We start from the raw sequence: 72,089 nt of genomic DNA, 5'->3' as shown, positions 1-72,089 counted from the left end.
GAGTTCGTTTAGGAGGAGGTGAGAGACCAAAATCTCTGGCTGCTGCAAGGAAGGCACAGGGCTCTGTTTGGCCAGTCACTGCCAATCCCCTTGACTCCCTCTGACAACAGTGGAAGACACAGGCACACTCCGAACTGAGTAGGTGATCCAGCAGCCCCCCACAAACTAAGACAACAGTGCCAATATTTGTTTTCAATATTCAGGAAAGCCAAGCAAATAAGTCTTAGCATTAAGTACTGAAACAAAACAACAGAAGTCATGGCCTTGAAACCTCAGTGGTGCTCTCCTGCAATTATTTCAAAAAAGACCCATCTTATTCTCCTGTATTTTTACTCAGCAGGGGGAAGTTAACTTATCTGATGCCTGTGATGTCGGCTTGAGAGCTCTGTTTGGGACACCATCATAATTCTTGTCTTTCTTTTTTGCTAATGGTTGCATACCTTTGATTAAAACCTGCATGGTGCATTAAAGGCTAAAACAGATGATGAATGCCATGTAGTACTTTGCGTTAGATCAGAGTTGATTAGAATTTTTGATGATCCAGCAGCTAGAAGAGGAAACTGCATGAGCAGTGAAAATATTCAGCTGTTACTGTTGTAGGAGGCAGTGGCTTTTGTTTGACACAAGATACAAAACAGTAACTAAATGGACAATGTACTCTTTTGGTCAATGAATGGCTTTACAGAACAATAGAGCTCTGTAAATAAAAGCTCATGAATTAATCAGTCCAAATATTTGTAAGACTTCTTGCTTGTTTTCAAGTGGGCAACCCTCCCCCCACCAACAGTTTTGGAGCCGGATGCTAATTAGTTTATTTTTCATCGCTGCAAATATAACAGTCAAGTATTTAAAACAAGCAAGCTAACAACAAAACCATGTAGTAAAAGTTAAAGGTGCTGACCCAAGTGCATATCACATCAGCATCCAGACCGATATCTTTAGTAATCTCTGCCAACACACCAGTTTAGCAAAACAGTATTGCTGCTCTGGGTGAAAAGATTTAGTTAAACAGGACAGACCAGTTGCAGAAGAGGAAGCTCCCTGATTAAACAAAATACTGGCAGAAAACTGACAGTATGAGCAAACTGAATGTGCGTTGGAGGGAAGTTCACTTTCTAAGGTCATCCAAAATTTGACAGAAGAGTGCATAGAACAAGTGCTTTGAGTAGCAAGAGAAGGAAAGAGCCAGAGATGATTGAGAAGAGACAGAAGAAAAAAAGAATTTAAAAAAAAAAAAGCCAAACTATTTTTATGGTGCTGTCTCCGAACAAGGAAATTGGATTTTGTGTTCTCTTTGGTGGTCTTATTAACTTAAAGAACATCAGGATTATTGGTTTTTATACGTACCTTTTAAAGATCTCTTCCTCCATAAAACAATTTTTAAAGAAAGACACTTGATGCTACAATCTTGCAAGGCAGGGCACAAGTTATTAGTTCACTATTTGTAAAAATGTTGCTAAATATGATCATACCTTTACAGTTTCAGTAACTATCTCAACCTTCCCAGAGCAGTACACTGATGTCACAATGGTTTCTTTGTCAGTTACTGCCCTACATAACACTTCTAAACTAGATCACAGCACTCAGATCAATGGATGGCTAAGGTTACAGAGCTGAAGGGAATTTAAATCTAAGACCTCCCTACTTTCACTACAGTTTTAGAGCTCAGTCAGAAGTGGGAACACAGCATTTTGAAGAAGTATCAATATCTTCAGATTCACAGACCATTCTAGTGTTCAAGTTAGAGCTGCCTTTCAAATCAGTTACGTGTGTGAAAACACGGAATAAACCACCAAATCTCCTCTCAGATTTAAGAAGGGACAGCTGGGTAGAAAGCATACTTTGAGAAGCCCAGAAGTAGTAAAGGAAGGCCACAGAAATGAAAACACTTCTCCCAGTATCACATATAAAATCACTTCCACAACTGCAAGAAAACTGTAACTTGTTCTTGCTCCAGGCTTCCCCAGGATGTGGGGTTCAGAGATCTGGACCCTCCTGGACAAATGCTCTGCTCACCACATGGACAGCTACAAGTCCTTTCTCAAGCAAGCTCTTGTTTGAAACCGTATAGAGGATACTGATCAGACAACACTTCCTCACTCCTGTGTGTATTTTACTGATCTTAGATCCCTGCTTGGATGATGCTCTCTGAGGCAAGAACCTTTCCTTGTGCTTTCTGTCCATGAAGGCATGACTGCCCAAAGCACAAGGCCTACTCAAGTTAAATAATCATTTAGCAGATTACAGAATGTCCTGTACTGTCTAGGCCAGTAGGAGGTGAGAGATCTCCCATGACAGTGCATAATTACTGCTATCCAGACATGCTTTTCCTAAAGTAGGCTGCTGTAATCAGAGAAAAAAAAAAAATAAACCACAACAAGCCACAGCTGCATTTCTAGCTTCAAAGCATACCTAGTGCTATCTCCAAAAATTTATCTTTTTCCAATTTTTGCTACCCACAACTCCGTTGTAGCAGATTAGGTGTTCAAGATGTATAAGTGAAAAAGAAGTCATCCTAGAGGGTGAAACAAAGGCAAAGCACATCACAGACATCACTGACAGCTTCAAACAAAGGCAGTTCGACAAGCCAAAGCAGTAACTAAATAATCTCTTCTCTTATGGAGATAATGTGTTTTGATTCTCTAAAACTGTATCAAATTTTGTATGTATTTGCACTCTGTTACGGTTAAGTACTCTTTCCCCTTAACGTTTGAAAGGGAACATACTCCAAAGGCACACTAGCTAGATTACATGGACACATTATAAGTTTCACAATCTGGAGAGCATCCTACTTTGATCTCAGAAGTTGATTGTTGGAATCCCACAGAGCAAAGAGATAGCACAAGAGGGTCTTTTCACTGATCTATACATAAGGAAAAATTTACGAGATTTCTGTGAAATTGCTTTGGTTTAGAATTTTCTCAAGTGTTTCATTTTAACTATAAATAGAAAACAGAATCTCATGACAAAGATGTAGTTGACATAGTGTGCAATTTATCATCTGTGAGCACATTTCAGAGTGCTTGTCTCAAAGCTGACACGCTGTGTGGACTGTGGAATATGACTATATTAATATATTCCATGACAAATGCAAGAAAAAGTATCTGAGATACCAACAATCCACAAAGAAAATTCTACATGGCCTCTCCTGATCTGGATTTCTTTTTGATAACAGATAACCTTGTAGAGATAAAATTCTTCCAGCATAAATGGAAAAAGCATCGCTTCTCTGGCTCACTTCCTACCGTGCTTTTGCCATGGCTTGTAAAAACCTATTCCTGGAAGCACACTTAAATAGATTTGACTTATTTCCCACCTATAAAAATACCACAGACATGCAAATGATCCATGATATATGTATTCAGTAGACAGCCACCGAAGTCAATGAACCAACATAAACAAAAACTACAGTATCTAATTCCAAGATTGTCCCTCCTTTTCACAGTATTTTTCTCCTCAGAACCATTTCTAGCAAGAATGAAAAAGTAACATTTTACAGTTGAACACTCATATACTCCCACATCTCTGACAGCAGATCCATGGGTATAAGTATAGGTTTACTCTACTAGTAGCAGGACAACTGAAAGAAGCATCTGACCTCATCTGCTAAAAGCCAATTTTTAGCCACGAGAGCGCTTGTAACAAACGTGGGTAGAGCCCTCCTCAAATCTTCGTTCGCGAAGCCTAGCCATGATGATGATGTCAAGGGTTGTAAGTGATTTAAGGCTGCAAGCAAGGTGCTACGCTTCAGAGTGCAGATGGTGACTATTATTGAGGAGGGTTCTAGATTCAGTCCACTTGACTGTTGGCTTCAGTGACTATATGGTACTGAGCACACTTGGATTATCACTGAGAATTGTTTTTTCTTCTTTGTGCTCTAAGTGGCAGCCTATGTGTTGCAAGAGCAGACTCATGACTTTACTGTAGTAATGGTCAAGCAGCTTAAAAGTTTCCCTGTCCTTCTAGGCCACTTTCCAACTCTGTTTGCACAGGTATAAATCCAAACTGCTGAGTCTGGCTTCAGCAGAAGTCTCTAGATTTGCACAGAAATAACTAGTAGCTGACCTTGGCCCATTCTTTTTTCTTTTACAACTTTCACAATAAACTAAAGCACCAGCAGTCAACAGTTCTTTAAAAACTGCTTCTTATCTGCTTCTTCTCTGCTTCTTCACCTGCTTCTCTTACACAAGGAGCACAGACTCCTGCAACTGGTAACAGCAATAGCCTTAAATGCTCGTGGACATGCCACCAGAGGCAATGAAACACATAGACTGTGTCAGCATCTTACAGATGGAGCTTTTTGGCCCCAAGTCTGGGAGGCAAAAGCTCCTGTGACAGCCATAAATATGCTTAGTAGCCGCCATGAGCAGACTTGGATCCATTTTAAGATCACATCCAGTCTGTGCTTCTATCCAACATAACAATAGTATAAGGCTGCAGCTTCTCTTTTTGTAATAGTCAAACCTTGCAAAGCTAACAGCTTCCATAGTCATAACAGAAAAAAATTTACTGGTGACCTTAGAGACAAGTACTTCCACCAGAGAAACCTTATCCAAAGCTGTCAATATGCCATTGGCTTCATGCTTCTTCCCACCTCTCCACCTCCATTCAGCTAAGGCAAGGGGGAGATCCAAGTTCTGAGAAGTGGTTCATTCAGATGAATTTGATATCTCTAGGGCAGAAATTATGATGTTCTTTGGCACATGGTAAACTGCATGGCATAGCCTCCACTTTTCTGGGGTTGTCTTCAGTCTTCCAGGTCTATTATTTGCAAATGCTGCTTTTGAAATCCAGAGGCTAAGAATTGGTTATGCATTTTGCAGTGCTAGATTATGCATAGAAACGGATGCAATATACCTCTGGTTTCAAGTCATCCTCCAACACTTTATTATTTTGCAGAGTAATACACAGCCATTGATTAACTACAGAATAAAAACTGAATGTTGCACTTGTGGGTGAATAATTTTCTTATGATCCAATTTAATCATCTTCCTTGGGCACCAGAAACTACTGCCTGGTATTTTAAGCTCCAAATACAGGATTTGGCTGTCCTAGGTAAATTCAAATTGGCCTAGTCCAGAAGCTAGTTACTTCCAGTTATATGATGAGAGCACTCTGAATCAGCTGGTTATTTTGACAATCTATGTATTCAGAAGGTGTTTAGGTAGAAGGTGAACAGATGTGGCCTGGTATACGAACACATGTCCTAGGTACATATGTAGATCCTTTGAGTAGCTGGCTGATAGCTCTTCAGCTCTGCTGGTCTCAGCTCTGGATTACACCTGAACAAATCCAGGTATTGTCAGGTACTCAAACCAGGGTTCCTATGTCCAGATAGCAACAAAGTCTTCCCTGTTTTCCTTGCCACTAATCTGGGGTCTGATCAGGGAAGCTGTTGAAGTCCATAGGAGCCAAAGTTATTTCACAACTTTACAGAATCAGCATCTTAATCACATTAAAAATCTTGCATTAATACAAAGCCAAAAGGTAAACATTCACCATAAGTAATTAGAGCTTTAAAAAGCAAATACCAACCAGAGTAACTTTTGTCTTCCAGGCATGAGTCAGAGGGTTAGATTAGCTTTCAACACTATTTTACTGGCATTAGTGATTGATATCTCAAAGACTGATACCGTGGTGGATGGAATTTGCATGCTTACCAATGAAGGAGCTCAAGTCCAACAGGCACAAAAATAGTTCAAAAAAGTCTAAGAAAATAAAGAGTTCAAAAAGTTTGAAAGTGCTTTGGTCTTGCGAAGGGCCAGGATAAGTCTTCTGTGTAAAGAAGGAAAGTAGTTGGTGCATGTAAAAGATGAAGAGATTTAAAAAGTAGGGTGAGAGGGGAAGGAGAGAAGAAGTAAGACTGGGGTTTGGAACAAGATTCTATAAATGTTGCTTTAACTATTAATTGAAGAGTAAACAGCCTATTAAATTCTTATGGAATATGTATATGAAAAGCAGCAGCATAAGTCAGATCTGCCCCATGTGGATGTTGTTTATGAAGCTGCCTCCTTGGAAGTGTTCCTCAGACTTTTGACAAATGAACTTTCTGTAGGTTGTAGGTTTGAACATGGAATGCCTATTGTTTCCATCTGCCTTTGGCTTGTTCAGTTCCTTGGGGGCTTAATACAGAGGCATTTAGTGGAAAGAAGGGTTTATTGAGAGGCAAAGGCACATTCTAGGAGAATGCACTAGGAGGGGAAAAAAAAATAAACACAACAAAAACAGCACACAACCAACCACTGCTTTCTACAGAAGTTAAACTATTGCAGAAGAATGCTTTTAAGAAAGAACATACATTTTTCATGGAGTAGGCCTAAAGCACTTATTTATATTTCATCTCTGTATGACACAGTTTTGCTCATCTAATTCCATTTAGAACATTACAATTTTTGTTTCAAATGTCTCTGTGCTGAAACGTGTTCCAGTGCCCTGGAGCTGCTGGTATTGTGAATGTTATCTAAATGACTCATTTGAATTTTTAAGGACAACTCAGGTTAAAATAAAAGTAAAACCAGAATACTGTATTTTTAAAGTTTTTAGTTTGGGGTGCAAACAGGAAAGATGCAAAACAACAGATAGCACTTGAATGGAGTCACGTGATTGCTGCTCTTTTCCACTTTATGGGATGAAGGCAGACACCTGCAAGTGGCATCTTCTCCTGATATACAGAGGGTGAACCTTGCTTATGGTGTTTCTGCAAAGGCATTTCACCAAAAAAAACCCCCACATCTCTTTGATCAGAAAGTGAAAGATAACTATCAAACACTGCTGCTTATATGATGTCTGTTGCTGTGGTGCTGCTGCATATTTTACAAATAGCAGAACTTCAACTTAACATTTCATGCACCCATTGTCTTTGAATACCTGTATATACCTGTATGGTGAAATCCTAGCTGCAGTGAAACATAAGTTTCCTTAAAATGCATATTATACCATAATACCATGCACATAAACATTCTCAAATATTTGCCCTCATATAGAGCAGGTCACTTTCTGCATCATGTATATCACAGGGCCCCCAAGGCTGTAAAGTCTATTTTGAAGGCAGGTTTTGTTCTTTTGCTGCAATAGACAGACTTTAAGGCTAAATTGCATGCTTTTTGAAAAAGGATTCACACTCAGGAATACTTCACTGACATGGAAAAAGTCACTCCTATCAAAAATGATACTCCTATTGTACCAGCACACAAAAAGACTCGTTGGCTATTGAGCTACTTTAACTACCAGAACACCACTTAAGGTTAGTTACCTTTACTTTTGCACTTGTAGTTTCCATACAGAGCCAGAAAGGTAATTGGAGGGAATATCCTTTCAGACAGTACAGCTACTCCAGTGAGATCAGTTTACAGAATTGCAGGTTTTTACACGTGGAAATGCACAATTTGAACAGTATTTGTTGACTGTTGTCTGAAATAAAACTAAAACAAGCTGGACTTCTCTTCTATAGAAAGTAACCTTTTCTCAGGCTGTCAAAATAAGACTTCAGAGGGAATCAGGCCATTTTTCAGAACAGAAAAGAGTTCTTTCCTAAATAACCACTGCAGCCTTAACCAATCAGACGGTATCACTCCCTAAAAGTTAAGGCCAAAAGGGATACCAGATGCACCTACTGTGTATTCATAGACCATTAATTTTAACCAAAACATGCTAGTGGATGCTCAAAGACTATAGTGAGGGAAAAGCATTTCTGTGCTTAGAAAATTATCTGCTTAAGACACAGGGCTGACAAGACCTGAGGAAGCCCTGCAATGGCAAGGAATTAATCATGTGAGATGCACACAAATGATCCTAGCAGACGAACCACACCTCATGCTATATGAGGTGAAAGATCAACAGAGCCTGCCAACCTGACCCAGGGAAAATTCCCTCCCAAACCAACTAAGGCAATTCGTAATCACTGTCTATACCACCTACAAAGAGATCTCCTGCTCTGGCCAATCTCTAATGCTGCAGGGGAAAGCAGTTAATAACAATGAAAAGAAGCCGCACAGAAAACTTGGTTCATTGCTCAAGGGAGAAGATGAAAAGAAATCTGCCCTGATCTGTGATCAGGTCTGTTAATTGTCTTAATGTGGAGTCACTGGCTATAACCTTTGAGTTGGATGCTTTCCCATGAAGGAAAGAGATGAGAAAGGCTAGCTGTCCAGGCCAGGCTTGAACTCTCATATTCATCAGACCTCGCAGCCAGAAAGTAGCCTTTTACTTCTAGGCTGAATTTAGCTGAACTTCAACTTTTGTCAGCCAGGTGGAAAAGCCTCTGCTGTCAGGTGTCTTCTTCAGATAGACCTTTCACCCTGCTCTTAAATGATCTGAATACTTTGAATTCTTGAAGCCCTTCATCCTGATGGTTCTTATCCAGTCTTTAACTCACATTATAGCCCAGCTTAGACACAACAGGACACATCACCTTATGAGGAAGCTTACAAATGGTACTAAATGTTTCTCTTTTCATGGATCGTATCATCCCTTTCTTGCCACAACACAGCAGGAAAAATTCAAGCTAAAGAAATTATCCACGATGCCACTTAAGTCAGTCCACAAGCCACTGTTTTCCAAAATGTGATTTACTCCATTCTCCAACATATACTAGCTCAGGCTTGACTGTATGAAAAAACACTCTTTTGTTGGAACAGAAATATTAAACTAGGTGATTGTTCTTTACCTGGCCTTATTGTTTACTTCCTTGCTAATTTTTTCATCAAACTTAATGTTATACATCACTGACTATACCACTCATTAAGATTTGCCTGGCCCACTTTCTCAGTGTATGGAGTAAAAAGTACTGTAAAAGTACCTGAAAGAGCTGAATGAATTATGGGGAGAGAATACTTCCTGTAGAGACTGTCACAACTGGAAGCAGAGAAAGATCATTGAATGAGTATTTTAGGCGGTGGGTAAGCTATAAAGCTGAAGAATTTTTCTTTGCTTGTACAGAAAAAAAAAGTAGAGGAGAGATTTTGCTCAGGGGATGTCAACTGCACTGCTGATTGAGGTGGAAAATCTGTGAAGGGGCCCCTTGTTAGAACGGTTGGCAGTGTATCATCCACAGAAGTACATGCTTTCTCTTCACCAGACAGGGATTTTTCATTTCATATATCATTCAGAACTTGTAACGCTTCCAGAAGTCACATTACATTGTCATACACTCCCATTAACAGAAAAACTTTCACTTCATGAAGAAAGGGGTTGCTGGGGAAGATGTGCATAGGAAGCAGGTGCTAAAGGTCACCTTTTCACACTGAGATGCTCCACCAACACGCTCAGCCAGAGAAGCAGTGTTTCTATTGAAGATGAATCACATCTCCTCAGCTTCCAGCACCTGTCTTCTCATGACGCTTTGTACCCGGGTGTTCTGAATCTTTCTAACATCCTTCTCTACCACCGTGCCAATTATACTACTTACAATATTCCCAGTTAAAGACAGGATTTGCCTCCAGCAAATAACAAAATTTCTGAGACATAAGGAAAGCTCAGCAACATATCTTAAACTATTGGCTACAATCCTATTCCCTAAACAGAGAAAGGCCAGGTTATAGTATATTTTCTTCATAAGAAGGAGATCATTTTTTCACCACAGCAAACACACCACAAAGTAAGCCACAAAGTCAGAAGTAGTAGCTAAAATAGTACTGTCAGTGGTCAGGAATGACAACACATTGGTGCTTCAAATTGTCATTCTAGAGTAGGAAAATGGAATAAACATAAATCGGACTATGATTTTTAAATTTCCCTGCCTTCGAATCAGTGTGATAATCATGTGTCAGGGTCAAAGGATAAAAGGAGCAAAATTCAATTTGACCATTATTTTCCTTTAATCTTTGCAGTTTCCACGTGTCTGATCTTGTCTGATCTTGTCAAAATATTGCCCTGCTACAGAGGCAGAAGTGATCAAGGAAGCTGCACGAGCACTGGATATGCTTTTTGGAATACAAAGAAGAAAAGGCTGATAGGAAAAGGATCAATTCAGCAACGTAAGTTATGTAGTTTGTTAAATACACCACCACTACCATCCACCCCAAAAACTTAGGTATTTAACAAGGTATCTGTTAGCAATTCGGTGAAATGTCATGATATCTATCACTAGATCAATATTCACACAGAGCATAAATTAATTATAAATATCTAATGTTAAGAAAAATTGTATAACTGCATACATTGTCAGTATTCCTGTTTATATATGTCCTGCTTAATATCTTTATTGATGATCTGAATGAGGGGATCAGGGACATCACCAAGTTGGGCAGGAGCGTCAATCTGCTGGAGGGTAGTAAGGGTCTGAAGAGGGATCTGGACAGACTGGATAGATGGGCCAAGACCAACAGTATGAGGTTCAACAAGACCAAGTGCCAGGTCCTACACTTTGGCCACAATAACCCCAGGCAGCACTACATGCTGGGGGCAGAGTGGTTGTAAAACTGCCCAGCAGGGGACCTGGCAGTGCTGGTCAACAGCTGGTTGAACATGAGCCAGCAGTGTGCCCAGGTGGCCAAGAAGGCCAGTGGCATCCTGGTCTCTATTAGCAACAGTGTGGCCAGTAGGACCAGGGAAGTGATTCTTCCCCTGTACTCGGCGCTGGTGAGGCCACACCCCAATTTCTGTGTCCAGTTCTGGACCCCTCAATTCTGGAAGGACACTGACATGCTGGAACATGTCCAGAGAAGGGCAATGAGGCTGGTGAAGGGTCTGGAGCACAAATCCTATGAGGAGGAGAGGCTGAGAGAGCTGGTGCTTTTTAGCCTGGAGAAAAGGAGGCTCAGGGAAGACTTTATCGCTCTCTACAACTAAAACTGAAAGGAGATTGTATCCAGGTGGGGGTCAGTCTATTCTCCCAGGAAATGAGTGACAGGACAAGAGGATATAGCCTCAAGTACACCAGGGGTAGTTCAGGTTGGACATTAGAACGAATTTCTTCACAGAAAGGGTGATTATTTAATGGAATGGGATGGCCAGGGAGGTGATGGAGTCACCGTTCCTGGAGGTGTTTCAGGAAAGACTAGACTTGGCACTTAGTGCCATGGTCTAGTAGACATGATGGTGTTCGGTCATAGGTTGGACTTGATGATCTCAACCTAATTGATTTGGTGCCACAGGTAAATATTACAACTTTAAATAGTTGTACCAAATATCACTGTTAACTTGTTAACTTCGTGTGCAGTCCTCGCAATCCTAAACCCACCTACTGCTTACACCTCATGAAATACTGTGTTCAAAAATAGCTTTAGCAGTAAATTGTAAACAGGCTGACACAGATCTGTCAAAGAAACCTAAAGAGCTAAAGAGAAGAGTAAAACAAAGTTATTCCACTCAGAGCCTTGATGGCCCGGCTACAAGAAACATTTGGATCTTTGCCTTGACTGTGGGAAAGTGGATTGAGTCACTTCACCAAAACTTTTCTTCCCTCTTAAGAGTTGCAAAGTTTGGGATTATAGTTGTTGTCTGGGCCAACCAGATCATAGCCAGCACTGATAAGTGAGTGATATAAAACACCAGTGCCAGTGGTGTAAGGTGGTATGATGCCAAGACAGGCCTTTCTAAACTGCTTACCTCCAATTATTGTGGGTGTTTGCTTCAGGTATTTTCTGTTGGAAATACTTGCTGTTACCAATGGCTAAGAGGAACCAACAGCTGAGAGGAACAGCTATGATTCCAGAAGCAGTGGTGGCATTCAATGCCCTCCAATCTCTTATGTAGCACTGTCCATGCTCTGGATGTTCACAGGGTACAAGGAAAAATCTTAGGGGAAAAGAAATAAAAATAAAAATTCTTATAGGTAAAAAGAGAATTTCAGGAGAAAAATGTTAAATCATTAAAGAAAAAACCTCCACTTTCATAATGGACAGCTTTTTAAAATTTCTCTTCAAACATACATATTCGATATACTCTTTGACAACATACTAAAAAATGTCTTAAAGCCACAGACCTAATCAGAAACTTCAAGAGCTGAGAGTTGATGGCACGCTGCACTTGCTGTTTTGATGAGTTTACACTCCATGAAGAGGAAGGAAACATCCCCCTGCACAGCATATGGCATCACTACAGGAGATAGCAACAAGAAACGACCTTCAAGGGACCATCTGCCAGTTCTGCTCCAGTCACACCTCCTCCTTGCCCACAACATGACCCTTATACCAAGGAGACCAGCAAAGGATGCGCATGGGAAACATTCTAAACAGTTAAGGTTCATGCTAGGCTTGCATCATTCACTTCACCTTTGTTAGAGTTTTTCCCATCAAATGCCAAGAGCATTTAACCTTGAACACTGTTGTCCAAAAGCATCTGAACACACCACTGAAACCACGGCCCAGAGTGGTTATCCATTCCTCAGTGCTTCCACATCTTCAAATATTGTTTCAAAGAATAACAAAGGGAGGAACCTGCTAAGACAAAATGTGACCTTTATGGCAGATGGTACCACAGGATAAATGGCTGTTGGTCTGCTGTAAATAATTTATCATTGTCAAGTGTGTGGTGCTCCAGTCATCTCAACAGAAGTATGTGATACTAAGAAAAATGTAACATTTGTCACAGAAGTACCACAGACATCATGGTGCTCTCTTTTTGACCCAAGTTAGCTACAAGAATATGATTGACAGAGCCAAGCAAGACTTCAAAGACACACAGGAACAACCTTCGTTTCACACACACCCCTCTGCCAGCTGTCTGACCCTTATAACCAGAGACAAGCTGAGTGGCACTGACTTTCCATTCACTTGCGAGAGGGTGAAGAGAGAATGAGAGGAATGGGCAGAAGCCTTGTTTTGTTTCTCTCTTAAGCCCCCAGCATGGTAGCCAGTGTACATTGTATTCCCTGCACATTTACGCCACTAGCAATTTATAACACATCTTAGAGATATACCATACAGTCTCACAACTCCTAGCACAAAGCCTGAGACAGTGCAGCTCATGCCACACCACCCTACCACAGTGTTCAACCTCCTGTTTTGGGGCATCATATGTGAACAGGTGGGGAAACGGGCAGTCAGCAAGTGGAAAACATATTTCTGAATACTGTCCTTACAACGTAGCTGCATTTCCTTAGATGGCTATGGAGAGACCAATGCTACAAGAACTATTATTCCCAAATTACAAGGAAGACTAGCAAAACAAGGAACAGCATTAGTTAATGCACAAGGGAAAATCCGAGTAAAGGACTATATACACAGACTTACTTGTTCCCCCCACTTGTCTCCCCAGTAACTGCGTAGGCTGTTTGACCTGGAACAGTGGCTTGGGTCACCTAATAATCTCCTTCCAGAGGAGGTCTCCTAATCCTACTTAGGTGCTAAATAGCAGCATTGAGTACATCCTTAGGGTTCTCCTTCCTCTACATCTCTTACAAAATACACAAGGTTGTTTCAGCTCCCAGCTCGAGAGTACGGTTACTTATCTCAAGAGAAAATTTTTTTAATCCCCTGAGTTTCTGGCTGATGCTTGTGCATTCCAAGCAAAGGCTTCCCTAGCAGTCATAACAGACAGGTCATAGGACCAGCCCAAAGGGTCTCCAACATCTGCCCTTGACAGACACATTTGCCCAAACAGCAGGCGTGGATGGGCTTTCAATGATATTCCAATCCATAGAAATAGCAGGTGGACCTGAGACACAGGAGGAATATAGCCTCCATTAAAATAAAAAATGCTTGTGCAAAATAGTTTAAACATTCTCCCCGCCTCCCATTTTTTTTCCCCTTCTTGTCACTTCTCTCTCATTTCTGCTCGTTTTACCCACATTACAGCTGTAGCTGTACAAATGACAGGTTGTGGCCTAGCATCATGTGACAGATCATCCTACATCAGCTCTGAAAAATGGAGATGCTGTCAGCTGTCTGGTTCTCCTCACATTCACTGTCAGCATCAGTGTATTCAGGCAGCATGTCACAGCCATCTGAACAAGATGAATACAGCACTGTGAACATCAGCTTGGGAACCAAGTCAATCAAACATGTGACTACAACCACACAGAAGCATTTGTGCTGAGAAACTGCCACAGAGAAAGGGTTCCTAGTGCTCTGCTATGTACTGCCACTGGTGGTTTTTAATTGAAATATCTGGTTGAGCTAGTTGGAGAAACAAAGAGTGATTTTTATGGTGAGGCTTTTCACACAGAAGCTCGTAAAGAAAATCTCAGCAGCCCCTGCGGTTGAAGACAACCTTAGCATGGACTACAGCTGTCAGGGACCAGTCTTGCTGTTCCTAATCTCACTGGACTAATCTCACTGACTGGCTCCAACTGTGGAGCAAGGAGATTGACTCTCCTGTGCTACCCACATGCCTCTAACAGAGGGTCAGAGGAAATAATGTTGTCTCCTTTCCCTTATCTCATCTAGTAGAAGGTGTCCCTATCCATGGCAGAGGGGTTGGAATTAGATGATCTTTAAGGTCCCTTCCAGTCCAAACCCTTTTGTGAGTCTATGACTGTTCAGTACAGCTAATCTAGAAAGGAGATGAAATTAAAGGGACCAAAGAGAAGGCTGTTGTCATTTAATTCCCATGTGTAAAAGCAGAAATAGCAATGGGTCATGCAATGGTTCAGTGCTACTCTGTTCACAGTACAACACAAGTGTGCACTTCCATCTTTCCTATCATCCCCTCCTCAAGGTTCCTGAACTCTGTATCCCAGCTGAGTCCATTGACAGTTGTGCACTCTTTCACAAGGCACCTTGAAATAGAGGCCTTTCCCATATAACAAGAAGCTGCACAGTGAAAAATTGTGAAGGGCATGAAATGGGAAAATGAATTTTAATCCTGGTCCACTGTATTTCATTGGAAAATATCGATAGTTTTTCCTTTTTTCCATCTTGCCTCTTTCTGTCCCTTGAATGTTCCTTGTTAATATGTGCAGGTCTTTTTGTGTATTTCTCATAAAACATCTGTATTCTGTTGCCTGCTACAGGTTGGTCTAAGAGCTACAATCACTAGACAAGCCAGCAGGAAAATGTTAACCCATTGTGCCTATGCTTAAATTGGTTGCAACGTCAACAAACCAAAGTAGTGGCCTGGAAAAACAACAGAAATGCCTTTAGCAATGCAGTGATAAAAAGTAGCATTCACCCAGTTGAAGTGGCATTTATGGGCAAATTTTTGAGTACTGTCTCAAAATGAAAAATGGGCAGTGCATTAAAAAAAGTATCATAAAAACATCAGGAAAAATGCCAAAACAGCAATGACTTTGCAGCAGAGAATAGTCCGATTCAAAGAGAACAGGATTTCAGCTCAGACAAAAGATGACTGTTTCAGATATGTTGGGAGCTTCTCCAACCAGAAAATCCATTTGAATTGTTGGTGGAAGCCTGGACTCTCTCTGGCAGCTAACACAAATGTCGAATTTCTTTATGGTGTGACAGAACCTCTGCTACATGGTCATGCTACCTACAGCTCAGAGGTAAGGGAAGAGGAACTCTATTTCAGTTATAGAAGGACTTCTGGCTTTACCTTCATAACAGAAAGGGATGGGCTAAACTGTGAAGGAAAAGCTGCATAACATGCCATTAACAATAAAGTTAATTGATATCCGGGACTGCATCTCTCAACCTTGCTTAGTTGAGCACTCACTTAGTGCCTGAATGAGAGTACCATCTCATTCAGTGCTTTATCTGAAAATGAAAAATTACCTGAGTAATTTTCAGACAAGTAAATCACCTGCACAGCAGCACTCCTATGCATGGTCATAGTCAGAATGGGAGCAAATGAATAATGGCTAAAGACCATTGCCTTCCGTGAGGATGCCTCCATGACTCTTCTGTCCCTAGTGTGGCTCTTGACAAAAGGAAAATGTTCCTTGTCTTCTAGACAATAGAATGCACCTGCAACTGAGCTAGGCAATGTATCTGGAATATGACATCCATTATTAAAAGCAGCAAAATTTAAGACAGTTTACTTAAATTAGCAGAAATGTTCCTCAAATTCCTAAAGACAATCACTATAATTCCTCTAGATTTCTCTACTGTCCTTCTCCCTCTCAGCAGGGATAGCCACATAGAGAAGTTATGTTCATTGCAACTGTGGATATGAATCAAATAAAGACTCTACTTCTGAAACATATACCAAACTGTACAAGCTACCACTGTCCTAGGATTTGCCTAACAAATAGATGAATTTATTAAATAGTTCCCTGCATGTCAAAACAGCTCAGTATCAGTGGATGAGAACTAGAAAGTGACATTAGCTCAGAGCTGGGGGGTTGTGTCAATTTTTGAAAGTTTCTTCAGTTTTATATCACAGGCTGTGCTCCTGCCACACACATACAAGAAAATAAGCAGTGAGGCTATGCTAAGGCCATACTTGATTCTGCTAATATTCAGAGTTAGTCCATTTGGGAAATGAAAAAAATCTGTTTTAGTTCATAAAAGATAGAAAAAAAAACCCAAGTTTTTCCTTTCTACCAATAATATTTTTAAGAGCAACTGTCCTGGCTTCAGCTAGGATAGAGTTAATTTCTTCTCAGTAGCCATTATAGTGATGTATTTTGGATTCGGAATGAGAATGGTGTTGATCATACACTGATGTTTGGGGTTTTTTCTAAGTTTTGTTTACCCTAAGATAAGGGTGTTTTTCTTGTCTCATGCTCTGCCAGTGAGGAGGTGCACAAAAGAAACTGGGAGGGAGCACTGGGACAGGTGACCTGAACTGACCAAAGGGATATTCCACACCCTATAACACCATGCCCTGTATGTAAACTGGGGGGAGTTACCCAGAACAGGGACTGATGTGGGTTCAGGAAGGGGGGTCTGGCATCAGTCAGTGGGTGGTGAGTAATTGTATTGTGCATCCCTTTTTTTCTCCCTTATTATTATTATTATCATTATTATCATCATTTACCATTATTACTGCATTTTTATTTTATTTTCAATTATTAAACTGTTCTTATCTCAACCTACAAGTTTTACTTTGGTTCTCCTCCCCTTTCTACCAGGTTGGGGTGGGAGAGAAGAGGGCTGAACAAGTGGCTGCATGGTGCTTAACTTCCAGCTTAAATCAATGACAGTGACACAGGAAACCTGCAAGAGATTTTACTTTGTGTTTAAGAAAACTGTTATAGCTATCAAAATTTCAGAACAATCTATGTTAAAAGAACTAATTCTTCATGACCTAGCAAACTGGACTTTCATTTGCAATGAGGTACAGTTACCTGAAACATTATAAAGTTGATGGATATTTTTAAAGTTAGATCTCATTTTAAAATGCAGGCTCTCTGCTGCCAGCATTTGAGTAATGTGCTGGCTCATTAACAGATCTCTTTGTATGAGAAGAGGTAGAAGATTATCCCCATGCTCATGTCTTCTAGCCAAACAGACACATTATTCTTGCTGTGCTCAAAGTCCTGAATGGTCATTTACAGTAAAGGCAACAGCTTTCACTGGAAAACAAGTGACTTGCCAAGAAATGATGAATTAAAAAAAAAAAAAAAAGAAAAAGAGAAGCAGATCTATTGCAAATCTCCAAATGATAAGGAACGAACTTGAGAAACACTGTAACATCATCTATCTCATACCTCAGTAATTCTGCTATTCCTCTGGATTCTACCAAGAGGAATGCAGAAATGTGACAGAAGTGTAGGTTGTCAGAAGGCAACCTGACTGGGGCAGGGATTGGAGAGGCAAAGCAAGCCATAAAATGTGATAAAGGTATAGTGCCAAGTAATGCAGTATTAAGACGAGCTGATATTACTAGAACAGATATAATTCTTGGCCTTATTTGATGGAGCTTATTCACTGTGTTCATCACTTCTTATCCAAGCTGTCAGGAACATTGTAGCACTTATCATACAGAGTATTAACAAAAAACACACCTTTGAAAACTGTGTTAAACAAACTGAGATAATTCACGACAGAGTTGCTAAACTCACAGGAAATGGGTTTGTTTTCTGACCACCGAGCCAAAATCTTAAAGATTTTTCATGACAGGCACTTCTCATATAACTATTGCTTATGTTTTTCTCCTCAAGGATCTTTCTCAAATCTCAGTCTTGTGGGGTAAATGCCAAGAAAGTAGACAATTTGAAATTCTTCAAATCTCAAGTGTTAACTGGTGGGTCAAATAGAATTTAGTGGGTCACCCATGTGCCATGGCAGCACTCTAGTCAACAAGAACTAGTACCTAACAGACCATAAACCTTTGGGATATTTGTTCACATTCTTTTAAATTAGCATTGCATGTAAACCATTCTACATAACTGAGCTTTGGGATACCATTGTGCTGTTAGGGCAAGATTGGAGCCAATCTCACCTGTCATTACTGCAGTGGAATAGCATAAACACAATATCCACTATAGAGTCTAATCATATTTGTTTGACAGTTGCATGCAGAGAGCATGCCTCTCATCATCTACATCTCTGATTGGGCATTAGACTTCTGTCAATGTCCGTGGAGTCAGACCAACAAATAGCCACGGTGAGGAAGAAAAAAGAATAAGTGTACATTCCATACAGTTGGATAAAGTAAGTAGATCTGGTCAAACAATTAACTAATTCAGAACTAAGACATTGAACAAGTCAGCTTTGATATTATTCACCAAGTTGCATTATTTATTGTGTGCAGATAATTGCCAGGTCATTTGCAAAATAATTCTGGCTCATGACTATTTCATAAATTTCAAGAAGAATTTCAGTCACCAAATGAGGAAACATGGGAAAAAATGCATATAAACTGGATAATCTATTATATATCACAAGCATTGTCTTGCTGAAGTGAAACTATTATGAATAATCCATAGACCAAAACAGATGCACCTAATGCTTACAACCTACACAGTCAGAGATAACAGGCTTGTAGGTTGTTTATTGTATAATTTATTTGCAACAAATAATTCAGGGTGCTGACTCTTTCCCAGAACACTTTTAAAATAATGTCTATTTTGAAAGTAGCAAAACCATGAAAAGTTAAAGAACACAGATTAATAAGATACATTTTATAACAACTATAAGAACTTGAAGGTTTACTTCCAAGCCAAAAAAGCAAAAAGAATAAGACGAAAAAAGATCTATTTGTAGATTCTATATTGCCCCTTCATCTAGATGACAGAGAAGTTATATTCAACACAGTGTCAGTAAACTCATAAATTTGACGAGATCATCATTACCATTGCTAAAGAACATAGTCCACTTCTCTCCATCAGCCTCAAGATTGCTGCAGGCAAAGACCACCTTCCTTCAGTAAGGTAGTTTCAGTAGTAATATGTTATCAAGAGATGGTGTCAGGGAAAGTCAATAGTGAAAAATCTAAATTACTGCATCAAGTAATGCTTCAGCCCTATGAATAAGATAGGTCTTTACTGTTTTAAGGATGTAATTTTTCTACCTCCAGTTGCAACCTCCTCAAAAGCCAAAGACAAATAAGAATCAAGTGTTATTGGCCCTTGAATGGGAGACTCCTTTTGAGAAATAAAAGCTTAAAGGACACAGGGCAAATGATTCAGACATCCTTTTCCATGGAATTCTTATCCCTTCAAAATTTTCCTCTTGAACCTCCAAGTCTAGATATTCCTTTAATCAATTAGCTGTCTAGAGAATGGTCACAGTTTGCTTATTTTCATCTATTTTACCGTTAAGCACCTCCTTAAAAAGCTTTTCTAATTGTTTAAAAAATTTTTTTAGATTTATAATTAACAGAGTTGCTGGAGATTCTATCTCCAGCGTCACTGAGATGGCAAAAAAAACCCCCACTTTAAAATCTGCAATATAGGCTGGACTTTAGCTTCCACTAAAACACTTTTTGTCAATAAAGGAGTAAAAAAATATGGTGGAAATGTGTTCTAAATCAGACTACTCTCATCTGCTTCTTTCTGTTTTTTTTTAATATCTCAGTTTACAAATTTTATAAACTTCATGCCTGAAATTCACAGGCAGTTGGGGGTAAATATTAAAGGGAACGGAACCAAACTAAAAACAAGCAGCTGCAAATGGTAGGAGCAGATTGAAGACTTAATTCTGCAACATCCTACTCAGGGAGCCAGTTCTTAATAATGTACCTTAACTTTGTGTAAAATTTTACATGAGGAGCAGCTTGAAGACTCTATGCATGTTTTGCAGTACTCTGGAATATTTTCTGATGAAAACCAGGTATGCAAATTGTCTTTTGGATGTTTTCACCATAGCTGATAAAAGGAAATAACTTTCAAGGACAGAAATGTAAAGTAAGTGCCTGGTGCACAACAATCATCTTCAAAATACTTGAGGGACCAGGGCAGGGCTATTCACCCACTGTTACATACAAGGAAGGAAGAGTGTAATCACTTTGCATAGCATCCCTCAGGAGGTTGAGGACAAACAGAAATAAATCTGAGGTCACTGCAGGCTAACACGGCAATTACCTTAGCCTCCTTTTTCCCAAGGGTTGTCCCTTGTGCTTTTACGAGTTTCAGAAGAGTACTCAGCAGATGCTTAACTTCCAAAATAAAGGCTTATATCAAGGGTTTGCTCACATGCCAACCTGACCATTTAGAGGACAAGGACATGTTAAAGTATTTCCCTGACTCAGGGCTTGGATGAATAGACAAATCTTCAGATTCTTTTTCAAGTCTCTTATTACTCTGCTCAGATACTCAGTGACTTAATTCATGTGATTTACATTAGATTTAGTATTTTCTGTTCATAAGTATCTCTTCTACTTTTGGCCTAGCTTCTTCTGTTAACCTTCTTACAGTTTAAGAAAAAAAATCTGGAAAACGTGCTCATCACCTAAATTTATTTATTTATTTAAAATTCCATTTTTCATATTTACCTCCATATTATGTCCCCTTGGAATATGAGTCATACCCATAGCAATTAATGGCTGTAAATAATGCCACATCATGTAAAAACATGAAGATATAAAAGCCACACTTCAAAAAACCCACACTGGTGAACAGCCAGTTTGTAGTACAACATTCTTGGTATTCTCAAATATCTACCTAATTCAGATTGGTAGTTTTACAAGGAATATAAGATTTTAGCCTAAATCTCCTTTAATGTTTTCTGGACCCAAGCATAATTATCTCTTATTAGACATCGTGTTGGTGTTGGACCCATATAAAGTCATTTTTATATACAGGGAGAAATAAAATACAAAGGGAGAGAGGAAGAGAACAATTAATATGATTTATTAATATGAAATATGCATTAATCATTAGCCAGCCATTCTGCATTCATCACTTACTGGAAGGCTCATCATTCAAACCATTTTTGGTGCCAATGTTAATTGCCTGATCTTGGGGATGATCTTCCTTCCCACTGAAATCAACAAGACAACAACTTTCACTAACTTTTACAGGTACACATTTTGCCAGATACATGCCCCTTCATGGCAGCTGAAGAGCTACTCCCTTGTCTTTCCTCCATTTCTAAATAAAATACCTCCTCGATCTCTTCTTTCTTCATTATTTTTGCAAGATGACATCTGTACACTCACCTCTTTAGCAACTGTTTTAACCTACAGCAATTGCTTCATCACTGAAGCTACTGAAAACATTGTAAGATTTTCTCTGTAAATCATTAATTGCTCTTCTGTTTTATTTTCCCATGTACAGCCACTACAAATACAATATTTCATCTGAACACATACATTTAATGTTCACCCTCCAGTACTTTGAATATCACCACAGAGTAAAAAATAACATACACTTCCACAGGGAAGGCTGCTCAGTAGAAGGACATTACATCATAGACAATACATAAAATGCGTCACCTATCATAGCAGATGACATCTGCTGTGTTATATCTTTACGTAAGAGAATGCTTTACCCATCAGACTGCTGATTTCAGAGGCTGAAAATATGCTGGTGTTCATATCTTACTTCTGGAATAAGGGTCAACCCATTTTTACCTCCTTCAACAGATACAGTGTGTACGGGAAAGCTCTCTTGGGACATTGTAAATCCATAAGCTTCTTGGTCCAGGCCAAACCTGGAAGTTCACAAAAGTGTGGGATTCACTGCAATCCAGAGCTTGCACTTGAGCTACTCTTTCAGTATAGTGGCTTAGACAGACTTGGAAAACAACTGGACAACAGGCAGCTAGATCCATGTGACTCAGATATACAAGCATATTTATTTAAAGTTATTATGCTGCATGCATCAGCAAGCAAAGCAATCACACAATTCAACTCTGCGTCACAGAGGTGGTTTTCCCTTCCCACATGCGCAGTACACATTTATCACTAAAATGGTCCCCACAACATTTTTGTCACTGAAACAGCATTAACTGAAAATTGTCACTAATTCTTTTTTCATCTTTCAGAAGAAATTTTCCCCATTATTTTATTTTAAATGTCCACATCATTTTGAAGCAATTTTCAAAAATCACTGACATTTTTATTTCACCAGAAGCAGTCTTGTCTTAGCCATTGCTAAACAAGAATATAACCCCTGCTGTTTTCTGTGAATTGGCATTTTCAAAAGTTGAAAATTATTGAAAAATTGTTTGGAGACCAGTTGTTAGTGAAACACAGCATAGAAAAGTTCATTGAAGATTTATCTGTTTCAAATGTCGTGTATTGTGCTGTTATAAAAAAAAAATTCTGTACTTTCTGGTTGTCTAGTTAAACGTACAATAGTTCCTATCAAGAGCTATGTGCTAATGGACTAATGAATGTGCTAATGGACTTCAATTCCCTTGAATTCAATGGGAGTACAAAACTTTAGCATCTCACAAGGAGGTAACTGCCACTACACCAATGGATTTTCAAAGGACACAGTTTCTTAAACTACCTTTGTCTTGAAAGAATTCAATTTAATCTGCCCCAAAGCCTGTCTCATTAATACAATACATGTTTACAATATAGCTATTTCTCTCATTGTCCAGTGCACAACTTTCAAACCCAGCTATTAAATGGCTGTCTCCTTAGCCCCCAGTCTCTTTAATTTGCAAAACTGCTCAACTGTTTATTGAAAAGTCACCATAGGACTTGACCATTGTGTGTTAGGGAGTCTACCTAAAGTTATAAGAGCAAACAAACAAAAATTCAGGTTTCTGATAAAAAAATAGACTTGTTATTGGTTGCACAATGTAAGAGGTTTGAAGAATTCAAGCCCAGTTAGAAGGCTCTGGATTTGAAACACTGACAACAATAATAAAAATCACAGAAACTGCATTGACTAAATTAATTTTCCTGTAAAAGTGTCACAGTTACAGATGGTAACAATCTGGAAATAGCTGCAAAGAGAAAATAATTACAAAGGGATGAAAATGTATTAATGCTCAACCGTACTGGATGTGTGGGAAAGTATATTCTGATGTATTCCGGCTGTCCTTAATTCATCATCCGACTGTACTAAGTGCCCACTTTTACAAACAAAAACATTGTGTCAGTTGTTGAAATCCTTTATTTAGTAATCTGTGTAGGCCGAAATGTTGAAAATGGTTTCTAAATTCCTGGCTTCTGAATCTGTCTTCAAAGTTGTCTTTCTCTGTATTATCGTACAGCTGCAGGCTTTAATCAAAGTCATTAGCTTTACCAATTTCTGTCAAACATCCTAACATCATTCCTTCCATGGAAAGACCTACTATTTTAGAACTTGAAATGAAATGCCACTTAATCTGAAATTGTTCCAAAATAAAATGTCTCGCCAAGGATGCAATGCAGGAAGAGCAAAACCGTGGAGTGTTCTTCAAAGTGGGCGTTAGTATGGCTTGAGAATCTGCAAAATAGCAGAGAAGATTTAGCCAAGAACCCAAACAAAGTCAACAGACCTTAAGCAACCATGATACCCGTGTCCTTTTTTAGCACAATCAAGCAGGGCTCCATGAAACACTGTTCAGCTGCTGCATAAGCTGATGAAGTACCTTGCTGTCAAAAATCACCCAGGTTGTCAGTATCCTCTGCCTCAGGTGCCCACAATTGCCCACATGGCCTAGAAATTAGCCCCAAACTGTCTGAGAAGTCCAATCCAGCAGGTATGCTAAAGCATCCACTGTGGATCAGGCACGCTGCAGAATGGAGCACCACACCTCAGAAGTACATGCCCTTGCCTGGAAGCAAACACTACCTGCTTCATACAGGTACTTGTACAGGCAGCCTCCAGGTAATTCCATGTAATTCTCTTGGAAAAGATACTGTGTCACATTAACTCTCTTGAGATAGATCTGCAATTCTATTCACATTAAATGCAGCCTTGGAAGAAGTGTTACAAATTATGTATTTGCCCCCATTTTAAAATCACAAGTGGCTGGTCTGATACATACATGCTCATACGTGCAGGGAGGGCATTCACAATATTCTCTTTTGTAATCCCATCAAGGTACTAGGCTCAGAGAAAGTCCCTGATATTTAGGACATTTGACAGCTGCCGGTATCAGTAGAACAGGAAGAAAGGGGGCCACATATGTTGACAGGATGCACCACTCAGCAAAAATTAACAACTGCAGCTTCTCATGAGGTGACACAGCTACTTAATGTCCCTTGTTGAGACAATGTCTTTTAAATTCCAACAAGCCTTGAACAAGGATAAAAAAAGGTTTCCAGAAATGGAATCATATTAGGGATATTGGGGCTATTTAATATCTCTTCCTACAGATGTCTGCAAAGTGACCACAGCATAGTGCACAAAGTAACATGCAACTGCCTGGGATGGCAAAAGCAAACAGTACCACTGTATAGATCCATCTCTCTACACGTGAAAACAAAACATGCTCAGACCATAAACTGATCTAGTTTAAGCAGTGACCCGAATAGCCTTATGGACCCACCAAGAAGAGCGAGCCTGCTCCATGGAGCTTAGCTGTAAAGCTAGGAACCACAGTGGATATGTTCCTTACCATTCTCAGTGGTGTTTTGACATCATCAAAACCAGAAATGATAGAACAAAACTTAATACAGGATCCAGGCTTGTGGAAAACACACAACAGAGCCCCTCAAGTGACATGGTCAAAGAAAAGCAATTCCATCCTCCATAAACAGTAGAGTTTTAATTTTGTGAAGAGGTACATTAAGGGCTGAAGTTTGAGCACACTTGCAGTGCGCTGCATGTTTTTCAGCTGTCCAGGCATCACAGGACTCAGACAGATGTTTACACATGAAGAAGCTCAGCTTTCCTTTCAAGCAATGTACATTCAGAAGACCTGCTAAACACTGGATGCCTTTATGCCACTGCCAAGCAGTCATAATGAATGAGGCAGTTCTCAATCCCAGCTAAGATCAAAACATTATTGGTGAAGAAAAAGAAAGGTCCTTCTGTATTAAATAAACCAAAGCTTCTGCACTGCCAAACAGTCCTTTGGAAAGTTCAAGTGGAGCCTGAGAGGGACATGATAGAGAACACAATAGTCCCTCTTCTGTAGAAGCAAAAGAAGAGTGCTTTCCTTTTTTCCAGGCCTGAAAAAGCAGTGTTACCCTCGGCTCCCACATTGTCTCAGCTGGTGTTATAAAAGGTTCCATCTGCTTCAGCCACAGACTCAATTATCTTACAATGCTTACTCTATGCAGGCACTCACACTGTTACTGAAGATTAGTGTTCATTTCTGAAACTCTATTCAAAGGCAAAAAGTAACAAATGCTCTATTCGTAAAAGAATCCCAGTAGATACATGTCCCCATCCTCACCATTACTTAAGTTTTTCCTCCATGTTATGTTGAGAAGATGAGATCATGCTGATAGATTCTTATGTTGATAGTCTAACTGAACTGAGATCTAGCTTTCTGAAAATCAGCAAAATGGGTTACAAGAAGAATACTATTGGCAACTATGCAATGGCATAGTTGTATGGTGTTTGTTAATTTTCCCGAGGGTTTATGATCAAGTGTATGCACTACCATAAAGAATATTCACAACTTTGGTTACATTCAATTTTTCTATAAAAATGTTTGTTTTTCTTGCATTGGACAAAATAATTCCATTGTTAGAGGAAAGTTTTAGTTTCTGTTATTGTTATTTGAGCAGAACAGTGTGTGGGTTAATGAATCTGCCCACAAAAGCTAAATAGCCTTAGCCACTTCAAACACAAACTGTGAAGAGTTGTTATATGCTAAATTGTAGCTGCAAAAGGCTCCTTAGCATTGTTGGCCTAAACTAGGAAGCATTTTAGCTATGTAAACACTACTTCTGAAGGAGATTAACATAGTTCCTGTCATGATGAGCTCATAAATGGAGGGGTTTTGTTTTCTTTCTTTTTTTTTTTTTTTAAAAAAAAGGATACCAGAATATTAGTTTCAGCAAAACTAACTGTAGCTTAGGTTCCTCCTGCTATTTCCCAACTGGCACTGGGCTTCTCAGAACATCATAACTCTCTTGATATATTTTTACTCTGTTTATGTATTTCCATTTCTTTCGGTTTGATCAAGAAATAAATGAAAAGTTCAGTCTTTTGCTACTAATAAAAAAGATGTTAAAAAAAAACTCAGCAATTGATCTCACAGTTACCTAAGGGATTTAATTGTTGATATAAAATGAACATTAAATTTACCCTTTCTTTAAGAAAAGCTTAGACTGGACATTTGTGCTAGGCTTTGTAATACCTATCAAGCATACTCTTGCCATCAGCAGCAATAACCATGCCAAAGTTCTACAGGCGAAATCCTTTGGTCTCTTAAGTGTGCGAATTGAGTAAGTCCCTTTTCAAATAACTTCCATCTACAAAGTTAAACCTGAAACATTACTCAGCTCCAAGTCTAAAAAATGCAAATGTGAAATTTCCAGTTATTTTTTCCATATACTCTTCCTCATTCATTATATTCAGAAGAGATATTGGAAATATGGAAGGGTTTTTGAACTGAACTAATATTATTTATGGAAAAGTAAACAACAACACATAAGATACCAGTTAAGCAGCATGACAGGTCTCTAAAGCTATGGAACAACAAGGTCACTTCTTTGTAAAAAATCATACTGGTATCAAACTGGTGATGCAATTTCAGCAACTACACAAAAATGTACAGTGAAACTAAGTCCAAAGAAAAAATTCATCTCTCACATATACAGGCTGGTTCACCAAAGCAGGCTTTCCCCAGCTGCAGCTGCTGAGAATCAAAGCTTGGATTCCCCAGAAGCTGATTCTCTAGCACAAGGCCTCTTGACCAGCAGAAACACTCACCCCACCTGTCTCATCTTGTTTTCTTAAACCCGAACTGGCACAAACACACAAGCTGTTAAGTCAGGCTAACCTGCATTCTGCTGACCATCTCTTTCGTGGTTTAAGTGAAAGAAGTTGCTATTTTTTCCTCAAATCAGAACACAAAGAAAGGTTACACAACAAAACATGCACAACTCTGTGGAACAAAGCTCAAATATGATGCTGCTGCATATGCATACTGAATATAAATAATACCGTATGTATACTGTATGCAAATGAAGATTGCTAGTAGTTAGCTTTTGCCCTTTCTTCTTCAGGGCAAGCAGAGAACTTTCTTGATATCTATGCTTTTTCACTCAGAGCTTGTGCATGAAAAAAGGGTGAGGTGGCCTGTTCAGAAGATCCTTTTTCTTACAGTAACCCATTTCCCCAGGCCAGCTATTGACAAAAGGTTTGTCCCACATGTAGTCATGCTTTTAATACACTTGAAGAGTCAAATACAACTAATGACAATATAGAATCCTTGTGTGCAACTCGAAATGCTTGCCTAATTTCCAGTGAATTTTACAGAGTTTTAACTATAGCTATTTGGAAGGAGGCTAGCTGGCACTGGATCAAGGAATACACCAAGAGTTTTAAATGTGGAGTCAGTTTTTAACTTTTGCAAGAGTTTAGTTGCAACCTCCCAGCAGTAACTGCCTTTAACAGATAATTTGAAAAAGAAGAAAATAAAAGTACTTTTAAAAATACTAATACTTTTAACTACTACTTTTAAATACCTTAAAAGAAGACTTCAAAGTACAATTAAGCTTATAGTTGGGCTTTGTTTTAAACAAATAGAGAACTATAATTTGCATGTTAAAAAAAAAAAAAAAAGAAAGCTCTGTTTCCTGAATGGATGAAGTTAATTTAACCAGGCAAGATCTAGGTAGGATTCTTTCTCCATAAACATTGTAAACACCATACCTCTAACAGTCATTAGAACATATGTAGACATCAAAATCCTTGGATTCCATGTGCTACAAAGTTAATTTTTATAGTCATTGAAGAAGTCACAGTCATACCAACAAGTTCTGGCTATTGACTTATCTTCCACTTGAGAAGAAAAGTTCAGCTTGAACTTTCATCATCCTCAAGATCTCTTATTCTTTTGAAAGATTACTGTCAATCAATGTTTGTGCTCAAAAAAACCTAAACCTTTCCTCTGCTCATGGTTCCTTAATTACTAACATATTCACCTGGGATGGGGCAACACTGGCTGTTTGTACAGACTGGGAAATGAGATGCTGGAAAGCAGTGCCATGGAAAGGGACCTGGAGATCCTGGTCGAAGGCAAGGTGAATATGAGTCAGCAGTGCCCTGGCAGCCAGGAGGGCCAACTGTGTCCTGGGGTGCATCAGGCAAAGCATCGCCAGCCGGTCAAGGGAGGGGATTGTCCCACTCTGCTCTGCACCGATGTGGCCTCACCTCGAATGTTGTGTGCAGTTTTGGGCATTTCAACATAAGAAAGATTTCAAGCTATTAGAGAGTGTCCAAAGGAGGACAACGAAGATGGTGAAGGGCCTTGAGGGGAAGCCATATGAGGAGGCAGCTGAGGTCACTTGGTCTGTTCAGCCTGGAGGAGACTGAGGGGAGACATCACAGTCTACCGTTTCCTCATGGGGGGAAAAAGAGGGTCAGGCACTGATCTCTTCTCTGTGGTGACCAGTGACAGGACCTGAGAGAATGGCTTGAAGTTGTATCAGGGGAAGTTTAGGTCAGACATTAGAAAAATGTTCTTCTACCAAAAGGTGGTTGGGCACTGGAACAGGCTCCCCAGGGAATTGGTCACAGCACCAAGCCTGCCAGAGTCTGAGAAGTGTTTGAACAGTACTCTTGGGCACATGGTGTGACTCTTGGGGATGGTCCTGTGCAGGGCTAAGAGTTGAACTTGACGATCCTTGTGAGTCCCTTTCAACTCAGTATATTCTGTGATTCTGTGATATTACCTTAAGATAATCTTAAACCATTTGTAATCTCCTTTAAAGCAAATCCCTTTGGGTATACGAATACAGAGAGACTTAAAGTAAGTTTTTTTTCCCAATCTATTTGTACCTGTCTTGCTAAGTACAATGCGTCAACCAAGCCCACATTCTGGATTTAAATTTATAATGCTCAGTTCACCAGAGGGATTTACCTTTGCAGGCAGGAAAGAGGCCTGGTTCAGATGCATCTTAATGCCTGAATCATTTTCAGAAAAACTGATTATGCAAATGAAGATGAATAGAATTAAGAAAGATATCTTGAAGTCCTGAGTTGTAGTAGGAAAAGGTTGGTTTAGTATGTGTCCCTTTATCCATAGCTGAGCAGTACAAGATACTGTGGGATTGTCTACACTAGCCATTCACACGGTAGCAGGGTAGACCCTGCTATAGATGTGAGAGCAATTATATAGTTTCTTCCAGTTCCCCTTTTCCCATACTGTAAAACACCCTAAGAAAGGTTAGCATTTGTTGGATTTGGATTATACCCATAATCTAGGGTTTTAATCTTCTGGACACTGAACACCACATACAGCAAAACCTGTAACGTCCTCACGAAGCTGTTTACCAAGCACAGTCTCATTGAGCCAACATAATTAATGAATATTAATCCAGACAATAACTCAGCAGACAGACAGGAATGCAGTGTCAGCACCCAGCAAGATGAAAATGGGATGCCTTTCTGTGTGCAAAGAAGACAAACACTTTCATATTAAAGGAATTTAAGGAAATGAAAACAGAAAAGGCTGGGGTTAGATTTGCAAACTGCAAGATTTTTATTTCTGGAAAAAGTTTTTACCTTTTTAGTTTTAAAATAAGAAACTATGAGAAACTCATTAGTGTCCCAGTAAGTTTTAAAAGGTAGTAAAATGAATCTTTCTAGATTCTTTGGTCAGGCAGCAAGAAGTGATTAAGCTCCATGTTGCCCAAACAAGCAGTAGGTATCTGTAATTTCAGTTACAGCACTGAAAGGAAGACTGGGAGAACAATCCTCTTATGTCTCTGTGCTGGCTATGTCAAATCACAGGAGGGAACTAGAGACGGGGTTGTCTACCATGCAGCCTCTCCAGTTCTTGCAATCTTATCTCCGGTCTCAAGGTATCTATTGAAAAGCCTGGTTTTTTGGATCTACTGCTTGGATGTGATACTTGGTTTTATTTGAAGAGTTGCAGATGACTCTTCCCAGGGAAGGGAGGAAGTGACACACACTGGGTCACAAAAACCTGCTATGAAGGTCTGTATGTATCTCTCTCTGCTCTATATGGAATTGTACTGACATAATTAAAACCAATTCAGATTTTTTTCATTATACTACTTTTCCAGAAGAAAAATAAATTGTATTTTTCATAAAAGTTGTCTGTTTTTTTTTAGCTAAACTAACTTTATTTAGGGTTCAATTAGTCTGGTAAGTCATATATATTGTGTCTTCATAGGGAGCTATATAGCTCCTTTGAGGACAAACATAAGAGACTTCATCAGAAAACATGAGCTAAAGATATAAATATATTTTAAATACAATGCTAATTTTTCCAGAGCTATGCAGACATAAAAACATTAATTTGCTGAATAGATGGTTATGGGATCTGTTGGCATATTTTACTACTAACTCTCAGCAGTACAGAAGCTTCTTGAGAAGCAAAACTAATGAAAACTGGTTGTTTTCTTATCAATCAGGATTCCACAGACTCTCTATGTCTAATACTGTACATGCTCAAGGCACAGATTTTCCTCCACTTTCAGGACATTGATAACAACACTGTCCTCTGCTGATCTCCACTGCCCAGTAATACGTTTATGTTGTTGCCTTATGTTGATGTGGACATCAACAACATATCTCCTCTACTTAACTTTCAGGAGTCCTGCAGTTTTGTAAGCTCTATGGGAACTAATTATCTGTAGAACTTCTGTCAAATCTGGTTAAAAATGGGGAAAGCACTGAGCAATTAAGAGCAAAAGGAAATGTGTGCAGACAAGCACAGAGCATGATCTTTTAAGCCATGTTTCCTGAGGAAAACAAGCTAAAAAAAGGAGTATGGCAGTAGTTTTTTTCAAAGCTATTTCAAATAAGGAGATACATTGTATATCCTGTTCAGCATGACTTTTAAAAATTACTGGAATGTGGTTGCATTCATAAACAGCTATAAATACTTCCCATAGAAACAACATATAGTTGCTGTTTTTCCCTGCTCCCAGCCAAACCTCATCTCTCCAAATCTAAGACAAGAGCCTACTTTGGAAACTGATCTTCAGCAATGCGTGTATTCATGCGACTTGGAAAAGGACAAGCTTTTTGAGAAACAAAAGCAACATAAAATTCCTTTCTATCATTAGTTACACAGTTTTCCTTCACAACTAAAAAGAGCAGTAATTTTAACCTTGCAAAGATTAGGATGCAGAAGCTATCCCCCTTATAAAAAACTTGTCAATAAGGTGTTTTTATTTTCACTCTAAATTAAAGCAAATTCACCATCTCATACCTGCCTTGTAAATTTACCTCTCAGAAATATGGGAGCAGCTTGTTTTCATAGTGTTTTTGTCTTGAAAAAGTTGATCCTTGCCTTTGCCATACCAAAAATAATACATTTTTCTGTAACATTAAGGAAAGCTTCAGAAATCAGGACATGACAAGCACAGTACAAATTTACAAGGGTGTGCCATCCACATTCTCAAGAGAGTATTGATTTGAGAGGACTTTTGCTCCTAAGTGGCAAACTTGCCATTTGAAGGGAACAGGCAGGCCTAGCACCACAACTCAGCACTTTCTGTACAAGCAGCAACAGTAGTCCAGGGTCTACTCCAGTGGCACAACTTGTGAGGATAAGACCAGCAGTACAGAGCAGCGGCTTTCAGTTTTATGTTCACACAGAAGCTCGGAGCACACGATGATGCCGAGTACTTATAAAATCATTTAGCTCTTCTCCAGCACTCCGTGATCTCCAGTTCCAAGTTTGCAAGGCTGACGTTTAATTTTATTTATTAAGTTTAGCTACATAGTCTCAATGTAAAAATCACATTGGAGGGAGGGACAACCAAACTGTATACATGGCTCCTGCATGCACTTAGATGTGCCTGCAAGACCACAGGCTAGTACTATTGCTGTAAGCAAAATAATCCACTGGCAATGCCTTCCCAACAACCTTAGGCAGGGAGTGGAACCTGCCATCATGAACTGTGAGAAACCTGGTGGTACAACCCTACTCACAAATGCCCTGACTTCCTGCACTTCCACAACTGACAAGAGAAGCTGAATATCCTTCTGAAAAGTGAAGAGAGCACAGCTCTTCCCACAACCTTTAATTCCTATGACTAAAAAACTTTATCAGAGCTTCTGACCAAGGCCACTCTTCCATATATCAGAGCATTTGATTTTAAGGCAATTTGTGCTGGATCAAATCCATAAGCAAACTGCTTTCCACACAAAGGTGTTTTAAATAAGAAAAAAGAATTGAAGGGGTACCTCATTTCTAGCATACTTTATGCTGGATTAGGTATTGTCTTTCCCCCCACAGCTGCCACAATCCCAACATAAATTCCACACTGTGTTCTGCTTAATCCGACACTTGATCCAGATCATATTTGTGCTGCTTAGTGACTTGGTATTAATGAATAAGAATCAGATTTAGGAAGATCTTTTTCATCTTAAGGTCAATCAGGGTAATTATGATAACTCAGTTTTTTATTCCTGCATTACAGAGATCATTTCTGCTAAAATAATGCAGGTCCACAAATTTAAAAATGCTTAACAGCCGTAGTTCAGCCTTCTCCAAGTAATCTTCAAAGATTATTGACTTTCACAAATTACAAAAACCATAGCATCAGAACAGTGAGTTTTGTAAGCTATTTTTTCTTTCAGTTTGTCTCTTCACTTAATGGGGATACCCATCCAAATACAAATGAGGGAAAATAACAGCTCTATAAAAATAATTACTGTAACCAAGTTCAGAGTGCTTATTTATTAATATGCCACTGATAACTTGCAGCAGTGCTGTGTGGGGAAGGCTTATGCTCATTTTCCTCTAACAAGATCTCCTGTCACTACTACCCTCTCCTCTGGGAGTTGTGCATATGCTCTTAGACTGGCAGGTTACTCCTCCCCAGTCAGGGTCATTCCCAGAAATCCCTGCATCCCAAATGAAGGGTAACTTGTTCCAGATCACTGCCTGCTCTCCAGATCTATCCTTTGCCCAGCCCTGCACTGAGTGGTGCCTTCCTCTGCAATAATTTCCTCTGACAACAAATTCCAGACTTGCAGAATCACAAGGCATCAGGAATTATCCTTTTGAGACCCACATTAGGTCAGGAATTTCCTTTATACATACATATCTATTCCTATGCAAGAGTTCAACCAAATGGTTTAATCAAAACAGTTCAACCAAATAAAAAGATTTAAAAATTAGGTATTTATTCCTTAACTTAGCAAGAACACCACCACTAGGTTTGAAGTTCTCACTTTGGCTACATTACCACTGACTTCTACTTAATAGGCTTGATGTGTCATTAATGCATCAAATTCATATATGGTAATGAATATATGACTGAACTGTATTTTTATAGCCTTAGGTCTCAACTTGTAAGGTGGACTTGGATGTAAGTTATTAATCGAGTGATCTGCAATCATCCATAACCTTTTCACTACAGCAACTAGAAGATTTATATAGCAGAGTAGTACATCAAATCTGATAGGTTTATGATTGTATTGAGCTATTTATCAAGACAGTTCCTCAATGATCTAGACTTGTTCTGTTTTTCTTTAGAGTTGATTTCAGATACGTTAAGTAACATTTACAGTTTGTCTTCATGGCAGATAAATAATTGAAATATTCATTTCTTGTGTACCATCTCCATATCTGTAAAAAAGAATTTTAAAAGCAGCTTACAACAAAGCTAAAAGAGCTGAACAAAACATAGGTACGTAAATGTGTTTACTACATGAATGAGCCAAAATGACCACAAACTAAACCAACTTACTTACCTGTCTCCAAGATGGCCACAGGACTTAATTATTACTGTAAATCCCTGCCATTGGAGGTCAGATTTTTGAGATGAGATGTTCAATTCATAGTTTGATATCCAGTGAGTATAGCATGGGCAGAGGTATCAATGTTGTACCTCTATGTAGAACCAACCAACTAACCAAACACACCCCAAAAAAAACCCTAAACAGACCCCCCCCTCCTACCAACTTATTATATTTGTTTTTTCCAAACAGCTTAGGCCAATTATGATAATGTTCTCAGCTACTGTGTAACACTGCCAAGCAGGCAGGGGTTTCAGCACAGAACCATCTGAGTTTTCATGCAGCATGCTCTCGTGCAGGTATCATATCTGAGTTCTTATGGGAAGAACTTCAGTTATGCCCCCATCACTTCAACACAGTTTAAAGAACAGGTCTCTTTTTTGACAAGCAGTGCCACCATCAAACTTGAGAATGAAACAATAAAGTTGACTGCAAAGCACCCAGAGCAATCCAGTCAGCTCCCTTGAACCTATATTTCCTGAAGGAAGATGAATCAGAATAGTAAGAAAGAGCTGAATTGCTGGACAGTGATTTTCTCAGCCTTTCTGTGGATCCTAGAACAGCAGCATTCATGGTCTGCACCCCACAACATGTGGCAGTGATAGAAGTTGGCAGGAAGTCTTGGGACTATTTCACACGTTAGGACCAGACCACTCACCAAAAGGAAGTGCTACAACCACCAGATGACTGCTCAGACATACCGAAAAGCAAGTAACCCTGTCTAAGGAAGACTGCATAGGTGCTGGTTTACCTAGCATTTGTTATTTCTCTTTAAGTCCTATCTTCAGTTTCACTACCCACATTGTGGGTAAAAAACCATTATGTAAAAAGACACTGTACACAAGACAGTTGCCCTCAGGTGGCTGGTTTATTTCAGAAATAATGTACCTAAAACATACATTGAACTGCAGTACTGTAAGTCAGCAGTAGCCAAACTTTACTAAAGGCTAATACGTTATACAAACAACTCATTAAACCATTACATAAATTTGTCAGATTTCCAGTCATTACTTACCACTGAACAAAGGTAAGTAATACCTATTCATCCAGCTACTTGCATTGTAATAGGAAATAATGCCTCTTCATTCTTTCTGCACTGACTGTATTAAACACCCAAGATATATGTATGTACAAATGGATATATAAGAACAAAAAGATGTAAATATTCCCTCCAAGTACACATCAAGAATGGAGAAATTCCTCACTTAAAAGGCCAGATGGGCATCTGAGTGTTTCTAACCTGGCAGTCTCCGTAACCAGAGTGCTGATCTTCACCAACATGCATTGTATTCCTAACCTTAAAGTGCTGTACATACTTATACATCACCAATCCATTCCAGATGTTTGCTCAGCTAATACAGCATTGCCTAACTCCCAGAGAGAGGTGTATGTCTTATGACACCATACCAACGATGTGTGTGCAGTGTGACATGGCTTCATGATGCTCCTTGATGGTAATCCATCTGCAGAAAAAAAATAGCAATATTGGCATGTCAGCACAGCTATGACATTTTCTAAGGGAGAACTGTAGTAATAAGTGCCTTGGGTTCTCCTCCATGGACAGCTTGCTTCTGGGTCCCTTCCTCTACTCCGTATATTTTCAGGTTTGCATCATATTATAATAAAGTTTAGGAACTGCAGGCAAAGAGAAAGACCCTTCTGTTCCAAGCACTGCACAGTCTCAGGACTAAAACTACCCGGAGCAATTTGTCCACACCAATCTGTTCATCATTTGCAGAACAAAATGAAAAATCTTCCTCTACTGACTTGGCAGCCACAGCACTCTTTCCTTAAACTGCCTGTGCTTCAGCCTTAACTCCTTTCCTTGTTCTTCTCTCTCTTCATTCTGACCAAGCAATCCTATGCTCTGAGCTGGCATTTCTTTGGTAGTTTTGGACACAAGAGCCAGACTGAAAGAGAGTCACCCTTGAGAAAACTGCTATCTAGTTCATGAATCTCAGCATAACTCTGCTCTCTTAATCTTTTCCCATGCACAAATAAAAACTCTTCTGACAGTACTCCTGATTGACTTCAATTGATGGAAAATTCCCCTAATGCTAAAAGAGAATACCTCTCCAGCTTTCCCAGGGTATAACATTTGCCTTGAAAAATACAAATCTTATTAAGGTTTTCAAATTCTGGAGAACGAAAGAGTTCTCAGGATATTTAACGAGGGAGTCAAACGAAACAGTAGCCGCAAGGAACACAGGTCTCAGCAAATGGACTAGAATCAGGCCTTCAAAGTCACAACACAGCAGAAATTCCCAGAAGGCTCTTCTGCTGGCAAAAGGATCCTGCACACTTAGAATTAGCGTAAAACTTAATTAGAATCTCTGTGAAAAAAAAAATCCATTTGGAGATAATTATAACAGGAGGCTATTATAACAATTATTTATCATCTCCATTCCTGGAAGAAAAATCAGGAGCCTTATTCTTGGAGGCATTCAATAAATGTAACAAGTAGCCAGGTTCTGTTAGCCAGCACAGAAAGACTCTGAAGAGTTTGCACCCATACTGATCACCTCTACTCAGCCAGCATTACTGATGTATAACCACCTGAGTCATTCCACAACACAACTGTTATTTCAGGATCTCTACATATTGCCTTGCTCAGGTGCCATTCTTCTACACCACCATCACCGCGTCACCAAGTAACCAGAGTTCTTCCCATACAGCATGCAGCATCTATGTTGCCTCAAGGCCACAGGACAATGCCACGAGTCTGGAAACAGATGTCCTGATGCTGTGCAAACTTCAGCTGGCACATCATGGAGCACAGGAGGTTATCAGTGCGCCAAAATCCTGCTTCTCATGCGTTGAAAAAATATCCTATAGACAATGCTCTTGGGAGCCATCTACCGGTAGTTAGGAATTAACTATTTGCATGTCCGCAGAGAAGTTTAAGAGCCACTTGTAACTCCACCATCTCAGGGCACCCCCTAAACTCCTACATTCATCACTAGAATCTTTTGAGGGATCACCTGTAAGCTAGTTATTTAACCATAGCTAAGCATTATAGCCCTATTTTATACTTATTCCTAGCACTTCACATGCTCAGTGTGCTACCTAAACATTATCTTCTTTCCTAACATGCTTGGACCCTAAAAGATGGGAAGCACTGTAGAAGTCATGTTATTTTCATGTTAAATGTGAAGCTCTAGTAAGCACACGTGGGACAAGTAGGAGGAAAATCCAGGCCACACGGCACATTGAAATGCCATGATTTGAAGACTCAACTCCATGACTGGAAAACCTAGCTAAAAAAACAAATAAATTCCCAGGAATTGGGTGGGAAGAGGGAAGCTGCAAGTTGCACTGGAACATCATCACTGGGACAAGAACATGAGATGTATGTGGGCAACCACTCAGTGAAGAGTTGGTCTTCCCCTACCACAGCATGGCTGTGTGAACACAGCCCATTGAGCTACTGCAGATACATTGCAGGTGTCAAACTGCGAGAGAGCAGATGCCGATTATGCTGCATCTCATGCTTGGATGGTTTAAATTGCTTCCCTACTAAGTGCAGGTCCAAAGGCATGGAAAGACTCCCAGCAGTATTGCTGAAAGAGCTGGGGGGTAATTAGAGGAGAAAGAAGTACATGTTCAGAAAAAGGGGTTACTTGTCCAGGAGACAAGAATTTTCTGGCACAGGGACACACATATCAGTCCCCATGCCTGAGGGCATGACCCTGTTGCATCCATGTTATACAGAGGACATACCTGCCAACAAGCATAATTCACGCAAAATGCAGGGAAAAGTGTGGCCAGTACATGCAGGTTCCCTACCCTCAATGCCCAGGATTTCAGGTGGAGGTAGAACGTGCTTCAAATGAGAGCCCTGGCACCTACCAACTCATGCATCATGTGGTTAACCAGCAGATTAAGAAAAAAGTTTGAGACAGTCTCCCAGGACACAGAGTACAGCCAGACCAAAAGTAGTTCAGAAATAACAGTGTCTTCCAGGAAAGTCTCAAAACTAGTGCCTGGGGACTCACAACAAAGTACCAGGAAACCAGTAAAGAGGAAGTGATTCATGTTTATCCTACTAGATTTTGCATGGCAGAAGGGTTCCAGGGCATTCCAAGAGTCTAGCAGACACAAGACAGGTGAGTACCAAAGTAGAAAAAAAATAATCCAGTATTTATCATGTGAGGATATTGTGCTGTAAATGCATAAATCAAAGAACAGAGGTGGGAGCCTGTGAAGTAATGTCATTGCACCTCACATGTACAATATTTATTAGGCAGAAAGACATGAAGTTTGTTTACATATACACAGATTAAAAGGATTTCACTTATCACACCACCCACTAGTTACAAAGGAGATGTCAGCTTAAATATCTATATCCTATTCCCACCATGATTCAAACTTGGTTTTAGATTTAAAGCTATGTTATTTTAAAATTAAAAGGAGACCCCCAAAAGTCCTGCTCATATATCACCTCTACATCAATGCTCAGGTTTCAGTCAGCCATCATTAAAGCTCCAACTCTGCGTTAAGACCTAAAATGCTGCCAATTTTCTGTGTCCTTTGTCAAGGTCCAGTTAGTTTCTTGATGTGAAATGGTGCTGTTTTTCAGTCCAGTAGTAGTAATGCTCCACATGTTTGCGTTTTTCCCCCTCCTCTCTCATGTCTTCTTCTGTGCCAACTTGTTTTAGTGAGGCTGTCTGGCATAATTCTCTATTCCTTTTAATGGTTTAAAAGAAAACATTTTTCATCAAAAGAAAGCACTTTGAACAGAAACTATTATGAAGGAGAGAAAAATATATTTTTTCTCCTTTTGAGTGGCAGTTTTGTAGGGTACTAAATTAACTTTTTGAGGTGGTTAATATTGCTAAATTTAGAAAGTCAAGTAATAACAGTCCTACATGGGCCAAAGGATGATCTAAAGATGAGGGAAGCAATATATCTTTTTAACAATTGAAAGAGTTGGGAACATTCCCACAGTGAGAATATGCTTAGCAAATTTCTCTGCTAGAGGGACACTTAGATGCATGGAATATTTCAGCTACAGCAGTAATCCTGCAGTGTTCTGTGCTGAAAGCAGAGGTCAGCCTTAAGGGAATTGTATTAGACATACAGTCAGACAAGGCAGGCACCTCAGGGAATAGCTCCTTGCATAAATATAAACACACCAGCTTGCATGCACGTTATTGCTTCTAAGATGACACAGTTACGCTTTCTCTTCTCCCTACCTGTCTTTTAGAAAACCAGAATTTGATCTCATGTTATTTTCAAATACTCACAGCTTTCCTTTCTGTGCAAACACCATTCCACATGCAAGTAAACGCAGAGCAGATGGGACAACCATTCTCAAAACAATCCACAGTGGGCACAGCCAGGATGTTGATGCACAGGTCTGCATTTAGGACTATGCTGCCAAGCCCTGTCACATAGAAAACCCTATGTCAGATATCGAAACAATTAGGTTCACGAGAGAAAGAGGTCAGTTCTTCCAACCGGAGATTCGATGTCAGAGCCTGACTTACTGCTTCTTACCATTACCCACAGGGAGAGACCACACTCCAAGTGTGACCATCCACCTTGGATGACTCAAGTTCAATACCGTGAGTCCCTCCCCTACCCAGACAGGCAGCAAGTGATTTGCCTACAGAGCTCTGAGCAGACTAGGTCAGGACTTAAGATGAAAAATTCTGTGTGCGGGGCCCAGTTGTCTTGGTACAACAACCACGACTTTTAAAAATCCACAAACGCCACCTCCTACAGCTTTTTGGAGAGCCCAGCAAAACCTGTAAGTCTCCGCTTTCAAGACGTGCAAGGCCAGCTGAGTTCCTGAGAGAGAAAAACACCACAGCCAAATTCAGACTAGAGCACATTTTGGTTTTTTTTCCATTCACAGCAGAGTGGCAACATACCTGAAAAAGCAGCTCAAACCAGACGTTTTTCTGAGATCCAGGGAGCACCACACACACACATACCTTGCTTTGGTTCCCCTCCCAACATAAGCTCTTATATTATGAAATCTAGCCACAATTACTCTTTTATAAATAGTGCAGTGTCAAGATCCTGCTGAGTCTCAAGTCTGAAATTTTAAAAGAAGAACATTTACAACTAGTCTTGCTCATTTTGAGCACAACTACAGAGCAGGAATAAGAACTGATTTATAGCAACCAAGGAGCTGATACAGTTAGAATAATTCCAGATTGATGAAAGACCTCAGCTGCAAATTACTACTGTTTTGTTCACTCTGTCTTTAAAACTACTAGTTTCCAAAAATGTAGCTCTTGTAGAGTCGGCCTTGGTGGAGCAGGGTATCTTGTTCTTTTATAAATTCTTACCATGATTTAATATACCTACACAAACTCAGCTTGGATCCAAACCAAAACTCAACTTACCTTTTCTTTCCTGGTGGCACTTGATGGTGAACACTGGGAATTTAACAACAGCACATTGACTGCATGCTTCCTTTTTTTATTATTTTGTTTAAATTACAATACATTTATTGTATATATTATTACATACACAGTGAATACAATAGCAGAAGTTTGGAGCCTGGACACTTGCAGCCTGTTCTTGGCTGTGTACAGACATTCTTGTCTTACCTTGGGTGAGCTAGCCCATTGTCCCCCAGCTGAGCTGCTTCTAATACTTTAGATGCCGTAAGTATCTGTTTCAGAAGATGTTGTGAATTAAGGTCTCCAAGTGCTTTGAGATCCTGAGAAGAATGGCAGTATACCAAGTAAAAAGTATTTAATAACTGAGAGCCAGAAACAGAAGGGTAAACTAACTATAAGGGCTACATAGACATCTGTAAAAGAGGACAAGCAGGAAATACAAAAAGAGAGCTTGGGCTTAGCAAGCCCAGTACCGCTTGGTGATCTGCACCTCTGAATATCTAAGACAGCAATTTCAGTTCCAAGCTGAGCACCAGTTTGTCTGCAAACTGCAATGAGGTACAGCTGTTCATCAGGCCAGGAAATCCAAAGGAGGATTCTCGCCAGGGATCTTGGGGCTTTATGAGGCACTCAGCAGTGACAACATCTCTGGACGCTGGAAACATATGGAAACCTGCAGACACGTGACTGCACTGAACAAAAGAAAGATGGTTTCACTTCTGAACTCCCTGAGCCTCCAGACAAAAGGCTGTGCAAATGTTCCAGCAAGATATCCCGGACCAAATACATTCAATTCATTGGAACAGACAGTAACATTTTAAGTTACTTTCACAGAATGTACCTAATTATGTCATCACAAACTATAAAGGCTGTAAGAACACATGCTAGAGCCAATATCTTGACATCATGCACACATGCTTAATGTCTTACTAAATCTTACAAGTGCGAGAATAACATCTTTGTTTAACAACAAAGAAGCAATGCTGGGTTTAGTTGTCTTAATCACCTTATGTATAAGATTATTTTTTTCTAGAAATCCCTACTCATATGAACAAGCGTTTGCTGCAATGTCACTACAGCAGTGCTGTCTTCCACTTGCTGTTTAATTTTCCTTTTTCTGGAAGAAGGTTTTCGATGTGCTTCACAGACATTAGATCAGGTATAGTTTCTGTTTTTCTTTCTCTAATTATTCATATAAAAATAGGACTATGATAAACTGAAATAGTGTAATATCCCCAAAATAACTACAGCAGTAATGACTAGCGAATACTTTCAGCTGCTTCTGTGAGGAGTTAAGCAAGCAAAGTCATTAAGCAGGAACAATCTTAATGTCAGGAAATGTTGGTGGAAATCAAGTTTGGGACTTGAAATTGTAAGTATCTGCACCCAAATCCTTATACCAAGAACTAGTTTAATCCAATCAAAGTAACCAACGTAGCTCAATTTTTTTATGTTGTGTAGTCATAACAAGCTGCTTGAGAACAATCTACAGATCAAGGCAATTTCAAATGATGAATAAATTCATGAAAACTCTACACTGTTCAGAAATCATTTAAACACGGGAAAATTAGGCTTAAAAACATCAATTATACTATATTTTAAAACTATCTTTGAAGATAATACTGATGTTAAAATATTAATAAAAGTGGATAAAATACTTGAAAAATAGGAGCACGAGAAACATAGTCAACATAAATAATGTTCCAATTTGCACAGTGACCTTCTACACTAGCATCTCCATGCCTTACCAATCTCTTAGTAAAACATTTCCATGTTTTTACGTCTGGCTTGTAGACAAACTCCAAATACTTAGTCCTGAGTTAAATGCTAAAGTCTGCTGCACATACGGTTCAAACAGCAGAAAAAACTCAATTATCAGGGCAAATATTTTAGGGCAGACCTTTAATATTTAAACCCATCATCCCTTCAAAGATCCCCATATTTATCAGCATCATGACTAAGGGATGAATGGTTTTCACTTACCACTGTAAAAGATAGGGTCTAAACTCAATGGACAGATGAAGAGATTATACACCACATTTTATACAGTCTCTTTCATTATATCAAGCAAGTTACTGACCTCTGAGAACCTGCTACATGTAGGGCAGGTATAACCACCTGAAAGCTTGCTCTCTGTTTTATAAACAGAAGGGACCAGAGGTAAATCCCCTACTTAGATATGTCCCTTGGGAGATAGAAAGTAATAAATATGGTAGTGATGTGAAGAAATACTAGGAGAGCAGTGTTTCAGGGCCACATCTGGAAAACGATCCCAAGAAGTAAAGAAGAACGTTCAAGAGAGGTATTTATGGCAATACAAGCTAGAGCCAGAACACAAGGTATCAGTTAAAGTATAAGGTGTCGTGGGTTGACCTTGGCCGGATTCTAGGCACCCACTAAAGTCGCTCTGAGCTGGGAGAGGTCACACAGGCAAAACAGACTCAGCGTGGGTTAATACTAAAATTTATTACTAACAGGATAAGATCCAAAGAGTGAGAAATAAAACAGTCTTAAACACACTTTCCACCCACCCCTCCTTCCTTCCATGTTCTCCCTTCTCCCCCCACAGCAGTGCAGGGGGACAAGTCCACCCCTCGGGCAACAGGTCTTCCAAATCTGCTGTCCCATAGGTCAGTCTTCCATGGGCTGCAGGGGGACAACCTGCTTCACCATGGTCCTCACCATGGGTTACAGGGGGGGTCACAGCTCTGAGTCTTTCCCTGCTCCGTGGGGTCCCTCACATGAGTAACAGTCTTTGACGGACCTCTCCAACATAAGTCCACCCCTTAGGCAGTAGTTCTTCCATATCTACTGTCCCAAGGGTCACCTCTCCATGGGATGCGGGGGGGGGTCTCTGCACCCTGATGGTCCTTCCTAGGATGCAGTCCTTCATAGGGTGAGCTGTACCAATGTGGATCCCCCACAGGGCCATGAGTCCTTCCCGGGAATAACCTGCTCTGGCGTGGATTTTCCTCTCCATGGAGCACAAGTCTCTTGAAGGACTCTGCTCCATCCTGGGCCTTCCATGGGGGGTAACAGCCTTCTTCCATGCATCCATCTGCTCCAGCATGGGCTCGGCTGCACCATGGCAGGCCGTCCCAGCCGCCCCTTTGCAGGGGCCACCACTTGGCTTGGTTGGCACTGCCAAGAGTAGCACGAGTGGCTCAGCCGGGGTACCGCTGCCTGCTCCGGGCTAGGTGCCGGGAGACCCGGCCTGGGCTGCTATTGTTCCCCCCACCCCCCTCCTGCGGTGGGGCCGCCCGGGAGCTTTGGTCAGCTCTCCTCTGGTTGGAATTCTTCTGCACAACAAAACTTGTTCTTAAATATGTTATCACAGAGGTGTAATTATTGGCTCTCCCTTGGCCAGCAGCAGGAAGTCCATCCTGTAGCCAGCTATCATTGGCTTCACTGGGGCGGAAACTTCTAGCAGTTTCGAACTGAAGCCATCCTATGTAGCCCTCACGCTACCAAAAAGCCCAGCCACCTCAACCCATGACAAAAGCCCCAAAAGAAATAGCAAATTTCCAGCTTCAAACCTGCCTCTAGGCTCACTAGGCTATCATGTAATACACACTGTAAAGTGGCATGTTTCCGTTGCAGACTTCTGTAAGGCAGGTAAAGCAAAAAGATAAAGCCTCATGTCTGAGGCACAGACATGCACAATGAGACATGCCCCAAGGGCAGCAACAAAACCAAAAATGTCTCTTCTTGAATTCCCAGCTGTCCAGCCTCCAGGTACTCACCTCTACAACCTTTAGCCACACTAGAAAATAGAAGATGACAGCTATACTCTTCCTATTCATTCCCTACCTTTAACGTTGGGAGCATAAGGCAAGAAGATTGGGCCAAAGCAGTACTCACTATGGATGAATACTGCAATTCTCTTGGATCTCATATGGCAAGGTTAGTCTCTGTGGCTATACACTTCTTGAGATTCATCTCTGCTTCCTACCGTGCTCAGTTTGCCCTCACTCTACACTGTCTGTTATGTGTTAAACCTGCCTAGCAGTCAAGTTACAGGTTTTTATCCTTTTTCTCCATGCCTACTTGACCTCAGCCCAGCCAATGAACACTGTCTTGGCCAAGAAGCTCAAAAGAGAAGTCTCCACAGCAATTACATTGTCAGCTTTCTTAACCACCTCAACCAATGAGTTCTGAGGACTTTCTGACAAAACACATCCTTCTTCCTATTCCTTTTTGACTATCTATGTTAGAGATCATGGTAACACAGGGATACGGGAAAGCACATTATGCCCTCCAGTAGGTTCTCAAGGAAGTTTAACAGCAGCAACTTCCGAGTTTCCCCGGAATCTCATGTTCAGATGAATCTGCATACTAATAATATAAGAAGAATCAATTAAAAATTTCTATTTGTCTTTATAAACTTCAGAGGAGAAATCACAAAAAGAAGGTTTAATTTTGAATTTGAAGTCTTAAACAAAAAATTCTATTCTGAACTGGTTTACCATACCAGAAGATTAAATATAGCACAAGCTAAAGAAGTACACAGGCATTGTTTTTGTTGCATATGATTAAATGTTTGACTGGTTATAGTTACTACTTCTAACTCTTCAAAGGCTTAATTCAGTTTTCATATGTCTTTGTCCCAACCTAATCTAAGGAAGATAACTTGAATTGGAATACACCACAACTACCACGAGTCTAGCTCTCCAAGTTCAGTTCTATCGCTGGTGGTTCAGTTCTATCACTGCACAAATGTGTGAGGGAGTCTCCTGTCTCACTTAGCAATAGTGGTCAAACATGTCATAGCATATGTACCAGTACAGTGTACTATCTGAATTACAGTATGTGTCATCCAAAGAACTCTGATACTGTATGCAAGGCTCATGAAAATTGGCCAGCAATTTTAGCATCATAAACTACAGAAGAATATATCTGCTTAAGTATTCAATCAAGCAGGAAAGTTTATTACTTACTATATATTCTAAAGAGTGGTTGTAAATGCATAAAACTAGCCAATAGACTTCATAGCATTTCCTATAATAAAAGAGCTGCTGGTGTTTTGGCTTAGGGTATGTCACTACTGCACAAGAAAGACCAGGAAAGGTCCTTGCAGTTAAATGAGTTCTGAAACTGGAATTGTGACAGCCAGATCTCACTGAAACACACCAGCACTAGACAGGCAAAATCATGCAAGAGAAAGGTTTAAGTAGCCGTTGCTCTGACTTTTAGTTGCCTGCATCACCTCACTGGAGGGGTTCTCTTTGATATCTGTAACCACAGACATGTCACATCAGTGTGACTTGGATCCAGCAAATCAAGCCCTTGGCAGAGTTCTCGAAGACACTTCTGGGCCAGAGGATGAAAGAGGCTTTCAGAAAGCCTGCGAAATCTGAAATGAATGTGAAAGTGAGATTGGCACTGGACATTAGCAACAGGGACAAAAGATGACTGAAGTATTAGAGTCCAACTAACCAATTAGGAAACTATTTGTGCCCTTTTATTGGCCAACATCCCTCCACCAACTACATCGACAACTAGAAAATGTGCACAAAATGTGCTCTAGCTTGAATCCTCCTAGCCTTCTTTGCATATGAAATAAAATCAACTCCTGATTTCCTACTTCAGAAGTAGTTCAACTGGACAGAAGAAACTGCCCACTTGGGAGCAATCTTTCAAATGCTAATTTCAGCATGTCTGCAAGTGGGATACTCCCTTTACTTCCAGCAATGCAGTTAACTGTGAGGCCTGGGCCCATTAATGCATGTGAACAAAAGAAAAATGTTTCCATTATTTGCCATTTTCACTAGAATAAGTATCTTCTAGCAAAAAAACCCACTGAAATCAAGGCAAAATAGCTTTTCCTGTGAGAAACAGAACAAAGTCATTAGCTATCCCAGAGAGTGCATTTGTGTTCTGTCCCACAGGGTTTAAAATTCCTGACCTGTAAAAGGAGGTAAGTCTGGATTCCCTTCTCATTCCTGTCATCTTTATCTGTTCTCTCTGCATAAGTAGGTATGCTTACAAAGAACCACTTTAAAGGACATATGTCCCTTTTGGCACTGAAGATATACTTTAATGTATAGTAACACACACTGTAGCAAAATAATAATAAAGAAAAATAATAACCTTGCTAAAGTTCCCCAAGCCTTTGCTATGAGCAGGAATAGATTAAGGAATTACAATGAAGAGAAGATTTTGCTTTGAAGTTTTTTATCTGAATGCTGCCTAACTATGTGACTGTCATGAACACCTAGCCACATATCTCAGTGGACAAGAGGCAAAGAAAGGAGCTTGACATTTGCAGTTGTGGTGCAGCAGAACAAGCTACAGTGTAAGTCATCTCTATGATCTTGCAGGCAGGTAGAACTCTTGCATATACATTGCTTATCCTTGCTTTCTCATTCACAAGAACAGAGGAGGAAGAAAGAATATGTCTGTCTTCTGTCTTTACGGAAAAAGCTTTTTCTGAATTCTGCATTTTAGCAGGAATTGCAGACTTTCACTTGCTTAGGACTTTTCAGAACACTTTCTAACCTCAAAGTATCCTTCATTAAATGAAATATGGAGAAATGGAACAACTTATACCAGGCAGAATAAAGTTGCAACCTGCACTGATAATGCCTCTGTAATTCATGCTGCTTAAATCGTTGGTGATGTAGGATCTGGCAAGTCAATGATCCTTGCTCAAATTACAGAATCTCATTAATTCTGCCTTTTATGAGTCCTTTTCTACCTAGTTTGAGGACACTTGGCCCATGCCCACAGTTCAAGAGCTAGTAGAACCATCTCTTAAAGAACTAGAAGTGTAACTGATTAAAAGCACAAAATCTGTCTCGTAATCCTATGTTTTTGTGATATTTTAGTACTTCCACAATGAACCCTAGCTTATAAGAAGATCATCAGAAACAAACAAGACACGAAGAAATAGAACTGGGAGCTCATGTGCCTGTACGAAATCCTGAAGAACATGATTTTTTTTTCTTTTAAGGGCAGCAGGCATAACAGGCACAGCCCTCCTACCAGGTCCACTTCTAAACTACTCAGGGGTCTCTAGCATTTCCTTTCCCTGGGTACGTTCAGTTTCATAACTATAAACTGGGAAAGGGATGACAGAAATTTTTCGGTTGCACCAAAGATATAAGAATTGAGAACCACGGACTAAAGCCCATTGAGTTTAAAAATCTGTGCATTCTCTTGTTGAGCTCTTTAGGTCACAGCTACTGACCTTTATTTTATGCACTGCAAGGCTATTCCAAGCAAAGCAACAGTTCTGTATGATGCTCTTTTACTAACAGGGATGGACAGAAAAATGCCTGAGGTAACAACACTAGATGTTATTCAGGCATGGAGAACAAGTGCCTTTCCAGGGTTTCCCTCAAGAATTAGCCTCTGGACTGCTCCTGCACCTGGCTTTGCCAGGGAGGTGTGGTACTATAGGTGTTTTTCATGCCTGAAAGTTGAGTCATCACTTCAGCTCACAGAAGCAAACCTAATGAAAGGTGAGATTTTTCTTTACCTTGGCACCCTTTGACATATTTCTGTGAAGATGCCCAATTATTGGAACAACAAGTACAGTCAGTAATCTACTATTGCTGTCCATCTAACAAGAGGAGCTCATGCCAGTGTACACCTTACTCACATGCATTTCTCCTTAGTAATGCTGGATAATGCTTTGTAAATAAATAAATGTACCAAAATTACTTAATCTTCCCAGTGAGTAAGAGCAGAGGAAGCCACAGGAGACAGAAACAGTGACACACAGAATATTACTTGTGACCCGTCTATTCTAACATCCTGCCTCTTGCCTGAGCCATGTACCAAGTGTCTTGGAAAAAGAAACAAGAAAACCTATTAGAGGTAAGATTTGGGATATACCATGCTTTAGAATGTTGTTATTTGGGGTTTTTTTTGCTGAGATCACTAGAAGTTAAACCCTAAAGCTTGAGGTTAGTATATCCACTTAACATGTTTGTTAGTATTAACAGCTATAATTCTGGATGTTCTAGTTATTTATACAAAAGCATTCAATCCCTCATTTAATCCGGCTAAATCCCCTGGCCTCAGCAACGCCTTGTGGCAACCATTTTCGCAGTCAAATCACATCCATAGTCATGGAGTTGGTTAATATAGCAGCTCTGCTGGCCTGAGAAGGCTCAGCAGTAGTTAGGACTCTCTGCCTACAGAGTACAAGGAAGTACCAGAAGCAATGCCATCTCACCAGCCCTGCTGGGAAGCAAGGTGCAAAATCCAAGGCAGAGGTTGGCTTCTAGCCCCCCCAAATTAACTCAGTCAGGGTAATTTTGCTGTCTGCCCTGCACATCAGTATATTTCTGTCCCCATTCTTGGCACTAGAGTAGAACCCAAAGCTCTACGACATCTCACAACAGGCACAGATGATCCAGGACTTCTGGGTTCCCAAATCCTCTTTACTTAGCAAGACTGGCAAGCAGTCTGTACTTGAGAAATAGAGCTGCTGCCAAGTAGGAGACTTACACCTTGGGCTCTAAGGCTTTATTTGAAAGTGAAATCAAAATAGACCAAGAGAAAGGTACTTCATTTTTGAGTTACCATAGAAAATTTAATCTTTTTTTTTTTTTCTAGCTCTTTTTAAACAGAGCAAGTGTTTTAACTTCTTTTTACAATCAAAAGTTTTGCACCTGTGCCAAACGCACATTTGGAATTCACACAGTCATTCCTGTAGTCACTGCAGGACCAGTGCACACAGCTTGCCCTAAAGAAATGCAACTTCAGCCAGGATTTCATGCACAGACTTTGGAAGGCTATCAAAATACGGGTCAAAATGGGAACTAGGGGCAACAGACGTGGTGTGGTGTGACACACAAAAAGGTCTTATCCTCATTGTGATTTGTTATTGCTACTGTCTACTGGTCAGAGACAATTAAAAGCAGCAAGTTTACTTTGGTGTGCTGGTTATTTCTGCAGAGAGCCTGATGCACTGGTCAGACACATGTTTGCTGAAAAAAGGTGTTGCAATTCTTGAAAAAAGAATTGCTTTTCATTTGAATCTCCCCAGACGTGCTACTACAGAGCTCTATAATCACATGCCAGTAGCATTTCTAAAAAGATTCACTGCCTGGACAGCTTGTGAGAGGGTCTACATTCTGTCAGTATGATGCCTGCACTAAGATTGTAAAAAAAGAAATAAACCAAGCATAGATCAACATTATTTACGATAGCTTAGGACCTGTGAAGCCTCTGCACACTTCCAGAGTCTCACTCTCAATCTGCAGAGGCTAACTATTAAAAGTAGTCCATGAACAATTCATGCTGTAGACAATTCCCTCAATATATTTAAAAAAAACCCAAACTTGCCTTTCTCAAGGAGGATACAAAAATCTATATAAATTGAAGAGAAAAACAAAAGTAATACTTTTGGCAAATAATTTGTGACAAGACATATTTAAAAAGTCATCAGTGTAATATTTGAGCCTGAATCTGCCAGAAAGAATTAAGACACCTTAGACTACACCAGTGTAAATATTTCTGCTGGTTTTGGTGCTCTGCAAGGTCTCAGAGAAAGCTTAAAATTGATAAATCTGGACTAAAAGAAAGAATAAAGTTTTTTAAAAAGGAAATAAAATCACTGTGGATCATTTTTGACAATCTTGTGACATTTAGACCAATTTCAAGATGTCTTAATAGAACTGGGAGAGAACAGAAAGAGAAAATTCACGAGCCTTGAATACTTGGATTTGGTAAGTTATACGATTCCACTGGAATTCACATCATGATGGGATTCAGATCAAAATCAATCTCCTTGTTGTAAAAATCCTTCACTGGCTTAATCTTGCCAGCCTGTGAGCTGTGGCCCCTGTATTCAAAAAGGACTGGTTTTCTTTCCATCCTTTCACTCACTCTTGCCTTTCTCTCCCACAACTCCCTACACCTGCTTTGTGATTCACCAATCCACCCACACAAAATGCAACAGCAGCAACAAAAAGCAAACTCTCACTCCCACAAAATTTCTTTCTACCACTTTATTTTCCCCTTGATTTCTCTCCCTTTCCACTATTGTTCACTATTTGTCTTGGTACCTCTGCTGATGTCCTAACTACAAAAGGCTTCTGCAAAAGGCAGGGAAACATGAAGCATCCTATTTCCACTTTCCATTTCCTACTCAATATAGTTACCTCTACACCTACACCAAACTGCATATGCTATCCTATTTATCCCTGGAGTGATGGTGAATACTTTGTGAGGGATCTTTAAAGAATAAAACTTATCATCTTGTTTGAAAAAACGGGATTGAAAAAAAAACAACAAAAACCCCCTCCCAAAAAAGCAAACCCACCCACCTGCCCCCAAAACTCAAACACCAAAAAACTCCAAACAAACATGATGCTAAGACTAGAGACTGCTAAGATGGGAAAAAGTATCATTAAAAAATAGATACATTTTACATCTTCCCAGAAATAGCATTGCAGTATCTTCTCCCATTGACAAAACATCACCTATAGCAACATTTTTGCACAGGAGTAGTAAAACCTTGGTAGCTCTGCTTGGGAAACAGCATTAGACTTTAAATCTTTCCTGAGCACACTTATGTTGAGCAATTCAATGCAGTCCTAGAAGAGCACAACAAGGACTAGATGCATATCTACGCATACATAACTTGAAAATAACTTATAAACTTTATTGATTTTGGAAGACAACTCCACGTATCTCACATGGTTATCAATTCAAAACAGTTCATGCAAATGTTCTTTTACGACTGCACGAGGGGGATTAAATATATTTATACTTGAGTTGAGAGATTATGACTCAAGGAAAGACCTGCACCAGCTACCTCCACTGTAGCCACCTGGAGGATGGAAAAATCACCATACAGGTAAAAAGCTGTAACCTTTCCTTGGGTTGCTTACAGTGGGAAGCGAATAGGCAGTAACTCCAGCTGCATGTTCATCATATATCAGATACCTGCATCAGGTGGAGACGAAGAGCATCTCTTCAAAAGACGCAGGGTATAGGAGGCAGTGTTTAGTCCTACTCAGATGCACTTAGATCCAGACCCCAAAGGAATTCAGCAGAAAACCTGCATTTCATGGAATTATTCTTCTGGTAATGGAGAGAAAGAAGAGTGCCAAAACACAAGTTGCAGCAAAGGACATCGAGTTCTTTTTCTTGCTCCATGAGGTTTTGCTCATTTGCTCTGCCTGCTTGTAAATCCAACAGCTGAAAAATCAGACATTTCAATGTCCTGTTCTCCCCTCTGACTTCACCTTTTTATGGTGTGCTTTTCTGACCTTTCACTGTAAAACCTTCTCCAGTTGGTGCCACAGCTCAGGGGTTTTGTCCTTCAGACCACACTACTCAAAGTAATATCCTCAGCCTCAAGGACAGTCTGAGGTAAAACCTTTGATTTGATCATCTGTGCTCTTATATGAATTTCACATGCAAACCAGTTCAGTGGAAGTATAAAAAACCAGAAATATTCAATAAATATAACTGTAGGGATTATTTTGTTGCACGAAAGCACATATTCATCAAATACCAGTTATCACAAGCCTGAAAAAGACCCTCTTCAAGCAGAAAGCAAAAATAAGTCTGTGGTTCCGTACAGCTCTGCCCTCAGTTTGGTCTATCCAAAATTTCTTTCCATCATCACAAAGTTGTGACACTACCCTGTGCATATACACTTGCTAAAGTGAAAGAAGAAACTAGATGTTAGGAAACAGGAACCTTGTCAACAAACAAGGAAGACCAGCACTTAGTTAAGGAAGTAAGGTTGCAGTCAGTCCCAGAGCAAGAAAGGATAGATGACATTTTGTCCTGCAACGAAAATGGACTTAAGGGGAAAATTTAAGTAGCACCTGGTAGTTGAGGCACTGGACAAAGGAGTGCTTTCAGGTCCATATTTAACAAAGGAACTCCATATGCTACTATCCACAGTCAAGTCACAGCAAATTTCAGTGAGCCTCAAAGCAGCATCTCAGTACTGCCCCAACCTAGGATACAGTGAAAATTGAGGATGCTTAGAGGACATTTTGTTCTGCATCATTTCAGGTGTAATGCTGAAGGTTCATGATTCTGAAGGTCCAGGAATAGCAAAGAGATTGTTCCTTACAAAGTGGAGTTTTAACAGGCACAATACGAGGATGAAGCAACAGTGTTCTTTCCATTCCCCGTATTTCCCTCCCTGCTTTATTTTACTCCTTATCCATCATCTACTTAGAGATCACCACTCAGACCAAATCCAACTGGCACTTTAGTATAATCATATCCATGCTTCCAGAGAGGCTATGCCAATGTAGCTTCTGTCCACATTGCACTCCTATAAGTCAGTGTGCATGCATGTGTATGTGTTGGGTAATAGAATGGCAAGGGAATGCTTAATATTATTAAGCTTTTTTGGAACAGCTTGCCCAGAGAAGTTCTGGGCAATTCCTAGAATTGTTCAAGGCCAGGCTGGATAGAGCTCTGAGCAACCTGGTCTAGTGAAAAGTATCCCTGTCAATGGCAGGGGGGTTGGAACTAGATGATCTTAAGGTGTCTTCCAACTCAAGGCATTTTATGATTCTATAACTTCTGAGAACCACACACACGCCCTTCAAAACCTGATACAAAATCCAGACTAGAATTTCAGTGATTCGGTGGGAACAGGTTTCTTTCTCCTCTTTGTCATGCCCATGGACACAAAATCACTTCTCTTCTGCCATGGGATACCTGGTTTGCTCAGTTGTTCCTATGTTGAGCAGAGACTTAGGATATTCCAGTGCCTGCTGGGAAGCAGATCCTACTTCTCCAATCTGCAGAGGTAGTCATAGTCTTTGATTTTGCACCTTTAAATTTAATTGGGTTCAAAGATCAATGAAAACAGTCCAGAAGTAACTCACAAATTTCCTTAAACACTGGAGATGAGGTATTAAGAAAAACAAAAAAGTCCCATTTATCCTTTGCATCTCTCCAAGAAAAAGCAAATCATCATTAATTATCAAACATCATGCTGGGTTTTTCGCCAAAAATAGGTCAAGATTGCTATATTATGCATTGGCCCATCTTATTTAAGCCCCATAAAACAAACTCCTTGCTGGTTTGGTTTTTTTCACTATTGGATTTATTTTATTTGCCATTTGTTAAAAAAAAAAAGCTAATAGCAATACAAACAACCCAGATACACTCCCTTAAAACACCAACAAATCATTAACTGAGCTCCAAGTTAATAGCTTAAGAATATAAAGTATAATATATTGTAACAGCAGTGGTAGAAAAAAAAAGATTTCAAGAGCATAGAACTATTACAACTAGTTTTGAGAGAGCTCAATGTGAAATCAACCAGAAAATGATCATTCCACAACTATAAATACAAAGTACTAAAACCAAAACAAAGTCTCTAGCTTTGTGGAAAAAAAAACAAACATAAATTAAAAAAACCACCCCCTAAACCATTTTGGGGGAAAGTATTTAATGCAGCTATAAAATAGAGACTCTGTTTTCTTTATATTAAGTGTAGCTTTGATTGAGTCTGTAGAATTAAACACTAATGTTATTGTAAGTAAAACACAAGGAACTGGAATTTGTGTTTGGCATACAATCAAGAAATAAGTGAGTCACAAAGTCAAAGGATGTGATATGCCTTTATATGGCTTAGTTAGGGTTACTTTTGAGGCACACTAAAATAAAAGTATTCCTTATGCAAAGATACAAAAATCTTTTCAAATATGCACAGAGAGCTCCCAATCTAATACTCTGTATATATACACTCTCTTTATAAGTACAGATGAACATGTATAACACATTTGGGTTTTGGCTGAACACATTTGATGGCTAGAGCTGATTGACAGCATGTTCTCAACTACTTAATAACAGACTGAAGGAATACATCATTTTACTTCATTTTTTTACAGTGTTTAAATGACCTACTGCAATTGATCATGTCTATAAAGTAAACTGGCAATCAGAAAGCCCAGTTTTGCCAGCTCTCATGATTTCAATCAAAAGTGTTAAAGTGTTTGATGGTTTGGTTAAAGTTCCAGCTCCCAAAAGTTAGCAGCTATGTGAGACCCAAAAGTTCTCTTTAAAACTATCAGTGGTGTAAAAACAAACAAACAAATAGAAACCCAGAAAAAACCTCAAATAAATAAACAACAAAAAACCCCCCACAAACTTAAAAACAAGATCATCACTTAAAATCATGACTGAACAGGCACCTGGAAATTAAAAAATGAGAAGATACTTTAAAAGAGAACATAAAGCCGCTTTATCACTTAATAATTTGCTTTGGTTTTCTGCATCTCACAACATAAACCTTCTGGAGAATTAACTTAAGGCCTTTTAAATATATGGGACTGGTGGTACCAGAACACAGACTATATTAAATCCCAGCCCAATGACTCTACATAGGGACCTCACCCTGCACAGTTTCCGTCTCTCCTCTCTCCCTGTCAGAGGCAACAGAATCCAAGGTCTTCCAACCGAACCACCATTTTATACAGGTGTCGCTAACATAATAGCACAGCAGCAGCATACAGATTCGAGTTTCCAGAGCCCCTGGGATAGGACTGGATTAAGCATCAAATATATAGTAGCTCTAAATGCATACTTTCATACTAAGAGTTCTGTCATTTGTTTAACTGTAGTGGTGAACTGAGGAATTACAGTTACTCTGAACAGTATAATCACAATCTCCTCAAAACCCTCTGCCTAGAATTCCCTGATATATGTCCCACCAAGAACCAATAAAGTAGAGAGGACTCATGTGAGGAGTCCATGTGACAGAAAACTAGCTGTAGCAAATCTTAGACCTAAAAAAACCAAGCCTGGTAAAGCATATTCACAGGTCTAAACACGTATATTAGAGCAGTGGCAAGCAGAGAAAAAGTTATCTAAATGATGAAACAGTCAGCTGCTGCAATGCACCCACGTTGCTCTTAATGTAGCTAAATGTCTGATTCTGGAGTCACTGTGAGTTGGGTGCTTGAAAAGCCAAACCTAAAATGACTGGGGTTAAAATAAGGACAGCATTCACTCTAAGCTGCATCAACATGACAGTGAAGACAGAAAAAAGAGAAAAGCCAAGAATCATTAAGTAACAAAGACGAAAGGAGAACTGTAAGAGTAAACAAGCATCTTTGGATTGTGTGGTAGACTTGCACTCCATCTTTCTAATGGAAACATTTTTGAACTTGATACAAACAGCTCACAAGCTGTGATGGCTCAGGAGAGCCACAGCCAATCCAGCATATAACTGCACTGTAGCTGTTCCATTTACCATTCTGAAGTGTGCATTCCTTTTCTTTGCTAGCTATCCAAATGCATTTTATTTTTCTGCAGGAGGATCTAGTCTGTACCTGTTGTTACTAATTATAATTTAAAATATAGAGTGCAAAGGACGAGGATATATTGGTAGAAAGCCTACTGTTAAGATTTAATATCTAGTGTACACATACGAGTGCAAACTGACAAGCACTAAGTATTGTACTGCGTATTTGGTCACACTGTACATGGAAATTCATGAATCTAAGTGGTCTTGGAATGAGTCTATGGAATCAAATTGGTAACCCACAGATTTGTAGAGAAGATTATACTTAAGTAAGTGGTTTCTCTTTTTGCTTTAAGGATATACAAGTGATCATATTATCACTGCAAGTAATGATGTAGAGTATTCTGTAGGCAAAGAGTATTCCTACCTAGTTCATCAGCATGCCATGGCAAAAAACTGGAACAGAGGCTATCATCACACAAAGATCCAAACCTCTCACTGGGATACACCCAAATAGCCCCATGTTGGGAGCTGTAACACTTGGAAAGAGTGATTAGAGATCACAGGCACAGCTTTCTCCTGTGCCTCCACATAAGGACCTGCTGTACAAAAAATCGCTAACAGTACTAATAGGGAATCAAGTACCTGCTGAGTACATTTCAACTGCTCTTCAATGCTTTGATCCTGAGCAATTCCTGCAGAAAAAAGGAGGAAGTATGCTGACAAGATGAATACATCTCACTACCCTCTGCACACAACTAAAAGGCATTAAAAAAAAAAAAAAAGAACTAAATTCCCTTTGGCTGAGAGGTCCTGCACATATAATTTGAATTCAATCTCAATAGTAATTATTTTCCAAGCAGAGGTTGAAAGGGACCTCTGGAGATCATCTTGTCCAAACCCCCGACTCAGGCAGAGTCACCTAGAGCCACTTGCTCACGACCATATCCAGATGGCTTCTAAATATCTCTAAGGAGAGAGACTCCACCACCTCCCAGGGCAACCTGCGTCAGTGCTCAATCACCCTCACAGTAAGAAAAGTATTTCCTGGTGTGCAGAGGGAACCTCCTGTGTTTCAGTTTGTGCCCATTGCCTCCGTTCCTGTCACTGGCACTACTAAAAATAGTCTGGCTCTGTCCTCTTTACTCCCTCCTTTCAGGTATTTGTATACATTGATCTGATCCCCTTGAGCCTTCTCTTTGCCAATCATGTCTCAACAATCTTAAAGCTGGGTGCAGGTCAACAGACATTTCTGGTACCTACACACATATACCTATTTGGAAGTAAACTGGGACCAATTCACTTAATATTTCATCAAACAAACATGGTCCTGACCCATATCAAGGACTTTGCTAGTTTATCTGCAGGACCCTTTGCAATTCAGACTGACAAGGATTATTTAATAAGTAGATACTTGGTGTTACGTTTAAATATGCTTAAAGGGAACAAATTCGTTTGTTAAATTGCTTATGTGCAAATGTGAATATTCCCATTTCAACACTACTTCCACTTGCTAAAATTAACAGAATATAAATACATGTCTTTCATGAAAAGTTACCCTAAAATATCTGTTAATACATAGTAAGGAAGAGGTATCACATGATAAAGTATGGACCAAAGACCTTGACCTCAGCAGCCATGGGATCATAAATGTTCAGCAAGACACCTATGACAAGACAGAATTTTCCAAGTGAAAATATTTCAGCTAAAAGCTGAATCCAATACTTTGCTGGCGGAATAGAAAATCTAAGTACAGAGCCTTTATGGTTGCAAAGATAATTTTCCAATTTTTCCAAATATTAAATACTACAACCCTGGCTTCATGTATCATTGTTAATATAGCTGCCTGCCTTTGCTTACAACTGTGTAGGCCTCTAAGCCACAGAGCTCAATCCCATGAGGTCTGCCTCATGGCATTCTATCATTTTCTTCTGTTTTAAAAATACAATATAACTCTTCTGAAATGGTTGCTAGTTCTTCATATGAAGTAAACTCAAGCAGGAGTCTGAAAGGAGTCTCTATTTAGGGTTTGATTACGGTTTAATCCCAGTAAATTTAAACCATTTTAGTTAGCAAGACATTTACAAGTAAGTGCTCATTTCAGTTATGAGCAGGGATTTTTTTTCAGTGCACATTTCAGCACCTTGAAGCAAATTTGAACTAAAACAAAAGTGGCCATTCCCAAACTAAACATCCACTACCTGAATCCCAAATTTAAAACTGATTAGAGTTCAACTGATGCCATCATCTTAGGGAGCCATGGCTTTCCTTCTGTCCCGTAGACTACACATTAGATGACTCCATTCTTCTTGTATTTCATTCCTTAAATGCACTCAAGTTACTATTTGAATTTACAAAAGCACCTAATGTTAACAGATGTGGTTTTGTGTGTCTCACTGGGAAAATGCTGCCTCTTCAGGCAAAGACAAACAGCATGAAAGATGTCCAGAGAAATCTAACAATGAATTTCTGTGGCAATCTACAGACAAGCTCTGGCCACTTTCCAAGATTAGCAGAAATCTTGGCACAATGAACTGGGCAGAATTAGACTCAGCCATTTACACCTCTGGCTTTGTCACCATCAATGGAGCTCTGTTTGTTCTCTGAGGCTGTTACGAGTGTACCCTATTGCAAAAATGACTTTAAAAGTTGGCCTCACCACACTTTAAACTATATGTTATGCAGAAAGCAATAGTGTTTTTCAGGAATCCCCAGACTTTCCACAGGAATACCATCCCAAATTCAGCATGACCAGAAAAGTTCCTGCCTTGGAAGTGAAGGATTAGCTTATACCAGCACAGCTACTTCCACTCAGGTCTAGTACATCATCTTACTTAGCCACAAGCGCAGAAACACGAGACAGACAAGCATTTCAACACTTCTGGCTAGGGGATCTTGCCCTCAACACACATACTGATGCTTGTACATGGTCTCCTGGTTGTCTATACTCCTGTCCATCTGTTGGGATGGCATTATGCCAGCTAACAAGGTAGCATGCCAGCTTCACTAGCACAAATGTGCCAAATAAAGATAGGTTGTTTTGAATGCATTGCTTTCAGAAGACAGCAAGAGCCAAGTCCCCAGTAAAGAAAAACAGCAAGAAGCTTCTGTACATCCCCAGCATTCCTCTAGTTATTTTAGGTTTGATCTCCCCTTCATTCTCAGTATTCAAGCGCCATCGCAAACACAGAAATCTGAACTAAGTTGTTGAATATCAGAGATTGCCAGGCAAAGCAGGTGGTATTTTAACAGACTCACCAGTAAGACCATCGCATGCCTGCAGGAGGTCCTATCTCTCTACATAAACACCCTTCTAATATCCTTAGGAGAGAGATTTCCCATCTAAATCTGCACATTCCTTCACTGTTTTCTGTCTAATTGACTCTACCCCTTCATATTTTAAGAGCAGCTCTTCTCATAGAACAAAACTATGTTTTTCCAAAATGCTGATTAACCTCTTAAATAGAACCAGAGCTCTTGCTGCTGGATTAAGTATATAGGAAAGCCTTCACATCCAGTAGCACTCATTTAACTTCAATTTTACTGTAAGCTTGAAAATGACAGAACCAGCTCAAGAATATGTTGTATTCATAAAGGCAAGAACTTCCCTATAAGCATTAATTCAGAAGTCTGGAGAAATGCAGACTCCTTCTTTTCAGAAGCTTCTCTGTGCTTGCAAACTACACAGCCTCAGTCCTCAAGACCAACAAGTTCAAGGAGCCACAATAAACACAGTTTAAGAAACCAGCCAGTTTGCCAGCTCTAGGTATTATTGAGCACTCTGGAAATACCGGAGATTCTCTTCTGTAATGTTTTAAGCCTAAGATGTGTATTTGCTATATAAAAAGAGTTGGCCAAAACTACAGTTCTGTAATAAACATTGTTGAAAAGAAGCAGGGAAATAGAAAAGACAATAAAGGGCTAAATGAAGCAAACAGAAGCAACATGGACTGACTTCCCCTCGGTTAATATTCAAGCCATCATACAGATGCTACACCAGCAACAGAAAATTACAGAAAAGTTGGTTTTTCTTTAAGAAGCAAAGCTCAGACAAGGCTTCCTGTATGCCTCCAAAAGTCTTTTCTTGGGAGTTATTTCTGTGAGCAACACGTTGTGGTGCTTAGTTCACTGATAAGTACATCATTAGCATGGGCACCTTTCCTGTTCTTGCATAAGCACTGGCTCCACATTCCCCAGCAGCCTGGCAAATGGCACTGTGAAGGGACAGAAACAAAGGAGGGTGTGTCTCACAGTTGACTGACGAACTGAGGGTCCTGCCTCCCTATATCCGTATCAAGTTTCCAGAAACATTACATCAACAAGATAGAGTCATTCATCATTTTCTAAAGTAATCACAGTAGTGGAGCCATTTCTTCTCAGGTCAGTTTAGTCCAGTTACTTAACTGCTCTGTCACTCAGATCCCACTGCTTTTGATACTGGCACATTGCTGGACTGGGCTCAGGTAGACATCACATTATATGCCTCATGGGTCCAAAGCCAAAGGACAAGCTCCACCTACACTTTCCGTTTTCCCACAGAGATTCTGCCCTATCAGCAGAAATAAAAGATCTGGCTTTTAGGCTTTAGTACAGCTTGTCACTAGCAGCCCTAAACAGGGAACATATTCTGAAGCATCATTTTTGACAGCAATAGAGTATGTGTTGGTGGGGGTAAACATGGGGTGTGGAGACAAGCAGATCTGGAAAAGGTTTGCAATAGTAAACACGGTGAGCATGAAGGTAACCATCTGCTGGGAGGTGATTCTGACATGTAAAATATCGAGCAAGCATGAATGAAGAACATCAAACCTCACCCGCGCACCAGAAACAATCAAATCTGACCCCCTTGAAATTTTTATTTGAATTAATGTTACCTTTTCATAACCTTTCACTGCTCTCTGCAAAGATAACAGGTGTCATTAAAACAACTGTCACCGTGCCAATCTTCCCTGAGACACCTATTTATTTGGGTCTTTCAAGAGAAACATAAATGAAATCAGTCATCCTGTATTAGAGGGTTCCCAGGGACAGTTAGTTGATTGGCATCTCACACTAGTGGGCAAGTCACTGCAAGACACTCATACAAGACAGCATTTTCCCTGAAGTCTTGATGCTTTAACATCTGACAGGGATATGTATGTATGTATGGACTGAATTTTTTTTTTTTGATGAATGATATTCTGTGAAATATCAGAGAGAAAAATGTCAGACATACATGGCATAGCAATCAAGGGCTAATGAAGATCCAGGTATTAAATCAATTAAGAAGTATCAAAAGCTACCTAATCATCAAGGAACAAAATTGGCACCACAATATGTAGTGAGTATGGGAAAGCCTAATTTACTAAACATACCCTGCAGTCACATAATTGCATGTAATTTTACCAGCATAATTAACTAATTTAATTACCACTTCTCAAGTGCATCAATTATTGACATTACAGAGTTTTCAGACAGCAGAATTACTGTGTGGTACATTCAGAGAATGCAAAATGCTTTGTACGCCTATTTTCCAGTCACAGTCAACAACTGAGGGAACATAAGCAGCAAAAGGAGAAAGAATTACAAGTGCACCACACAGAGCACAGTTTAGCAGTCAGGTTTAAGAGATGAACTAGACAAAACCATGTTTATGTAGGACTGAAAAGTCAAAAGCAAATAAGTGGAGAGACCAAGGAGACAAAAGCTAAGCATGGTGCTAAACCAGGTAGCTCTTATTTCTGAACAGCAAGGTCTACTTTACATTAAATCTACCCAGGAGGGGAGAAGCTCTTTGAGATCTACAAGCCACCCTTATTTCTTAACCAAGGGCTTGATCTCACAGTAATATCTGCAAGGATACACAGATGCACCGAGCTCTACCGGCCTCATTAAAAACCATAAAGGTGTCAGGTCTGTCTACACAAGTCTCAAAGCAGAATCAGAGCCTGAGGAGACTCAGGGTAGGATGTGATAAGAAACAGTATGTACTTGAACAAACCCTGGATGCACTGGTTCCCTTCAAGACGGGGGGAAAATACAAAGATGAAGTATGGATGCATTCTTATTAATTAAAATGTAGCTTTGCCATGTGGGATCATTACTCAGACTTGAAGAACTATTGATCCCCTGCTTAATGTTTATACACTGTATGTAAATCTTTGCATAAAACCCTTTTGTTTCAGCAGTGAGCTTTCCAAAGTCAAGAGAGATGTCAGCATCTGCTCCCTATGGAGTCTTAAGAGTCAGTGTCAGTAAAAAATGGGCAGCGTCAGTGAAAATTATGCCCTGTGTCAGTAATTTTGTTAACAGGGTGGCTGGAAACTCTGGGAGCTGTGGTGTCATTTTCTTTTCCCATTGCCCTCTTGTACTTGACCTTTGCACAGCTGTTTCACAGTATCTGGAGATGGCTGAACTGTGAAATAGTGATTACAGGAAAGGGGGCATTTTAATGAGACAGTACAACCTAGAACAAGAAGAGGGCATTCTTTCATATGCCAGTTGAGATCTTTAAAGTCTTTTTTGTCTTTCAGATTCAATTAAGAACAATCATGACAACCCCCACTCCCTTTTAAAATCTAATGCCAATATTGTCACCCTTTTTAAGGTCATGAAAGCTTACTGGATTCATTGTGGTGATTATGCCAAGCAAGCAGAGGCACTTTGTTAAAATAGAATAAAAGTCAAAATAAATTATCAGTAGCCAGAAGAAACTTATTAAGCAAGTGCAGACTGTTCCTTCCACAAGTAGCACCACAGGAATGGGGCTACAAACCTGTTGATCTCTCTCCTTGTGAGGGCCTTATGAGGTTCCAGCTCAGGTAAAACTTAAGTATGTATTTAAATTTAGCAATGGCTTAAGTTGAGTAACTCACTTGAGTATTGCAGATAAGTGTATCTTTGACTAGAGATAAATCATACTGGTCTGGTGCATGTGGCAGTAATGATGCTTCCTCCATCTTCCAAAAGCAGAAGAAACTCCATGATTCCTCTTCAAAGGTTCTATGCAACAGCAAGACACAACCTAGTCCTATCTGGACTCCTCACTTGAAATCACAATGTGAAAAAACAAGACAGTGAGAAAAGCACACGGTGCAATCACAGGCAGCAGAAGGAATAGAATGGAGGAGGAAGAGGACCACAACTTTTTCATGCTAAGAGGCAAGATGACCTTTTGTGAGCAAACCTGATGAATAATTCTCGTCATGCTGCTCATTCTGCAGGCTGCTCTCTGTACACCTGCCACGTGTCTGCCATCAGTTAAAGCAATTCTAATAATGACATTGATATGTGAGGGGCCTGCACTTGTGAGACACTGGGCCTAAAACATTATTCATTGCAGTTGTAAGTGGGTGGGGGAACTTAACCAGTCAGCTGCATAAATGAACATAAACAAACTGCAAAAACAGTGGATGTGTCAGTTACATCAGGGCAAAACAAATAAATAAATAAATAAAATAAAATACAAAATCTTCTTCATACACTGTCAGCCCTAGCAGGGATTGTCACACTACTCTAGTCTTCTAATGTCCTCTCAAGCAACTGCAAAACCTGTAGCAGAGTTGTGATTTTGTCAAATACCAACAAGAGCTACCCATCTATGGTATATGTGTGTATGTAGGTGTATGTACTTAGCAATCTGAAATACAAATTATTAATGGTTTGTGCAATGTACAATTTAGCTATTTGTATTTCAAATTAAAGAGATGTGTATTGAACAAAATATTAAAAGTCATCATACAGCACACGTACCATACACCCTGCAAGCAGTGTGGCATGTCATATATTATTTGTGCAGTCATTGATCTCAGACCCTGTCAAGATGGGAAAGTTTGAGGTTAATCACAAATAGGCCATAAGATGTTTCCCTCACAGCTTGCAAACAGAGCTGCCTACTTTCCTATTTCACAGAAATTAAGGAGTGAAAGTGGAATCAGATATTCATGTTCATCAGTTCTGTAGCAACCTGAACTAGAGACCAGACAGATTAACTGGAGAGACTCAGATGTTTCCTAAGTTGTCCTTTCCAAGACTTTGCCTGCAAATCTTTTCTCAGCTTCTCTTCTCAGACAAATTAATTTGGATGAACCCTTCTTGCGTATTCCATTACCCTTTGACAGAGCCTGGAAGTTTGGTGGCCTCTCTTGGAGGGCCTTAGTGCTAGTGGTAAAGGAAATCACACTTTGCACTTCCCTAATTCACCCACATACTATCACCTCCAAGACATCACCAAAACTAAATCATCTTTAGCCTTAATTCTGAATCTGATATTTTGGACAAAACAGTTCTTCTCTTCTGCTATGTTTCCATGATTTCTAGATGCTTCAGCACCTCTTCTACGTGGAATGCAGCACCGCAGATACAGATGGGAACAAAGCAAGAAGGGCAGCTCAACACTGTGAAAGGTGCACGACCAAGAATAGCTAACCATCTGCCTCTCCTCATTGGCATTCGCAGTATACTGGTTTTCCCTTCCTGTTGTATGAGTAAGGAAAACAGGTTGAAACTTACCTTACCACACATTTGTGAACCAAGCTGCAAAAATTGGCCCAAAGTGTAGCACATCTGGCTAATGTCTGAGTACTTACCTAATTGTTTAACACAGAAAATCTGTTCTGAGCTGCTCTGGATCTCTTTTAAATAGCTGGACTCTCATGTAATTGCTATCCACTCACTACACCACGGTAGTTGAGAAAGCAGCAGCCTGCATGTCATGTGTTACCAACTTGCAGCAAATGGCAAGTAGGGTCAGAACTGAGCCTGACAGCTCTGCCAGAACCCTTCAACTAACCCAAGACAACATGGAACTCCAAGGAAAATAAGTATTGATTATTAGCTAATTCTGTCAGTTCCCCATTGGAGTGAGTGGGTAGGAAAACCACCTAAGTAAGTCATAACAATTTAGTAAAAATAAGGAGGAAGGAAAGTTGTCTGTGTCTCACTGAGAACCTTCATCCCATACTACACATAATTTTGGCAGATGAGAAAGAAACAGAATTAATAACTAGTGTTGCCTCTGTACAGGTGAGCAAGGCTCCATTACATCTGCTATATTTGCATAACACATGAAACCATTTACCTTTCCGCTTAGTGCTCTTCAAGGGTCAGCTTAAAAAAAGAGGGCCAAAATTCAGCCAGCAGTAAAAAAAAATATGATGGAAAGAAGACAACAAGTTTCAAGAGCTTGAGAATATTCTGTATTAGATACCCCAAAAGCCACAGTGTAGTGATTCAAAATAGAATCTCGTTGTTTGCAGAAATTCAGCCAGGCTTTCAATGGAAGTGAAAGCATCTGTGATTTTTCAAATGCATATAACAAATGGAATAAAGAGAAAGTTGAAAAGTCTAAATATAAAACAGAAACTAGGTATTGTAGAAAATGGAGAAGGGAAGCAAAACAACATAACAAACCATTAGCCAACAGAGCCAAAGAACTAGAACAAGTATTCTGAATTTCATTAGGAACAGAAGGACCTTTCACAATGATAGTATTCTATTACTGGATTAAAAAAGTTGTCTTGTGAGCAATAATAGCAAAAAGATGGAAATCTAAGAAAACTCCATGACCTAATACTGCTGAGCAAACCAAAACCAAAATTCCCAAATATGTCCTGCATGCCAGAGAAAGAGTATGATCCTTCCACTGTCCAGTTAAAATAAAAGAATAGAGCAAGACTTACCTTGTAGTATTGTAAATGGGGAGCTAAAATAGAAGACTTAGTTACTAAATTCAACAAAGGCAAAATAAGATTGAAAGGCAAATTAAGGCTTGAAAGATGCAGAAAATAAACCTCAAATAAAACCAGAGGTTCTTATTTTGAATTTTGCAAGGATCTAACCCACTGGCTAGTTCACTGTTTAAGAAATGCTTCACCATCCACATTTCCTGCTCTCAAAGGGCTGATGGACTAGCATGACCCAAGGAGAGATTACAGTGCACATGCTGATTTATACTGTCAGGAAATTTGGCCCTCCAGGTTTTGGGAAGAACTGTGTTTTATTCCTATTTTTGTTCCTTTACAAAGATGAAAGAGGAGAAGAATTCAGAACCTGTTCCAAAGGTGCAGGTGCTCTACACAGTTCTGCTGGGGGGTGGGCAATATTGGCAGAACCTCCTCACCACTGCTACATCAATACCACACCTTGGCTCATCAACCAGTGAGACCAGCTGCAGGAGAGACAGTTAGGAAGCTTCTTTTTACACTAGTCCAGACATTTCCTTTCCACTACCAATTAACTACCCACAACACAGAAAAGCTTATCAGCAACATCAAAGAATGCATTCCTCACTAACACACACAGTATGGCAGATAACATCTCTGGCTGCATCAGATTTTCTAATTAAGCATGTGGGAGTGGGGGAAAGAACAGGGGGGGCTAAAAGAAAAAATCAAGCAGAGCATACTGTGTGTGTTGTTAGCAGTCACTACTGTAAACTGAAATACAGGTGCCATTAGCAATCTGCTGTCTGCTGAGCTGCACTGCTCTGGGGCCTCACTTCTCAGTTTGCCTTTTTTGTCTCTGTCTCATAGAAAGCAACATATAGAAGACACCTTCAGTGTGGCAAGGTGAAGAAATAGCGCAGTGATTGTACATTTGCCTTTTATACCTACCATCTCACATTAAAAAAAAAAACACCAAAACAGATAATGAAAGCAATTGATTTCATTAAAAGACCATGTTTCTTTAAAATACAAAAGCCAAATGCAAGAAGCAAATAACTAAAATGTAATAGGTTGAATTACCTATTAAAACAATTGAACGAATAATTCACTATATGAATGCATTAGATTAATTCAGTTTTCTCCTCCTCCCCTCCCCCCCTTTTAAAATTCACTTGAAAGTATCCAATTGAGTTGAGGGCAAATCTCTATTTCAACATTCTGCAAGTGCAAGCACAGACAGTTCAATATTTTCTTTTCAAGCTTCATCAGTTAATTGAGACTATTTACAGAGTTTTTTTGTTTCCCTAATGAAAGAACACACATGCACTTCCAGCACCAACAATTGTGCATTAAAGTTCAAAAATTGGTGTCTTTACACATTTGTGCCAGCAAAATTTGACAGCAGGAACATTTGCAGGAAGCAAACAAAAGAAGACATCACTACAGATGAAGCAAATTAATGTTCAGATTTAACATTCCCAATAATATTGTCCAGCTACAGACAGACCATTATGCTGAAGTATGAACTGTGAAAAATTAATGACAGAAAATATGTAGTGCCTACTTTGCAAACCTCAAATAGGGTAAATCACCTTAGGTCTTGGTTATAGTAGCTGCATTAATTGCTCAAGATTTGTTTTCTAGATAAACTTCTCTGCATGGAAAACAAGTCTTTGTTTCATTATTAAATCCTAATGCAAACTGATGGTGCTATACAAAACAATCTTCTCTTGAAATTCCAGTAGCAGCTCAGCTGAGTTCAGCCTGGAACAGGCAATCTGCATTATTCTGGTTTAGATACAGGAACCTGTCACATACTGCTTTTTGTTGCCTTTAAAAAAGAGTTAATATTTGGCTAATATATTTATCTTTGCATAACATTACTGTCTATATGCAGGAAAGAAAGAAACAGCTGTTGCAAGCCTAAACCTTACTCATTAATCTTTCATCATCTTGGGACTTCTAGTATTGTATTCTCTATTACAGCATCAGCTTTCTATTCAGCAGTGGTATCTGAGAGCAAATTTGCTACAAAATTGCCATTTACACTTTCCAGGTCCACTTGTACCGAACCGGGACACTGAGTCTCCATACACATCATCACCCAGTAGAGGTGGGAGCATGAGTTAGGCAGTATTTTTACTTTACCAAGGCTTGCAGAATCTGTCTGCTGGTAGCTGCTTGTTTCAAGGGGAACAGGAGGCCTCCCAAGTGCAATATTTCCTTCTGGTAGCACAAGGAGCAATTTCAGCTCCCTAGCACCAAACCGGTGTTCTGAGGTCTGCTGTGACTGAAAGACTTGGCAAATATTTGGAACCTTGGAGTGCCCAGGTTACACCCAGAAACTTACAGATTCAGCAGCAGAGGACTATCTCCTCCTGTTGCAATAGTCTCTTAGTTGGCTGGTTTTCTTCCCAGACTCCTTTTGGATGTATGCCCAAATCCACAGATGTGCACAGGAGGTAGATGGCACTAGAGGTGCCCTTAAGCATCTCAGCTGTTACTTCACACTGCCTCCCAGGTGTTATTAGCAGAAAACATGCATTGTAGAAACCACAGTAGGATTCTCTTTACATTATTCTTGTTTTAAATCTTTATGAATTCTCAGGAAACAGAGTGAATGGGTATTTGGGAGTCAGACCTGTAGGACTCCCTCCTCCTTCACCTCCTCCTCCTCATTAGACTGCGTTTTTATAATCATGCAGTAAAGCATATATTAGTTTTAAAAATCTATTTGTAGCATGTCAACTTTAAGCACTATACTGACCAAGTAGCATCACGCACAGCTTGGCTCTGCCTTCTGCCACCTATCTTTGGGCATTCAGGCCACTAGCACCAGTCAGGGGAAAGACTGCCATACCCAGCCACAACTATGCTGCAGACAAACTCCATCCAACACCTCATGGACTGTCTTTAAGCAGTTCTGGATCAGACTGTGCCTCACCCATCACTGCTACACTGACTTACATGTGAAGTAAATACAGTGAGAACATTTAATTCCCCTGATATGCTCTTATGCTAGGGAAGTAACTGTGGTATTACTGATGAGGCTCCTCACCAGTTATCCGTTACCACGCATGCACACACTAGGACAAATGTAGGCTGGACCACATTTAAGAATAGCATAAGCTAGTCAGGACAAGAAGAAGAAAGCCTGTAGAATTTTTGATACTTTCATAGTACGCTTTATAAATTATTTGTGCAAGCATACATGCAGACCACATGCACCAGTATTGTGTGTTGTGGAATTACTAATTCACACACTACCCATGTCAAATTTTTATTTGATTTACACATGTCCTTCATACCATTTTTCCTTCTGGTGATCAGCTTGATGAGAATCAAAGGGCACTCTTACCTAGCACAGTAAATGCAAACTGGTTTTCACACTAAAAAGCTAACAGAAAAAAAGCACCAATATCTTGTTATTATTTGTGCTAAACATGTTACTTATGCTTACCTCATCTGTGTTTAATAGGTTGCCATCATATTCCCTTCACAGAGCTACAGATTCTCATGTTAAACACGGAAACTTCTGACAGCTTTCTCTTTCCTAGGGCAAGATTGCTCAACTAACAATAACTGCGATACCTTTTGACAAGTGCAGCTAAGAGCCAGCAAAGCTTAGTCAACCAGCATCAGTCTGTCTTGGCACCTTTCTTTCAGCTTCATATCTAAACACTGGATGCCAAAGTCTCTTGCAATGATTACAGGAAACTATAAAAAGGGAAATGAATGCAAAAGCAGAAATCATATTAATCAGTTGAAGGAAAATACTTTCCCAACTACAATTGTGGCTGAAACCCATAAATTAGATGACTGGAGTAATAAGACACGTGAAATGGCTTTTAAGTCCACTACCAGCTCCATGCAATAAATTTCAAATGACATCCAGGCTTTTAGTGGAGGGGATGATTTATTGCAGTCTGCAGGAAGAGAGCTTTCATGGATTATCTCTAAAGTGGCAAAACTCTATTCTGAATTTTTCAAAATTAGTGCAGCTCAGTGAATGTCACTGACAAGCAAATCCAAAAGCATTTTAAAAGAAAATTGTGAGAAAAATAGCAAACATACTTTAGAATATTCACAGATTTTGCTAAGGGAACTGCATCTTGTTTTCATAACCCAGGAAAAAAACTAGCAAGAGAATAACACTGACTGCATGTGTTGTTCACCTGGGCTTCCTATAAACAGAAATATTTCCAAGTGAACTTTCTAAGGCTTTTCATGCTAAAAGTCTTCAAAGCAATTTGGCAAATAATGCAAGTTTCTCCCTGAACCTATAAACCTAGGTTCTAGGTTTCTACTGGTTTTGCCATTAGGCAATGCTAGTGAAATACTGACCACAGAAATAATCTCCAAAGACAAGTCCAAAGCCTACAGGTCCTGTTTCCTTTGAGTATGAAGAAAAAGACTTATTTCCTCTCCTCTGGTAAATGGAACCAGAGATCATGTGTCTCCACTGGAATCACAGAGTACCATAACGTCACCGTACCAGAGTAGTGATGCTCGCTTCAGGGCTCCCGAATTGCACCTGGCTACCCAAGTGTTGTACAGCATCCCAATTCTGAGTTTGTTGCTTTCTCTGGGGTGAAGATAGTTAGTAGGAGCTCAGGGATGTTGTCACAACTACGTTCCTAGGTACACTCTCACTCTAAAAGTAATTGTGTCTTAGGAAAGGATGTTACAGGAGACAGGCATAATCCTCTTCAAGAGGCATAGATGAGATGTACCTTGGCTACAAGCTGTTAGACACAGGCTCCTAATTTTGATTGCTTTACAGTCTAGTGGTAGTAAATAATTCTGGTAATTCTCAATACATGGAACACTGAATTTGCATATCAATGGTAGTTAAAACTAGGTTATATATATGTTAAGTAATAGAAATATTATATATGGAAAACATCTTACACTTTTCTGACACCTTTCATCCAGACTCGTTCTAAAATTTTTATGAACTAACCAGAGATCTAATTTCATTGGCGTTCAGAATAGAAAGTGGAAATCTACGCTTTATTCAATTAGTTTATATAGAAAATGTACAGTGGTGTGATTTAGCCTCCCAGGAGGGAACACAAGACGACACACCAAGACTAACAGCTCTGCTTTTCCATGACTGTTAATGATGCTTTGGTGTTCATTAGTCTTTCCTTCTGAAGACTAACCATTAGCCTTTTAAAGCATGAATTCAGCACTGACCTGGATTAAGAGTGGTATTTCATTGACTCCACAGTACTTACAGCCCTTAGATTTTTGCTGAAGTCACCTGATCCAAAGTTTATGGGGAGTTCTGGAAGCAATAAGGGATTCATGCAAAGATCTTTTAAAATTAACCTAACTTGAGACATTGGGGGTTTTTTTGAGGTTTTTTATGAGTTAAACACAGCATCTTTTATGAAGCTAGTCACAGACTAGCTTAGGTTTACAGACAGAAAACCTGAAGCATAACCTATGGAAAATATTGACTTAAAGTTGCTGAAGGGCCAGTGACAAAGCCCAAAACAGAGTTTCTCACAATTAAACAGTCATTGCAGATAGCACTGATTAGAAAGTATGGAATGGGGAGGTTTTGGAATTTAGTATAATTTTTTTAAATCCTATCCCTACGTCTCTTCAAGTGAAGCCAGACACATACTCTTCTTTATCCTTGGCTTAGGGTATTCACACACATACCAAACATAATGTCTTACTCTGTACTCAATGTAACACAAGCTTCAAAAGGACATTGAAATCTTTAAGGGATGGCAGCTTCTCTTTGTCATCAAGTATAGACAAAATTCAGAAGAAATCTCCTTTGCTGTCATTACTTAATAACCACGTAATTTCCCAAATACTCATAGTCAGAATTATGGGACTCACTGCATCAAAGATCAGTTTTTATTTACTTTGTTGTAGGCACAAAATAGAAGACATTTGCTCTGACTAAGCCTCATTCCTTGATGGACCCAACTGAACATTCAATAGAAAAGCATCCCTTATGGGGCTTCAAGCGTAGGAGACTATGTTAAATTGCAAATATTCACAAGAGGGAAAAATGGAATGCATTATCTACTGATCATTTAAAATATTTTAAGTAAATTACTGGCTGGGTATCTAGCATTTTCCAGATTTTGAACATGTGTATATCCTGTATTTTAGGTGTTGTAGAGCAATCATGTTGCACATAGAGGCGAAGTGATGATAAATGACAGAGCACTTAGCACTACTGCAGCACAAACAAGCTTGTGCTATTTTATAAAAACTAAGTGGAGAAAAATAACTCTGATATTCTTTCCCTACATCTTAAAAAATATAAATCTGTAAGTTTTGGAAAGAAATGGCACAGAGAAGACACACTTACATCAATTATTTATGAATTCACAGGAAATACATAAGTCTTTTCTTCTAACCTATGCATAGAGCTTCATTTGCACCTAGTGCTAATGTAGAGCTCTACACCACTTTAATCTTCCAACCCAAAAACCCCTACCTATAGAGTGACTTCATAGGTGGGACCATGTCTAGAGAAGCATTACAGTAACTAGATAACAGAAGGTTCTTGCCTAACATGTCTAACTCCCTTTCTCATTAATGGGCAATATGCCTGCGTAGACAGGAAAATTTATCTCAAAGTCTGTGATAAATCAGTCAGATTTGATCTGCTCTATGTAAAATACACAGCCAACACTGATTAAATGAGCAGTGGAGTGCTCTTTCAATAGTGCATCAATGCTTTTCAGCACATAAGCATGGACAGACAGCTCAGAGCTGTAAATGAAGAAGAATCATGACTTATGTTTTCAGCCACTGGAAGAACTCATTGTAAAATATGAATAAAATGACATGAATTCCATTCCCATTGCTGTTCCACATATCCATTAACATGTTTCACTGGTCATTCATATTATGTG

General features: G+C 39.6%; 1 long non-coding RNA gene across 2 annotated transcripts; it reads right to left on the bottom strand.

Moving 5' to 3' along the window:
• Positions 1–39,773: 39,773 nt before the first annotated feature.
• On the bottom strand, positions 39,774–48,662 carry LOC113964201. Of its 2 annotated transcripts, none has more exons than XR_003533093.1 (3): positions 48,554–48,662; positions 39,892–40,058; positions 39,774–39,808 (listed from the first exon to the last, which is right to left on the bottom strand). It is a non-coding gene; the product is annotated as an uncharacterized LOC113964201 (long non-coding RNA). The 2 variants fall into 2 exon arrangements; XR_003533094.1 differs by lacking the exon at positions 48,554–48,662 and adding an exon at positions 40,862–41,058.
• Between the last annotated feature and the right edge of the window lie 23,427 nt (positions 48,663–72,089).

The sequence above is a fragment of the Neopelma chrysocephalum genome, unplaced genomic scaffold (genome assembly GCF_003984885.1).
Source record: "Neopelma chrysocephalum unplaced genomic scaffold, ASM398488v2 Primary Assembly neopelma1_26, whole genome shotgun sequence".
Taxonomy (NCBI): domain Eukaryota; kingdom Metazoa; phylum Chordata; class Aves; order Passeriformes; family Pipridae; genus Neopelma; species Neopelma chrysocephalum.
This window is presented reverse-complemented; position numbering and strand designations above follow the sequence as displayed.